The 71,215-nt window shown below is 40.1% G+C and overlaps 4 protein-coding genes across 6 annotated transcripts; all 4 read left to right on the top strand.

Moving 5' to 3' along the window:
* Nucleotides 1-11,969: 11,969 nt before the first annotated feature.
* On the top strand, nt 11,970-14,038 carry LOC116857291 (C-X-C motif chemokine 6-like). Its single transcript, XM_032841297.1, has 4 exons — nt 11,970-12,138; nt 12,255-12,387; nt 12,505-12,588; nt 12,959-14,038. The coding sequence occupies exons 1-4, from the start codon at nt 12,033-12,035 to the stop codon at nt 12,975-12,977; spliced, it is 342 nt and encodes a 113-aa protein (XP_032697188.1). The 5' UTR covers nt 11,970-12,032; the 3' UTR covers nt 12,978-14,038.
* Nucleotides 14,039-23,796: 9,758 nt separating this feature from the next.
* LOC116870497 (platelet basic protein-like) lies at nt 23,797-25,257 on the top strand. Its single transcript, XM_032862342.1, has 3 exons — nt 23,797-23,914; nt 24,238-24,373; nt 24,485-25,257. The coding sequence occupies exons 1-3, from the start codon at nt 23,797-23,799 to the stop codon at nt 24,585-24,587; spliced, it is 357 nt and encodes a 118-aa protein (XP_032718233.1). The 3' UTR covers nt 24,588-25,257.
* A 3,752-nt stretch (nt 25,258-29,009) lies between these two features.
* LOC116869696 (platelet factor 4-like) lies at nt 29,010-30,337 on the top strand. The gene is made up of 4 exons (XM_032864862.1): nt 29,010-29,058; nt 29,194-29,466; nt 29,773-29,908; nt 30,116-30,337. The coding sequence occupies exons 1-4, from the start codon at nt 29,010-29,012 to the stop codon at nt 30,201-30,203; spliced, it is 546 nt and encodes a 181-aa protein (XP_032720753.1). The 3' UTR covers nt 30,204-30,337.
* Nucleotides 30,338-45,392: 15,055 nt separating this feature from the next.
* LOC116857121 (growth-regulated protein homolog gamma-like) lies at nt 45,393-70,638 on the top strand. Of its 3 annotated transcripts, none has more exons than XM_032841042.1 (5): nt 45,393-45,523; nt 45,619-45,742; nt 45,826-45,909; nt 62,595-62,678; nt 70,560-70,638. In XM_032841042.1, the coding sequence occupies exons 1-5, from the start codon at nt 45,430-45,432 to the stop codon at nt 70,621-70,623; spliced, it is 450 nt and encodes a 149-aa protein (XP_032696933.1). In that variant the 5' UTR covers nt 45,393-45,429; the 3' UTR covers nt 70,624-70,638. The 3 variants fall into 3 exon arrangements, with proteins under 3 accessions (XP_032696933.1, XP_032697001.1, XP_032697074.1); XM_032841110.1 differs by lacking the exon at nt 70,560-70,638 and adding an exon at nt 63,808-63,934; XM_032841183.1 differs by lacking the exons at nt 62,595-62,678; nt 70,560-70,638 and adding an exon at nt 46,638-47,046.
* The last annotated feature ends 577 nt before the right edge of the window (nt 70,639-71,215 follow it).

The following is a 71,215-nucleotide window of genomic DNA, read 5'->3' as shown; positions in this document are numbered from 1 at the left end:
TTAAGATGGCATAAGATAGATCCATGAAACCAAATAGAGTACAGCAATAGACACACATATATATCATTAACTGAATTTGATAATGGCTTCTAGGAAAGTCTATAGGAAAAGATCTCAAAAATTTTTGCTAGAATAATTGGATATCTCTATGAAAACAAATATAAAGCAATAAAACTCAACCACTACTTTGAACGATTCATAAAAATTTAATTGGGCACAGTCCGTCTACCTAAACTTAAAAGCTAAGAATGTAAAGCTTCTAGAATCAAACACAAGAGAATGTATTTCAACCCTGGTGTAGAGAGCAATTTCTTAGAAGGGACTTAACAATTCATCATAAAAGAAAAATTTGGCAAACTGGACTATAACAGAATTTAAAACTTCTTTTCCTCAAAGACACTCTTAAGGAAATGACAATTCAAACTGTAGACTGGAAAAAATCATGATACATTTATCTATCAAGCAAAGGACTTGTAACTAGAATATATGATAAACTTCTACAGATCAGTAGGAGAAAGACAAACCAATTTAAAACAAAATGGGCAAAAGATTGAAAATATACTTCACCAATGAAGATTTCACAAACAGCAAAGCACATCGAAGGGTGTAAATTAGCAATTAAAAGCACGATTTTTTACTACTAAGTGCCTAACTGAAGCTAAAATTTTGAAAAGATGGGTGATGAAAACTGGAATAATGAGAGCACTTACTTTGCTGGTGGAAGTACAATCATTTGGAAGTTTCCTATAAAGTTCAATGTAGATATGCCTCATGGCTTAAGCCATTACAGGCTTACATACTTATCCAGGAGAAATTAAAATATCTATTTTATTTATCTATTTCTGTGTAAAAAAAAAAAAACTCATTCCAAAACTTAGTGACCTCAAACAGTAACTGTTTATTGTCACAGGATTATCTGGGTTGACTGAGCTCATTTGGGTGTTCCTCTGGCTCTGGGAGGCTAGACTGTTGTCCTCAGAAACCTGACTGGTTTGGCAGGTGCAGGATGATCACTCATCAGTGTGTCAGTGGGTGCCAACTCTTAGCTGGCAGCTCGGGTGAGGCAATCTGCTGGTGTGCCTGGGGTCTCTTTCACATGGTCTCTGCATAGAGCTTAGGATTCTCACAGCACAGCCATTGGGTTCCCAGAAGCAGGGTTCCAAGCCTACAGAGGTGGAAGCAGTGGATACACGTTCAGAAGTTATACAGGATCATTTCTGGCAAATAATATGGATCAAACCCAGTCACAGGAGCAGCTCAGATTCAGAGAGAGACCACATTTCAATGAGAAGAAAGGGAACGCATTGGTGGTTATCTTCATCCCACAGAAGTATTTTTGTATGCATTCCATAAAAGTATTTTGGGATATATTCATCCCACAAAATTCCCTGTATTCATCCCACAAAAGTATTTTTGCACAAAAAAATTTTATAATGTTTTTAGCTGCTTTATTCATAATGGTCAAATTGTTAACCAAACACTGGAAAAGATCCAAATGTCCATCCACAAATGAATGGATAAACAAATTTTGGCATCTTTGTACAATCAAATACTTCATGTCAATTATTCAAGGAATATTGTACTGAAAAAAATAAAAAGGAGTGTGGTACTGATAGTCACAGTAACATGGGTAAATGTCACAGATGCTAAGTTTAGCAAAAGAAAGCAAACACAAAAGAGAACATATTGGATAATTCTCCTTAAATGAAGTTCCAGTATAGACAAAACTACAAATCAGAATAGCGGTTTTCTCTGGAAAAAGATTGAGATAAATAAGATTGAGTAAATAGATAAATAGAATACATAAATAGAATAAATAATAAATAGAATAAATAGTAAATAGAGGGAATAAATAAGCACAGATCTTCTGGGAGGATGAAAATGTTCTATATCTTGGTTAATTGTTTACTTTTTTCAAAATTCATTGACCTACACATTTAAGATGTATGCATTGCAGTGTGCAAATATCTCAATTAAAAACATAAAAATAAAAAGTGTTTTTAAAGTCTTTGTAACTATTGTTCCTCTTGATATTTTTATGAAGAAAAAAAAAGGTATTGGTACTTTCACTTAAGGAAGTGCTAAATTGTTTAAGGTTACACAAAAGGTTAGTGGCATAGAAATAGAATCCAAATAAGGCAATGATGAATGGATGGCTGAAAAAACATCTTTTTTTCATCTTAGAAATTAATTTTTAAAATGTTAAAATTGGCTTTACTTTTAGAGCAGTTTTAGGCTCACAGCAAAACTGAGAGGGTACAGAGATTTCCTATATACCCCCTGCCCTCACATATGCATAGCCTCTTCCGTTATCAACATCCCCATCAGAACAGTGCATTTGTTACAGTTGCTGAACCTACCTGGACACATCATTATCATCCAGAGTCCAAGGTTTACATCGGTGTTCACTCTTGGTGTGGTGCGTTCTATGGGTTTGGACAAACGTATAATGGCAGGTATCAACCATTACAATATCACACGGAATAGTTACTACTCTAAATATCTTCTGTGCTCCTTCTCCCTAGCTCTTAAACCCGAGCAACCACTCATCTTTTTGCTGTCTCTGTAGTTTTGATTTTTTTCTAGAATGCCATATAATTGGAATCGTATGGCTTTTCAGATTGGGTTAACTATACATTTAGCTTCCTCCATGCCTTTTTTCAGCACTGAAGAATATTCCATTGTCTGGATGTTCCACAGTTCATTTATCTGTTAACCTATGAAGGGCATCTTCCTTGCTTCCAAGTTTTGGCAATTATCCATAAAGCTGCTTTAAACACCCATTTACAGATTTATGTGCCAACATAGTTTTCAACTCCTTTGGGTAATTTCCAAGGGATATGACTGCTGGGCTGAAAGTTTAGTTTTATAAGAAACTGACATTTAACATCCCCAGCAGTGGTGTATGGAAGTTTCCATTAATCCACATTCATACCAGCAATTGGTGTTATCAATATTCTAGATTTTATTCATTCTAATATGTCTATAGTGATATTGCAATGTTTTTTTTTAATTTGCATTTCCCTGTTGACATATGGTATGCACCATGTTTTCATATGTTTATTTGCCATCTGTATACATGTATTTTTAGTGAGGTGTCAAGGTCTTTGTGTGATTTTTAAATCATATTATTTGTGTTCTTACTGTTGAATATTAAGCATTTTTTGTATATTTTGGACAACAGTCCTTTATCAAATATATCTTTTATAAATATTTAATCCTGGTCTGGTCTTTTCATTCTCTTGGTAGTGTCTTTGGCAGGATAGAAAATTTTAATATTCATAAAGTTCAGCTTACTAATTTTTTCCTTCACCAACTTTACTGCCTAAATTTACATTATGATTTTATTTTCAAACATTCATAGAAAGCTAATTAGAAACACTTCATATAAAACTTTCATAACTTTCATTTATTACAAACAACTTATTTGTACATAATCATGAGAGGAACCAGCTTTGGTCTTTTTCTACTACAGTATCGACTACTTTTTTTCTCTTTTCTCTCTCTTTTTTTTTTTTTTTTTTTTTTTTTTGATATTTTTCTCTTTTCTATGACACAATCCCTGGTCATAACATTTACAAGTCTGGTTTTCAAATTTAAATTAGGGAAAAATAAAAGCTGTTCCCAAGGGACATTCTGTTCCAAAGAAAATGATTTGCAGTCTGATTTACTAATGCTGAATTTTTTGGAAACCAAAATGATTCAAACATTTTACTCAAGTGGTTTTGTCAATTTACTCCCCAGGGGAAGCCGTGCTTTAAAATCCCAACTGGTTAGGATGATACTCATAGCCCAGTTTTAGCCAGAATTTCTAGGATTTTGTGATTTTTTGCTTTGGTATTGCAACACCTTGTAAGTCAGTGGGATCAATTTCTCAATTCTTAAAAAATTTTTTGCATTAACTGTGGCCCAGGAGATCAGGCTTTTGGGTGTGTGTGTGTCTGAGTGTGTTTTGCAATTTTTTAAATTAATGAAATGCTTTTAAGTTGAAGTATAATTGACACACAATGTTACATTACTTTCCAGTATATAACATATTGATTTGACAACTGTATATATTAGGGTATGATCACCACAAGTGTAGCTGTCATCTGTCACCATACAATGCTATCATAATATCATTGCCTATACTCCCTATGCATTTAGACCTTTCATTCTTGTCACTTATTCATGCCATCACTGGAAGTCTGTGCCTCCCACTTCCTTCACCCATTTTGCCCATCCCCCACCCCCTCTTATGGCAATGTTTCAAAAATGCATAAAAGCAGTTACTCCTGAGATTTCATTATCAGATTTATGAAAAAAAAATCTGTGGCAAAAAGTCAGCTATAAGATATGTTCTATTCTTATTTTTCTCTTGATCTTATAAACAACAGAAATTTATTGCTCACAGTTCTTGACACAGGGAAGTTCAAGTACAAGGTGTTGGCAGGTTCAGTGTCCGGTGAGGACCTATTTCCTGCTTCATAGATGGCACCTTCTTGCTGTGTCTTCACTTGGTGGGAAGGGGTGTGGGACCTCAGTGGGGACTCTTTTACAAGGACACTAACTGCATTCATGAGGGACCTGCCCTCATGACTTAATTTCTTCCTAAATGCCTGGCCTCCTAATACAATCCTACTAGGTATAAGGATTTCAACGTATGAACTTGGGGGAAGGGAGCACAAATATTTGGACCACTGCATTGTTGTTGTTGTTGATGGTGGTGGTGGTAGTGTGTGTGTGTGTGTGTGTGCATGTGTTTGACTTTTAAGTACATGAACATCATCTTAGATACTTGTCAAATGATGAGTATGCTATTTGTTCAAGTGATGATAAGGAAGGCTAACAGATAGTTTTGATTATCTATAAAGTATATAAACCACAAACATACAAATACATCACAATTATTCTTATTCCAGTAGCAATCAATGAGGTTCTAACATATATTAAATGAGAATGAAAGAGATTGTGAGCTCGTGAAGAAGTGGATATTCTCCTAAACTAAAAAAGTTATGAAGGTAATGGTAGTCAAAAAACAGTATAGTAAATAATAATTATCAAGCACAGCATTAGAAGTCTAATTTTCATAAAGGACCTCTGCACTATCAGATAAATGGCTCCTCAAAAAACTTATTTAAAATAGCTAACCCCTAAGAAGACTTTTATTGTTGTTCTGCTGAGTCCAGACCAAATTTCTGAAGAATATGATGAGTACTTCCTATTTCTGAGAAGCCCAGGGCTTTGGGAAACATTCAAAATTCAATCCTCATCTTTGTGTCTTCTCTGGTCAATGAAACATTTTGCAGCTTTTGCACAGATGAACAAAAGTAACTAGCTACCCCAACCCCCCCATCCTCCTCCGGAGGTGGCAATATAAAGAACATTTATGGTTACTGGGAGCCTTGTTCAGTCTGGACTCAGTTAAGGATAATTGATTTTCTCCTTCCTCAGTCAGATTTAATCTGAAATGGGCAGCAAGGAAAATGAGAGAATGGAGAAGCAAAGGGAAAACCTTTCTGATGTTTCACAGTACAACTGAGACAACTTTGAAGCAAAATTGTTCCCTAAATAATATCGTTTCTTCATGGGACTGCCAATCCGATGTGGAAGGAGACAGATTTCATGGATATTGCAAAGCTAACCATAAAGAGCTTTTTCCTTTTCTTTTGCATATAAGCAGGTAACTCTACCCTCCACTTAAACTCTTACTGGTCAATAAATTCTTATACTGATATTCTTGATATTCTTAATATTCTTAATGTGCCTAACCTGACAATTATATGTCTACATCTTTCATTACTGTAACCATATAACATTTCTTAAAAATAATATAAAATAAATAGAAACTTAGAAAATATTTAAAAGGTCTAGGTCATATACTTAATCACACAGTTAAAGGCCTCTTTGATTTGTTGGAAGAGATCAATTTAGAATAATAATCCCACACTATTAACATTCAACACAGTATGACTTAACCAGAATTTTTCCTTATCATCACTCTCCAACAAAGTCTAAGTCCCAGAAAAATTTTAATTTGGGGGACGCCTGGGTGGCTCAGTCAGTTAAGTGGCTGACTTCCACTTGGGTCATGATCCCAGCATACTGGGATTGAGTCCCACATCAGGTTCCTTGTTTGGCAGGGAGCCTGCTTCTCCCTCTGTCTCTGCCTGCCACTCTGCGGGCCTGTGCTCTCTCTCTCTCTGACAAATAAATAAATAAAATCTTTTAAAAATTTTTAATTAGATTGATACTGTAGTTGTATAATCTTTTTCTTTTAATATCAAATATCCTGCTGGTCTCTGAACATTCTTCTGAGTTGTTCAAATTCCAAAGACTAAAAGTATCATTTGAACTGTTCCTAAGAATAACTGAGAAATAAATTACAACCCAAGGGAAAGCGAATTCAAAACTGAGGCGTACAGATGATTAATGGCTGAGATCCGTCCTACTCTCTTCTTTCAACTTTAAGGTCCACTTGTAATTCAAAGAACAGTGCAAGATAAAACGTTATCATTATCTGTTTTTAAGTGTTCATAGACTGTTACTGAACCTGGAAATGTGAGAAATATAAGATGTTACCACTGATTTTATTTTTTTTAAGTTTGTATCTAAATTCCAGTTACTTAACATACAATGCAATATTAGTTTCAGGTATACAATATTGTGATTCAATATTTCCTTCCCTTCATTTTAAAGAGTTTATAGTTGACTTGAAAGAGACGAAATTAAGGAATAAGTAAACTCTGTCTCAAGAGATAGTTATTACAAGTACATCAAGTACATTAGGTATTCAAAGACTGAAGGTAAAATGAGTACATAATAATTGGCTTTGCCAGAATAAACCTTCTCCGGGAAGACAGGATCCCACACCGGTCCTGAAGAAAGAGAGGAATTTGGAAAGCAGGTGACAGTTTCAGGCTGGTTAATCTGGAAATCTCTCTGCTGTTTGACATCACCCTTGCCTCAAAGGTCAGGAGTACATAGACTGGGAATTTCAACAGCTTAAAGTATGTTTGTTGGGCAATACAAGTGGTTAACCAGATGTGGAGAGCCATGGGGTATTTGCTAGTGACTATGAAGAATATGGTTTGTAATCTGAAAAATATTAACATTTTTTTGTAAAAAGAAAAAATAAACAAATGGGGTTATGTTAAACTAAAAGGCTTCTGCACAGCAAAAGAAGCCATCATCAACCTACTGGATAGGAGATGAATTTTTCAAATCATATATCCAATAAGGGATAAATATCCAATATGTCTAAAGAACTCATACAATTCAAAAACAAACAAACAAACAAACAAAAAACAACCCAGTGAAAAAGTAGGAAGGGATTTTGAACTAAGAAGACACACAGATAGCCAACAGACACATAAAAAGCTGCTCAACATCACTCATCATCAGGGAAATACAAATCAAAACCACAATTAGATATCACCTCACACCTGTTAAAGTAGCTATTACCAAAAAGACAAGAAATAACTAGCATCAGAGAAGATGTAGAGAAAAGAACACACTTGTGCATTGTTGGTAGGAATGCAAAATGGTGCAGCCGTTACGAAAAACAGTATGGCAATTCCTTAAAAAATTAAGACTAGGACTACTATAGGATCCAGCCATCTCATTTCCCAGTAGTTATCTGAAGAGTACAAAAATGTTGATTCAAAGACACATATGCACCCCTAGGTTCATTATTTACAATAGGCAGGAAATGGAAACAGTCAAAACATCTATCAATGAGTGAATGGATAAAGAAGATGTGGGTGTGTGTATGTATGTGGAATAATAATGGATAATGAGGTAATACTACTCAGTCCTAAAAAAGAATGAAGTCTTTTTTGTGACAACATAGATGAAACTTGAACCTTTAAAGGATTATGCTAAGTAAAATAAGTCAACCAGAAAACGACAAATATATGATTTCACTTATATATAGAATCTAAAAAAAATATTAAACAAATGAACAAACAAAATGAAAACAAAAACAAACTCATTGATACAGAATACAGACTAGTCATTACCAGAGGGGAAGAGAAGGGGGGAGCAAAATGGGTGAAGGGTGTCAATTAAAGGGTGATGGGTGGTATCTAGACCTCTAGTGGTGATCACTGTGTAGTGCACAGGTACTGAATTAGAATGAACTAACCGTACATCTGGAACTTATACAATATTATGTACCAATTTTACCCAATTTAAAAAAAAAATTCTTGTGACCAATTCTATAGAGCTTCACTTCTAGTCATTGCTTTTCTACTTAACTCTCTGGCCTTAGTTTTATGATTTAAGAAAATTATTACTATTCATTTATTTATTTTTATTTATTTATTTATTTATTTATTTATTTATTTATTTCTGCTTAGCCCAGACCAAATGGATGGTTCTATTTCTGAGAAGCCCAGGGCTTTTGGAAACAGTTAACACTTTAGTTCTCAACTTCTTTTTTCCTGTGTATCATTCCCTGTCCACAGGAGAAGTTGATCCTAAAATGAGGATAGGAGAATTTTTCTTATCTGCCTCAAAGTATTGATATGAGTCTCAAAACATAATGAGAAAGAAAGTGGTTTGGAAGTCACTAACCATTGAGAATGTTTTAATTCCTATACACGAGTCTACAGTATTATGACTCTGTCTCATCCATATACACATACATACGACTCTGCTTCTGACAAACAAGTCAGTCTCTTAGGCTATCATGTTGTCAGTGTCATTTTGTGGATTGTTTTTATTATAGTTTAGGGCAAAATAACACTATACCTTTTGCCACTACCTAAACAGAATGCAGGTAAGGCAAATGGCCTCCCTTTTTAAAGGGCAAGAAAGAAACAACTACTTTTAAAGAGCTCTGTCTCCTATGGTACTTGGTGCTGTCATTCTCAATTGCAAGGAGTCTTTAGACCATCCACAGTCCTATCTGTCTTTGCAAAAGGCCCACACCAGCAATGCCTAGACAAGAGCTAGGCATGGGCAACGAGCCAGAATGAATTCAGTGAGAACCCAGGTTAAGTTACACATTGTTTCCTGGTTAGGTTGGGCAACCCAACAACCTACATCTACTGGGGACTTTCTATTACCTGCCAGCCAGCTGAAGAAAAAAAAACATTTTTTTGCCTTATATTCTGTAAATAATCCATGGCAAGTTGATTCAGAATGCAAACCAGGTGAACCATGCACATCTCTAGAAGAATGCCAGGAGGAACTGGAAATGATGTCTCATGACCCTTCTCTGATCTTATCATTTAGCACCCAAATAACTCATATGTTCATTTATATTTAAATGTGTTATTTGGAACTAATCTAAACACACACATACACATAACCCTAAATAACCTATGTCATTAAGGTTTTTTTACAAAGTCTTATTATATTGTGGTTTATTCACTGTGATTAACCTGAATTTAATTGCCCAAAATTTTTCGTCACATTTTTGAAGGTTTGTTTTATTCACATCAGTGAGGTTTACCTTTTGTCTTTAGATACATTCTAATCTCTAAATAGATAAAAAGTCAATATAATAAATCTTCAGGCAGGCTGTTTTCCCAGATTACCACTCCCTTGAAGGATGAAGGATTATATTAACTGAGTCAGGTATGATGATGATGGTATCAGGAAGCTGTACAGAATAGAGAACTTTCCATTTAGCTTCCCACAAAGTGAGGCCAAACCTCCCAGCCTTCGCCGATTTCTTAATATCCTTCCAGACTAAAAGTTCTAAAAGGTTTATGAGGTGAACCATGAGAGACTGTGGACTCTAAGAAACAAACTGAGGGTTTTAGAGGAGAAGGGTGGGGGGAGATGGGTGAGCCTGGTGCTGGGTATTAAGGAGGGCACATATTGCATGGAACACTGGGTGTTGTACATAAACAACTAATCTTGGAACACTGCATCAAAAACTAATGATGTATTTTATGGTGACTAACATAACACAATAAAAATTTAAAAAATAAAAAATAAAAGGATTATGAGATGTCCTCCTTATTCACCAATGGAGGCGAAAGGAAGATATGTGGAGGAGTCAAAAAAAAAAAAATTCCCCAGGGTCTTCAGGGACAAGGAAAGTAATTTCTTTCCACGACTGGCTCCCCGTTGCTGTTGTGCTTACCCATTGCCTTTGCTGACCTACTGTGAGGACAAGGTATTGAGAACAATCCAGAAGAGGATTTAGCTAGATTTCCATGAAAGAAAGCCCATGTGTCATCCCAGTATTGTACTCTTGCCTTCCATAGAGTTAGACATAGGAAAGAGTTGCCGTTCAAATTTCAGTGTTCTAGTTCCACAGTTGAGAGAAAGAGAAGAGAGTGCGTGAGGTAGTCCTCACACCTCAACTTCAGGAGGCAGCTCTAGTTCATGTGAATTCAAGCAGGCCTGTGGATTAAAAGCAGCCACTGATCCTGAAGCTAAATCACTCCAGAAGCTTGTGGTTCATCCCTCCTGTGAAGCTGAGAGAAACCAGAACTGGCGTTGTCTTGCTGCCAGATCGACTCAAATCCCCAGACCAAACTTCCGAACTTCCAGAATTGCTCCTCAAACTCATCAGCCTCCCACAGCCTGTCCCGACTGGGTCAGTTACACACCTGGCTAGGGTCTGGAGCCACAGCTGGAACAGGCTGAGCTCGGACTCTGCTTTAGTCTGCACTCACTGCACCCCATCACTTACCCCCCCAAAGACCCCACCTCTTCCAAATGACCAGCGTATTGAACCACGGAAAGCAAGGCATCGTCTCCCAGGGTAGTTCGCTGAGTGATTTTGGAAGACCATCCGGACACGCAGACGCTTGATGAACAACAAGGAGACATTTCCAGTTAGCCGGATTGATTCTGGAATCCCTTCCTGCCACTGGTTTCAAGCAGGAGGAGAGAGATTTTCATCAAAGTGTCTTGGCCTCTAAAACTAGCCAAAGTCCAAGAATCATGAATTTATTTGAGAAACCTAGAGTGACCTGCCTGCAAGCAGAAGAGGAAGGGTTTTCTGTTTCATGCAGGTTTTTTTTTTAAGATTTTATTTATTTATTTGACAGACAGATCACAAGTAGGAGGAGAGGCAGGCAGAGAGGAGGAAACAGGCTCCCTGCTGAGCCGAGAGCCCCACGCAGGGCTCCATCCCAGGACCCTGAGATCATGACCTGAGCCGAAGGCAGAGGCTTTAACCCACTGAGCCACCCAGGCGTCACCTGTTTCCATGCAGTTTTTTTTTTTTTATCTCAAAAACATTTTATTCAGTGAAAAGAGCAAGTTTCAGAAAGTTATCTACTGAAAGAGTTAACTTACAAACTGAAACTGTTATCCTTAGAAAGAACTGCTTGCACAGTTGGCCTATGGCTAGTGTCTAGGAACTTGGATTTCAGGAGCAGTCCCAATATTCTTTGATAAGAATGATGCATTGAGGGGCGCCTGGGTGGCTCAGTGTGTTAAGCCTCTGCCTTCAGGTCAGGTCATGATCTCAGGGTCCTGGGATGGAGCCCCACATCAGGCTCTGCTCTGTTTCATGCAGTTTTAATCACAGCTTACACTTCCTGAATTGTGAGGATGAAGAGGATGATGATGATGATGATAAATGATAAATTAGGAAGGTCGTTCAGAAATTTTTCTAAAGTCAAATCTGCGGTTTGGTTCCAGTCTTCCTCCTTGGTTGGGAACGAGGGCTCTATCCCCGGGAGGAGCCGGCCTTCGCTAGCCCTGGCTGGCCTGGGGGGATGAGAGCCCTGCAGGATTGCTCCCCACCAGCTCCCGGAGCGGCAGCACCATACACGGTCAGGTCGGGCTACCAAGTCCAGGGCGCTACCAGTGGAGAAGGAGGCAGCTCCTCCCAGCCACCCTCCTCCCCAATTCCCCCTGCTCAGCCCCCCACCCCCCACCCACCGCCACCCCCCTTCGCCCCCCTCATCCAGGGAGTTTCCCAAGCATCCCAATGCTGAGTTTCCTGCCTGGGGGGAAGGGGCCCGCGCAGATAAAAGGCATGCAAAGGACTTGGGGTAAGCCACAGTGCACTGGAGCTCCAACTCCTGGTTCCTCTCCTGCCTCTAGAGCCCTCGCCCCTCACCGCCCTCCGTGCCGCAATGAGCCTCCCGCCCAGCCGCGCCGCCCGCGTCCCGGGCCTCTCCCGCTCGCGCTGCGCTCTGCTCCTGCTGCTGCTGCTGACGCCGCCGGGGCCCCTCGCCAGGGGTGAGAGCGCACGAGCGCCCGCGGAGGCTGCGGCGTGGGGAGGTGTCCCGGGCGGGCTCGCGGGGAAGAGCTCCACGCCAGCCTGCCCTATAACGGTGTCTCTCTTTGTGCCCCAGCCGGTCCCGTCTCAACCATCGTGAGGGAGCTGCGCTGCGTGTGTCTCACCACCACACCGGGGATCCGGCCCAAAATGATCGCTAAGGTGGAGGTGATCGCCGCCGGCCCGCAGTGCTCCAGGGTGGAAGTTGTGTAAGTGCGGGTGCGCTGCGCCCCGGTGTCCGCGGTGACCTCGACGAGAGGGGAGTCCCTCAGCCTGAGCCGTCAGCCCCCGGGGCTCACGGGCTCGTCCTCTTTTCGTTTCTGCAGAGCCACCCTCAAGAACAAGAAGGAAGTCTGTCTGGACCCAGAGACCCCGGTGATGAAGAAAGTCATCCAGAAAATTTTGGACAGGTACCCTGTCGCTTTCATCTTTGCGCTTTTTCATCTCTTTCGAGAGTTCCCGCTTTTCAAGGTCCTTATTCTCTGCATGGGATTTGCTGACCACATTCCAGGTCACGCTTAGAATAAAAGATCGTTCAGGAGAAAGGGGGAAGTTGTTCTGGAATGTCCTGGGAAAACTCTCATCACCAATTTCACATGTAATTGTCTAATGGGCTCCATAGAGTTCACACACTGAGATGTATTTTTCTGTTGTCAGAGTAGTCCTTGAGTCCGCCCTTTGCTTTTTTTCATTGATCCTAAGCTCTGTGTTTGGAAAACAGGTGGGAGCAGACAGGAGCGTGGAAACTTGGTTAAACTAATACGATTCTTTTCTCAACAGTGGAAGAAAAACTGATTAAGAGGAAGGACCATGCCTTGGAAAAGTTGTCCAGTTCCTTAGCAGAGCAGTTTTCCGAGTGTCTCGGGACCCAGTGAAGACAAGAAGGATGGATTAGTTTTCTCCAATGAGTTAGGCTTCTTCATAAGTCTCTCCCTTTGAGAGAAGGATGGTGGGGATGCGCCTAAGTTTGTCCCTCAAGCTTAATGCTCAGCTCATGAAGTATTTAACATAGTATTTCCTGCTATTTATTTGCTGTTATTTTATCTGTCGTGCTATTGAAATCTTTGGCAATTGACTAAATTGTGAGTCAAGAACCAGTGGTTGTTAAGCTTTCGAGGTGACTGCTGTATTTTTAGACTATATCCCTTACAGCGTTACTGAGAAGGCTGTGGGTTTAATATGTGAATGTTATTTCATTAAAATGCTGGATGTGGAGGTAAATTGTTATCTTTACACCTCATGAAACGGGAAATATTTTGGTATCGTTTCTTGAGGAATATGTTAAGTTTTCTTGCTTTTGACTCTGGGATGCGGAGTTATATTGCCTTAAAAAGCTGGTGTAACATACAATTGTCTGTGTAAAATGTATTTCCTTATTTAGAATTTGTAAATGTTCAATTCCATAAGGACGAGTATGTTCTTTTCCTATAATTTTAGACATTTGATGTCTTCTCAGTATGGCATAATGTCACGACTTACTCATTAAACTTTGATTTCATGGTGTGTATTGACCATTTTACTAGGAGTACTAGAATTCTGGTCCCTAAATATATGTTTTGGACAGATGAAGAAGCTAGGATATAGGCAAGTTCCCTATTTCTAGCTCTTTTATAGAAATGCATTGTTTGAATTTTTTAGGAATAAAAGCAAACTTCACAGTGATTTGTACTCATAAAGGTTTGAAAGGTTATCTGAGCTATTTAAATATAGATTCACATTTTGTTTTCAAAAAGCATACACAGGTTAAGGTTTTGACCATTTTGTGATAAAGAATTATCTATGCATCACACTTACATTGTAAAGATTACTCTTGTTTGTAGCACTTCTTTTGTACTTTGGGGAAAAAATAAAAGATTTATAAAGTTTATGTCATTTCTCCTTTCTTACGCTGTTACAAAATTTCTATTTATTTTTAATTCCAAATTATCTTAAAAATCACTATGCCAGTCTCTGGCTAGCAGAGAGGACCCTCATTTCCCAGGGACATTGCATTTGTCCCACCTTTCTCCAAGCTCAGCCACCTTCCAGGTACTCCTCCAGAGCACCTCTAAACAACCTCCAGGGCTGTTTAGAAAACACAAACTTTAACTGGCTCCCTTTTCCCTAGAAGTGACATTAAAGTTGCAAGGCAGGACAGATTAGGCTCTGTCTCATCTAACCTGTGATTCCTGCTTAAACGTCCCTTTCCCCTTGAATCAGTGTGGTCAGGCGCTTAGTTCCCTAACTGGGCGTGTTCTTTCCTGGGTCCATGCCTTTGTATTTGAGAGAGCCTCTACCTGGAAGGGCCTTACCACTTCCTGCCTATAGGAGGAAGCTTATTCATCCTTTAGTACTCAGCGCAAACAACACCTTTCAGGAAATTTTCCCTGGCACTCCTGGAGGAACTCATGGTTTCCATCTTGAGGTTCTGCTAGCATCTTCTAGATATTTGAGTTTCTTTGAATAGCAAATATTGTATTGGGTGCCTTTTTTTGTTTGTTTGTTTGTTTGTTTGAAGATTTCTTTATTCTGAGTTCCCCCAGATTATCAATCATATGTTATTCATCTCTGCATCCCCAATACCTGACACAGATTGGCTTAATGAATTAATAAAGTATCCCGAACCTCAGGTAATCAGATGGTGCCCTGACATCAGTAACCTGCTCAGTATGGTGTTGAAGAAATCCTAATGCCTTCACTCTCTTTCCTTCTTCGTATTTATAAGTAATCCAACAAGAGCTTTAGCATATGCAGTCCTCTCAACCTCTAACATCTACCCCTCACTTTTACCTGGCTAACTCCATCCCCCCTCTGAGGACAGCACTTAGGGCCTCCAACTGGTCCTTGCCCTTACCAGATGAAGGCCTCTTTCATATCCTCTCATAGAACTTTGTTCTTTTCCTTTCTAACCTTTCGTCACTGACATGATTACAGAATCTATGGAGATGATCATTTATTTAGTGTCTATCCAACTTCTCTGTAAGCCTCATGAGGTCGGGGATATATTTATCACATTCTTCTTGTTTCTAGGACACTACCAAGCACTTAGTAGGTGCTTAAGCAGAAGAGGGGTCCATGCTAGACAAGTACCACTGTCTCTAAGGATCAAAACAGCAATTTCATCTAAATAGCTCATTCTTAGGAAAAGCAAGAAAGTGGAAGGAAGGAGACTAATCCAATTGGTATGCATAAATACACATACCCCAACTGGATTAATATATTAGCTCATACTGACACATGTATTCAGTAGTAGAGGCTAATGTATTATTAGTATATCTATATCTAACTTAAGTTATTCTACATCTCTTCGTCTCTCTCCTTATTTGTAAAATACCAATTAGATTCATATATTTAGTAACATTATTAATTAATGTAGTGTATTAATTATACTAATACATTATTATTATATATTAATATAGCTATAGGACAGAGGAAAGGAAAAAAGACAGGAAGATACAAAGATATGGAAAAATTCAGAGATGATTTGCTTACAAATTTTTTTAACAATAGAGAAAAACACAAAATACCTCAAAATTATTTTAAGAAATCATTAAACTTCTGGGGCATCTGGGTGACTTCGTCAGTTAAATGTCTGCCTTCAGCTCAGGTCAGGATCTCAGGGTCCTGGGATGGAGGCCCGAATTGTCGGAGCCTGCTTCTCCCTCTGACTCTGCCTCTGCTCCTCCCCTCACTTGTGTTCTCTCTCTCAAATAAATAAAATCTAAAAAAAAAAAAAATCATTAAGCTTCTGTGATATCTTTTTACTCTCTCAAACAGTATTTTTTTTCCCTTTAAAACTATAAATCACATACTACTATTAGGTAAACATTAAGAAAGCAAGCCAAATTACTATAGATGTGCAAACTATAAATTTCAGTGTTTTAAAAATCCCTGATTTGTCATATCAGAACTCAAAATACTCATTGAGTAAGTGCATAACAATAATAAGTGAAAGCATATTACATGTCCTTTGAATAGGAGAAATGTATGTTCTGTGAAGAAATAAGCATTACTGATTACTTTTTTCTTTGTCATCATTCAAGATCTTTGTTTTTTTTTTTTTTACAGAAGCAAGATTTGTAAGTTTAGTTTGTCTACAGACCATAGAATATGACCTCATATGTAATATTCTGACAATTCTGTAGGTCATATTCATACTATAATTGATTGTTCTATAAAGAAAATAGATTATTTCACTGACATATATAACGTATACAAGAACCTTGGTGATAGCTACCACTCACTAATGATATTACTATTGATCCTGCCACTAGCCGATTCAAGGGCTAAATTTCAAGGGAGAAATTAACCCACTGAAGCCCTTCTAGGGATATACTTATATTTTCCTCATACAAACTCCTAAATACTGCCCTCCCTCTGTTACCCATCTAAAACTCACTCTCAGTTATGTATTCACTAGGACTTGAACAAGAGGTCAGCTAAAATATCTGTTACTCTTCAAACCAGACAATTTTCCATGTTTAATTAATGCCTTTCATTTTACCACATTTTCCTGCTTGCCTCTGGGTGTGACAACTTCACATAATCCTTCAATTCCTGAAGCTATGATGAGATCTATGATAAAATCTGACTAGTGGCTTTGTTTTTTTTTAATCATACTTTTAATTCCTGCATAAGGAAAAGAATTGCTGTGGGTAACTCATATTGTCCATCATAACTTCAAGTCCTTCCTGGATGTTACAAATTGAGAAATTTACCACACAGAATGAGCACCTGGGGATTTTGATCCGCCTCCCTGAGTAAATCACGAAAGACAAAGAGAATGCACATGATTCTGATTTTGGCTTATGGTCCCGGTTTGCTTTTAGTCAGCAAAATTACTATTATATTCAGGAAAAGGATTGTTCATACTTCAGATATGTGTCATGAAATAATGACACAGAAAGACCTAGAGTTTTTGTGTAAAATTTTGTTTCTACAAAGTCTAGAGTCCCATTTTTTAAATATTGAGAAATTATAAGAACTCTTCCTCCTCTGAAAAATCCACATTCTTAATAGAGGTGATTCTGCTGCCCCATAAATGTGGGGTGGTTGTTTCTGGCCTACCTTTAGGTTGAACAAAGAGAAAAATGGCTAATTTCACCCGGTGAGAGGCCAGTGATAGCTCCTTACCCTTCACGGTGCAATACGAAGTCAGAGTAATTGTGTTTCAGATCTAGTTTTGAGCACTTGAGCTATTTGACCTTGGCAATTTATTCAACCTCTCCATCCCTCATTTTTCTCATCTGCAAAATCAGGACAAAAATATCTCTCTCACAGGCACTAAGGGCTAATCCTGGACCAAAGTAGATACTTGACAAATACTGGTTTCTTTCTCCTAATTCAAACTCAGAAAAATGAGACCTCCATAGGTGAAGTGCCATCATTTTCTCCCCAAATGTATCTGCATTCTTTCTATCTATGCATGAATAATTAATGTTTAGTATACCTAAGAATTTGTTTCCACAAGTCTTTTTTTTTAGGAAGCTTCTGGAAACAATGTATTTATATTCTCTTTATTTTTCTGTCATTCACGTGTTAGCATTTATCAACATGTATGGTGTGTTTCCTTCTTACATCCATCAACACCCATTTATTGACAATCTTGTTACATACTAGACAGAGCCCAGGATCCTTATGATGTGGAGATGACAAAAATGAGCTTTCAGGGGCACCTGGGTGGCTCAGTGGGTTAAAGCCTCTGCCTTCGGCTCAGGTCATGATCCCAGGGTCCTGGGATCGAGCCCCGCATCGGGCTCTCTGCTCAGCAGGGAACCTGCTTCCTCCTCTCTCTCTGCCTGCCTCTCTGCCTACTTGTAATCTCTGTCTGTCAAATAAATAAATAAAATCTTTAAAAAAAAATGAGCTTTCAGACTAAGTTAAGGATTTCTGATGGCAAATATACTGAGTTCTGTCTGACAAAGTTCTACTTGAAATCTGAATGAAAAGGGACTAGATTCTTTGTAAACAGGGAGAAAGAGTCTTTTCGGGGGGATTCCCTAGAATCAAACTGAGAGGACTTCAGTGTAGCAGCAGTTTACTGAGGAGTGACCTAAGATTTCCATCTGTCAGGAAGTAAAGAGAGGGTCGAGTAGAGGGAGAGAGAACTGCTGCTACAACAGGAGATCCAGGTGGTGGCTCTGAGACGCTCTGGACCTGGGGGAGCCTTTCCCAGCGATTCTGAATTGTGGCAAGGGAGCAGACCTCTGTACTCCCCCCTGCTGACCCGTCACTAGATGTGGGCTATTTCTGGGATGCGGTTACAAATTTGGGTGAGACACTCCCCTTAGGCCCTGGGCCTGCAGCCATCATGGGCAGCAGCGGACACAGCTGTGGTGAGCCACCAGGAGAGAGGCTCCAGAAAGGGAATCCGGGATGTACATCTGGGTCTCTGGGGCTGGCGAGAAGCAAGAGCCGGAGGTGGAGAAAGGGAGGAGCGAGGAGGGGACAAGGAGGAGATGATGGGAGGGGAAGGAAAGGAAGGAGAGTGGAGGGCTTGTGTCTTCACTTTTATTTTCTTTTTTTTCCCCTTTTTTTCTTCCTTTCTTTCCCTTCCCAACTCTCCCGTGTCCTCACTCCCTTCTTCTCACTTTTCCCCCCTTCCTACCTCCCTTCCGTTCTTCATGTTTTCCTGAGAAGTAAAATAACTACTGGAAAGAGGAGGAGCAGGAGTCGAGGGTGTCCAGCAGGACCCCCCACCAGGCCGTCCCGGGTGGGCGAGGAAGGGGTGGAGGTCTCAGCCCTCCAGGGGTGCTCTGCCTACGCCCACCTAAATGGGTCCCAAGCGCCCCTCAGTCACATACAGAATTATTAGAAATAAATTGTTGTTGTAGACCACACATTTGGGATGGGCTTGTTCCACAGAAGTATCACCATGCATTTAATGTTCCATGGATGGTGTTCATAAACGTAAAGGTAAAGTGAACGTTCTCAGGCCTGCGGAACTTTGCAGTGAACGCCCCTAACAGCACCCAGGGAGACATCGCCCCGCGATTCCCCTCCCCCTGCTTCCTCTCCGCTGCCCACTTCACTTCTGGGCAGCATCCAGCCTCAACGGACTTGCGTGCCAGACGAGTTAAGCTCTGGATCATTCTTATCAACTCAGAATTACACAAAAAATGTATTTGGTTTTAGCACATATAGGAAATCTTTTATTGGCTAGTATTTCAATGTATTGCTTAAGTTGCTTTAATAACAGAGCCCTAAGATTTTCTGCACCGATTGCTTTTATGACTAATTAAAAAAAAAAAAAAGATTTTATTTATTTATCTGACAGAGAGATAGAGAGAGAGAGCATGAATGTAGGCAAAGCAACAGGCGGAGGGAGGGGGAGAAGCAGGCTCTTCCCTGAGCAGGGAGCTGGATGCGGACTCGATCCCAGGACCCTGGGACCATGACCTGAGCCAAAGGCAAACGCCCAACCGACTGAGCCACCCAGACACCCCTATGACTAAATATGTAAGTCACAGTTTGTTTCCTGCATACTTGGAAGATGTCAGTTCAAAATCTTTTATGTAAAACAGAGTTAATATATGTCTTAATTTTCATGGATAATGCTCCTCCTCTGTCTCTAGATATTTTCTTTGAAAATAGCTAACAGGTAAGTTGTTTCAAGTCTTAGAAAACTTGCTAGGTTCCCGAATGGCTCTATGACTCTGCAACTTATACAATGACTTAAAGGAAAAAGAGATAAAATAACTTAACAGAATAAAATAAAATAAACGGTATGACAATGTCAGATCAATAAAAGGGCTTGTCCAGTTATTTTAAAATCCAAGAACCCTCACACTAATTTCCTAACATTCGTTCAAATACACTATTTTGTATAAGCTGACTTCTTTTGGTTGAATAACTAATTTCAAAGTATCTTTTCTAGTAGTAGCACGTTAGTATTGATGTCCCAATGGCTTTGCACAAATATTTGAGGTCTCAGTTTTAAAAAAAGAAACAGTTCAGTGGCCAAGTCACACAACGAAGAAGAACTTTTAAACACCCAATACATAGTAGATGCTTAATATTTATTGAATCAACAAAAACTAGCAAAATGTTATTTACCTCAAATGCCAACTAATGGGCTTGTGAAATTTTAGTGACTCAGGATATTTGTTAATGCTTCCTCATGAATCTTGCTGACGATGTGCCTTTTGTGACAAATTTGTTGATTAAGACAATGACTTAATGATACTCTGCTACGTGCCTACCTCTTTCCTGGTACTAAATGAACCAGGAAAGAAAGTTGGATATTGGTAGGAAGAAAAAGTGTCCAGTGAAGCCAATAAATGTGGCCAACAATCTGCGTTGGGGGTTATGATGGGTGGAAAGAGAAAGATACTAAGATGCTTGAAAAAAACATCTTTGTATCTTGCCCTAGAAATGGTTTTGAGTTTACATTTGAATAAAGATATATCTGACTGGAGAATTAATAACATTTCAGTCACAGTAATGAGGAAAGATGATAAGGTCATTGCTCAGGAAGAACTAGAAAGAAGTTAATTCTCCTTACTCTGTTTCCTGCTGAGAATCTCTCTGCCATTCACTCCCCATCTCAGCTTTTTCTTGAGCTTGTTTCTTGGACGATGAGTTTCTGAGTGAGGGAAGGTGGAAAATCATTTTAAGATATTCTGCTGCGGGGCACCTGGGTGGCTCAGTGGGTTAAGCCTCTGCCTTCGGCTCGGGTCATGATCTCAGGGTCCTGGGATGGCGCCCTACATCCCGCTCTCTGCTCAGCGGGGAGCCTGCTTCTCCCCACCCACCCCCGCCTGCCTCTCTGCCTGCTTGTGATCTTTCTCTATCTCTTTGTCAAATAGATAAATAAAATCTTAAAAAAAAAGATGTTCTACTGCTAGACTGGAATTTACAAGAGTAAAACAAATGGGGTGAGAAGAATAAGAAATGCTCTTATAAAACAGGGCCTATCTCCTTGAGTAGGTGTAGTCAGTCACTGTTAAACAATGGGGACATTGGCTTAAAAGTTAAAACAAGGGACTCCTGGGTGGCTCAGTGGTCAAGTGGCTGCCTTGGGCTCTGATCCTGAGGTCCTGGGATCAAGACTTGAATCAGGCTCCCTGCTATTTGGGAGCCTGCTTTTCTTTTCTCCCTGCTATTCCCCTTGCTTGTACTTGCTCTCTCTCTGTCAAATAAATAAAATCTTTTTTTTTTTTTAAAGATTTTCACTCTTTTTTTTTTTTTAAGATTTTATTTATTTATTTGACAGATGGATCACAAGTAGGCAGAGAGGCAGGCGGAGAAAGAAGGAGAAGAAGGCTCCCCGCTGAGCAGAGAGCCCGATGTGGGGCTCAATCCCAGGACCCTGTGATCATGACCTGAGCCAAAGGCAGAGGCTTAACCCACTGAGCCACCCAGGTGCCCCAAATAAATAAAATCTTTAAAAAATGTTGGAAAAAATAATTTACTGTATCCATTCTTTTGATTAAAAAATGTAATTTTGTACATTTGGATATTTTGAGAGTTTCTTCCAGAATTTTAAAGTTATAAAAAGTAGGCCAAAAAATGGGAAGTTTAAAGAGTAATGTGTAAGATTCATACATATTTGTAATAGGAAGACAGCTTGTGGCCCAAAGTTTATCCTTTATTCCCAGCCTTCTAAATCACCTTTTTTTATTTCATAGGTACTTGGGACAACATGGAGTTTGGTTTGGGGATTGTGTCTGATTAAAAAGGAAAGAGAAACTTTCCTTCATGTGGTACATAGGCATTGATTTACTCACTAACACTGTTTAGGACCCACTGTATATTGCATTATCCTACACCCCAAAGGATACCTACAGCATCCAAAGAAACCTAGGGCAGACCTTGGCTTTGACAAGTGTGCAGTCCAGTGGAGGAGGCAAGTCTTATAGAAGAAACAGAGATCCAGACAATAACACACATGAATGGGCATGTGGCGCGTAGGTCCGCCCCGCGTCTCTGCAGGGCTTTGTCTGTATCCTGCAGGGTCTGAGATCGAGACCCATAATTAGGGTCTGAGAATCGAGGAACAGAGGTTTTATTGCAATCTGTAATACTGCAAAACTGGAAACACCCTCGAGGTCACCAATAAGACAGAGGTTGGACAAAGGATTGCACATGCGATAGAAAGTCATGCAGCTATTAAAAAGGATGTAACTTTGTATATTAACTATACTCAGGTTAAAATTTTTAGAAGACTTTTTTTTTTTAACCTAGCATGTGATCTAACCTAGAGAAAGATTCATGTGTGTTTAAATAGAATGTGTACTATGATGCAGTTGGGTGGATATGTCTGTTAGGGCCATTTAGTCTACAATGTTAGTAAAGTTCTGTTTCATTACTGAAAAAAAAAAAAAGGATGGGACAAAACTACATTGAGGTAGCATGAAAGGATACTGAAGACATATGTTTGAAGGACAGAAGTAAGCTACATAATGACCCCATTTCTATTAAAAATTCTGTGTCTACCTCTATATATGTACTTCTCTACCTATGAGTGATGTGTGTTTATCTCTGTGTATATGTATGCATGTGTATATAAGTGCAGATGGAATAGAAAACTCAGGTCAGGGATGCCTGGGTGACTCAATCGGTTAAGCATCTGCCTTTGGATCAGGTCATCATCCCAGAATCCTGGGATCAAGCCCCTTATCGGCTCCTTGCTCAGCAGGGAACCTGCTTCTCCCTCTGCCTGCTGCTCCCTCTCCTTGTGCGCGCTCTCTCTCTCTCTTTCTGGCAAATAAATAAAATCTTTAAAAGAAAGAAAGAAAACTAATGCCAGATTGTTACCAAAGTTACCCCTGGAGAGTGATCATATAGAATAAAGATGAAGAGAAACTTATGCCTTTTATTGTACATACATCTGCAGTGTATGAGTCTTTTACAATAAATTATATTACATATTTCCCTGTAATATTAGAAGTAAAAGAAAAAGTAAATATGCTGGGGCTTACTTTTTAGGGTACGCTAAGGTGTCAGAAACAAGCAGTTTATTTTATAACACAAGGGGGGGAAGAATGAGTTTTTCTTCTACCTTCTGGATGAAATGGTAAATACTACATTTGGAAAACAGAAAGCTGCCCATAAACTAGTACATAGACTGAGTCTTTTATGGTTATTGGCTCATATTTTATCCACATACTAAAAACAAATCCTAACATTTGTCAACAATCAAGTTGGGAACAAGTGCTTTCCTTGGCACCGAAAAGGGTGGCGCATTTATGTTTTCAGATACTCATAAAGTGTCTTTTAAGCCTATTAATTGCCTTATCAGGGCATCATCCCATAGTTATACAGAGAAAAATATGTACAATACTTCAGTCTTGTTCTTACCTCTCTAAGTGGGAGGTTATATTTGTCTAAAGGAAATGGGGACTGAGGAAGAGAGGGGGGTGGTGTGAAGGGAAGGAAAAGTGAAATTTAGCAGGAGCCCTGCCCCGACTGGTGTTTATCTGGGTTGGGCACAGCTTGACCACCCTGCCACATGTACATCCCTATATCCTCACCTCTCCTTCCCTATCTTTTTCCTCCTTACTGGCCTTGAGGGAGCTTGTATAAAAGGCATCAGGAGAACAGGAAAAACCACATTGCTGCAAACTTCTAGGCAACCCTACACTCTCACAGGGAGGTCTCCTGTCTCTAGGAACAACTCCAGCTTAATCTTCTCCACCATGAGCCTCAGACTTAAGGCCATGTCCTCCTGTCCCGGCGCCAGCCCCCTCCGGTTCCTACAGAGGCTGTTACTGCTATCCCTGCTCCTGACGCTGGTTCCCTGGACTGCTGGAAAAAGTAAGAGAAACTCAGGGAAAACTGAGAGTCGAGTGTCTGCTGCCCTGCAGCAGTGTCTGGGGGAGAGTCTGCCCTGGTTCTCCTGGGGCTGGAGACGGGCATGATACTAATAGCTCGTAAGTGACGAGGGGATGTTGCGCTGACACTTAAGATGTGCCTGGCACTCTGCTAAGATACTTCACAGAAGGTTTGAAGATGATCGTAGACACAGTGGCTTTATGAGAGAGGTAGAGTTAACAAATAAGGGGACCAGGGAAACACGTCAAGAGATAAGATCTCCGCTATAATGGCGACCACTAACCGAGCCACACGTTCTACCCTAGCTCCCAGTGTGGACAGGAAGCGGTTCATTGAACTTCGTTGCATGTGCTTGAATACCGTCTCTGGCATTCATCCAAGTAACATCCAAAGTTTAGAGGTGCTCCGAGCAGGACCCCATTGTGCCAACGTCGAAGTGATGTAAGTCCCTGCTTCTCTTCCACACACACTGACACTATTGTTTCCAGCCCTGTGCGTCCCTTCTAAGAGTCATGCCAGGGCACCCACAGAAAATTCCATTCTCTCTTGCAGAGCCACACTGAAGAATGGGAAGAAAATCTGCTTGGACACAGAAGCTCCCAAAATCAAGAAAATAGTCCAGAAAATTTTGGAAAGCAGTGGGTCAACAGCTTAATCTATTCACTTTCTGTCAAACCTTTTTATCTCCCAAGAACAGTAAGAGTTTGAAGGCTTGACTTCCTGGAGTTCTTATTTATCCAAAATACCTATTCATATTGTATTAAATTTTGGATGTGTTTTCCATTCTGCCCCCAAAAGTCACGACATTCTGAGAAGACTGGTTAATAGATGACAGAGAGAAGGTGACAATAAGCAAACTTACTTTCAAAATATAATGTGGGGTTTGTTCTCTAACTCTTGGTTAAATGCGGCACTCTGTTTTGCATCCCTTTATCTAAAATTTTCTCTTCAAATACTTATATATGCATTAAACCTATCTTGCTCTACCTTACTGTTAGACTAGCTATGCTCACGATGATTAATAAATTTCAGAATGGTTGATGATTTTCGAAATCACACAGATCCCAGAAAGGAGCACTTGCTCAAGAAATGTTTGTTAATTTATTTAGGCACTTAATAGAGTCTTTCAATGTCTTAGTCTTAGGATGTCTTGTTTCAAAGCATTTTCTGAAAGATTTTTCTAATGTTTATTTTAGGCTTCAAACTGTAAAAATAATAAAGTTGTAGAATGTGAGTCTTGTAAGCAGTGGTTACTTATTTTAAAGAGAATATATTTAATGTGAGTAGAATAAAAAACACGATGAGGGGCGCCTGGTGGCTCCGTTCATTAAGTGGCTGCCTTTGGCTCAGGTCATTATCTCAAGGTCCCAGGATGGAGTCCCACATTGGGCTCCTTGCTCAGTAAGGAGTTTGCTTCTCCCTCTCCTTCTGCTGCTTTTCCCTTTCTGTCTCTGTCAAATAAATAAATAAATAAATCTTTTAAAAATATGATGAAAAGCTTTAATGTTTTCTGTTAAAAAACTCCAGCATTTTCAATATAACAATAATACAGGTTCTATATAGTGCTAAATGTTTTAACCTGGCATGTTTGTATATATTTGCATTTACTTAATATCTTCATGGTTACAATTTTAGTATTAGAATCAACCTTGTAAATAAGTAAAATAAAAATGTAAACTTTATCAAACTTCTAATTATTGCTTTATAATCAAGAGAACTTTCATTCTTTTTAAAATTGTTTTTATTTCAATATAGTTGACACCCAATGTTGCATTCATTTCAGCATAGTGATTAAACTTCCTGATACCTTATGCTATGTCCACCAAAAATGTAGGTGTCTCATTACAACATTATTACAACATCATTTACTGTATTCCCTATGCGGTGCCTTTATCCCCATGATCTCCTCATTCCGTAACAGGAAGCCCATGCTTTCTATCCCTCTTCACCCATTTTGCCCTCTCTCTTCCCCCTCCTTCTGGCATTTCTTAGTCCCTGAAATTTACACCCACACTATTCTTACACAATTAACATGAAATCAAAATTGTTATTGCTTTGTTGTCATATAGTACTAATTTTAACCAAACTGTTGGGGGGAAAATGCCTTAATTACCTTTTTATTATTTTTTTTACACTTCAGTATTCCACAATCTAGCAAACAAAATAACTTGTTGACAATTTATGTCATTTTAATGTATTTAATGTATAACTAAACTTTATTGATAAATTTTAATATGCCAGACATATTGAGTGTTTTGTAGGCATGAATTATATAATTCTCACAAGACAGCTATGATCTGGTTAAGAAGACATCCTCTGCAGAGAGGATAATTGGGTTTAAATGGTTCTGTCATTTGCTAGCTGCATAACTTTGGGCAGGTTGCATAACCTCTCTGTGCCTTGGTTTCTTCATCCCTAAAATGGTATAATAATATTGCTTATCTCCCAGAGTTGACGTGAAAATTAAGAGTTAATAAATTCCAAGGGCTAGAAGTAGTGCATGTCACACAAAAACAGGTGTATAAATGTTAACAACTATTTGTTATCGTTACTATTCGTATCCACAGCATTATAGAGAAGAAAACTGAAGTGCAAAGAAATTAGGAAATTTGCCCCAAGATCAGATAACTAAGTAGGTGACAGAGTGGGGATTTGAACTCTGCTTTTAACCACCGCACTACTTTCCTTGATTCTTCTTTCTCTAATAAAGAGATTACATTGTATATCATACAGTGTTACTGGCACACAAAATACAACCTGATCATAAGTAGCATACTATGATGGTTATAGGAGAAGAAGTAAGTTCATTAACCCCAACCTGTACATGGACTTTGGAGAACACTCATGTATTAAGCATTCAGTTCTCGAATTTTGTATATTACGATCTTCTTTTATTATCTCCTCACCGTAAGTTCAGTGCCTTAAAATGTTTTGTCTACAAAATAAAGGCATTTATTAAGTAATAGTTAACAGCAACAACAAATTTATATGTATGTATATATTTATATTTATATCAAAGCAGTAAGTGGGGATTACAGTCATTTTCATTAGCTTTTCTCCAATAATTCAAAATGGCTCAGACATCTTGTTTTCCCTAGTGGTTTGCTACTAAATACTAAAATACAACAGTGCCAGCTCCTGAGACATGACACAGTTTTTTCACTAAGCTATACCTCCTCAGAGGCAGATGTCTTTTATTTTTGTGCATGGATGTTGAACTATTTCATTTAATGCAGAAAAAGCGTCATTTAATGGTCACTTACCACTTCCTGCAAATATTGAAATCCAGGGGTAAGGTTGCACAAAGCCAGTGTGCTGCCACTTCATACCCCAAACCATCCCTTTTATCCCTTCCCTCTGTCACTAACCCTATTTGGGATCTCAAGTTTTAATGCAATAAACTTGTCTAAGTCACAGCATATTCTGTATGAATCATCGCATTGGATGCTGGGTATTTAAAAAAAAAGTGTAAGTCACACATAATTGTCCTTGAAGAGATCATTGTCTGGTAGAAGAGGCAGATAGCTTAACAAATCATCACAACCATGCGGGACACACACTAATATAGAGACATGCTCTAACTGCATAAAGAAACAACACATCAGTAAGTCAAAGCCTCAGAATCATTTTCAACATGTATTATCTTCTTGTACATAGTACGTTATATCAAGTCCCTACCCATGTGCTAGAATAAGGATAAACGTTATGATGTCTTACCTCGTAGAGCTTTCCATTTGGGGAGAGAAAACATTTTAAACACGTCCAAATAGACACACAGGCACACATACACATGCATATACATCTGTGTGTCTAATGTACATGTGTGTGGGCTGCCTGGGTGACTGTCCATTGAGCGTCTTGATTAACTCTTGATTTTGCTCAGGTCATGATCTCAGGGTCTTGGGATGGAGCCCCATGGTGGGGTCCATGCTCAGTGGTGAGTCTGCTTGAGATTCTCATTCTCTCTGCCCTTCCCCCCACTCACGTGTGCTCTCTCTCTCTCTAAAATAAGTAAATAAAATCTTTACCCCAAAATGTACATGTGTACACGTTTGGAAAATCTGTGAGAAATTGCAAAGGTAGAAGGTGCCAAAACACCCAACGGGGAACACAATTAGCTGTAGCCATCAGGAAAGGCCTCTCTGAGGACGGGATATAAGGCTAACACCAGAAATTTCAATAGGACTTAGTCAGCTGAAAGGCAAGGGGTGGGATCTTAAGAAAAAGAACACGGGAGACCCAGGAAGTCAACTGCATACCCTGCAGAGGTGTGGTCCCTCGGAGCATTCGGAACCAGCTAGTTCCCTGCAGTGGGTATGATGCCCTTCACTGCTGTTAATCAGCGTGATGGAAAGCCTCTGGCTTTGAGATGAGGTCATCCTTTGCCCTAATCAAGAGCCCAAGTCATCCTTTTTCAGGAAAGGGAGGATGTTCCATATTGATCTCTTGACCTTTCCTGTGTGGAATTCTTTCGCCTGCCCTCCACCCGCTCTTCCGAATCTTCCCCACACTCCCCTCCAGGTGCTCTGTGTCCTGAGAGCATCACTGCTCTGGCGACAGGACAGCCTGCCTTAAACTGCCTGGGCTGGGTCACAGAAGGCTCTGGGGAATGCGGCCTGGAAACTCTCCTTCTTCACCTCATTCTGGGCCCAGCCCCATGGAGAAACATCTAGGCACCAAGTTTTTAAAGAAAGAACGCGTTCAAATATTACTTCTGCAACTTTTCTCAGAGGACCATTTTAGCTGAGGATAACAGACTTTGCTCTCTAGAGTATATAGGATGAAGACTGGTAGTGTGGGAGAGATCAAGAGACTGAAGAAGACTTCCACATTCGGGTGAAATTCAAAACTGAGTCATCATCTAAAGATCAAAATACCACATTCAACTTTTTACCAGCAAGAAAACAATTACTAAGGACACACCTTGAACACCCACAGCCACCCAACTCAACTGTTAATCTATAACTGGAAATCTGTAGGAAAGGCAGGGGGGAGTATTCGGTGCTTGGAAAGTTGGGAGTTGAGAAGAAACAGAAACTGCCTCCGGTCGGAAGGTACCAGCCTTGTACACCGCAACATGGTGACCACAGAGAAGTCTACGGTAACATGTGACAAAGGCAAGACATGTAAGGGTCAAGTACTGTTTCTAACTGCACCCAGGTGCCTGTATATGAGTTCATGTTGGGGTTGTGGATCCTGCTTTCAGTGCCCAGCCAAGACAGCTGACCTCAGTCTTTTTTTTTTTTTTCCCCTAATCTTAGCTGGCCAGGGCCTAGCTCTTCCCAGAAGTATCCCAGCTTCCCCATCCTCCAACCCAAGCTTCCGGACCCTGGGGATAAAATGGGCCTGGAGAGTCTTGGGAGCCACTGGCCTGCATAAGCCCCAGCCTCGACTGCCTTGCACTCTCGGCTTCTGCTTGTACCTGCTGGACATGAGCGTTGGAGCACGTTCCTGTGCCCCCAGCCCCTGGCTGGGCCCGGGGCTGCTGCTCCTGGGACTGCTGCTCCTGCCAGCTGTGGTCGCCCTCCCCACAGGTGAGACCTGAAGTAAGGCATTGTGGGGTTAGAGGGAATCGGAGGGAGAGAGTCGGGGAACCCCTAGGGATGGGGCTGAATCTTTCATTCTTTGAGTTCTTTCCAAGTGTGTGGGGGCTGTGCCAAGCACTGCCAGGGGCACTTTACTATCTAGTCAATAACGCTCCTCCGAGGGAGGTATGATTTGTGGGGGAGGACATGAAAGCCAAACACTTTACTAAGGTTTCCCAAGAAAGAGCCCTAAGGTAAGTTTGGTGGTTCCCTGAGTCAACACTCTCTCTTCCGCTGTCCTCTCCCTGACCCAACCCCCAGTGGACCTGGAGGGAGGAGACGAGGACCTGCGCTGCGTGTGTATGAAGACCACCTCTCTAGTCCGCCCCAAGCACATCAGCAGCCTGGAGGTCATCGGTGTGTCAGGCTACTGTCCCACCCCCCAGATGATGTGAGTCTTGCCACCTGCTTCTTAGCGCCTGCCCACCCACCCTCTGCTCCTCTCCCTTCCCTTGCGTGCCTAGGAGTCCCCCTTGGCCCCGCCCCTCCTCGCCTGACTTCACCCTGTCTCGCCTCCGCACCCTCCTTCACCCCTCATCTAATCAATCCCTGGTTCAAATCCAAGCCCTGAAAGGCGCGTTTTTTCTTTCCCTGGCAGAGCTTCGCTGAAGGATGGGAGAAAAATATGCTTGGAACCGAATGCCCCTGTGTATAAGAAAATAATTAGGAAGCTTTTGAAGAGCTAGTTACTGGTTACCTGACCCTGTACCTTTTCGACAGAGCATGCTTTTTATGTTAGTTTTTCCATTTTCAACCTAACTGTGGAAAAATCCTCTGAAGTTTTTATGATACTTCAAATTCTTAATAAATAAAATAAATCAACTTATGGTATAGTCGAGTTCTTTCTTTTTTTTTTTTAAGATTTTATTTATTTGACAGAGAGAGATCACAAGTGGGCGGAGAGGCAAGCAGAGAGAGAGAGAGAGAGGAGGAAGCAGGCTCCCTGCAAAGCAGAGAGCCCGATGTGGGACTCGATCCCAGGACCCTGAGATCATGACCTGAGCTGAAGGCAGAGGCTTAACCACTGAGCCACCCAGGGCCCTCGAGTTATTTCTTAATAGAACAAAGAAATAGCATCCACACGTCATTTCATTAAAAATAAATCTCCAGAATTTTAAGCAAAAATACATTTGAGGTAAAGTTTGGATTAGTAAAGACTGGTTTCACTTGGTGTTATGTCTTGACAGATACAGATTTGCATATTTACGTACTGCGTTACTTCATTCATTTACATATTAATGTTGTAATTAGCTCTGCCAGTAAAAATTAATCACACTTAACTGTTACTGGCTTTTTAAATTCAGAGAAAGGCAACTATCATAGGGTTTCACTCACGTGGAATGTAAGAAACAGCTCAGAGGATCATAGGGGAAGGGAGGGAAAACTGAATGGGAAGTCATCAGAGAGGGAGACAAGCCATGAGAGGCTCTTGACTCCAGGGAAACAAACTGAGGGCTGCTGGAAGGGAGATGGGTGGGAGGATGTGGTAGCCTGGTGATGGGCATTAAGGAGGACACGTGATGTAATGCGCAATGGGGGTTATATGCAACTGATGAATTGTTGAACACTGCCTCTGAAACTAATAATGTACTATATGATGGCTAATTTAATTTAAATAAAAAAAAGTTTGGTTAAAAAAATAAGTTATTAGGTTTTTTTTAAATCAATCAATCAGATACTACTTTTATCCTCTTAAGATTTATACTCTATCCTAGTATTAGAAAAATTGATTAAAATGAAACTAAGATTCTCTACTACTTAAGAGAAATATGTGTATACTTTCCAGGGAATTACATTAAAATAATTTGCTCTTTATTCATGCTTTGATAACATTGACATTTCACAAAAGTGAAATGCTAAAAAATGGTTCTTATACCCACATTACTACCTTTAGTGAATCCCCTATTTGGCAGACCTACAGAGTTGGCTTTTATTACATTCCATTCATATACCATGAGTGTTGTTCTCAGCCTGAAAATGTTTTGAATGGATTTTTTTTCCTTGGCATTCTCACGTTCAGTAATACTTTATTTGCAGTCATCCACCGTTCCATGAATCCCTTAACACTGGAGAAATCAAGATTGTATGTTAAACAGCTGTGGAAAGTAGGAGGAAAAAAAAAAAGAAAGAAAGTAGGAGAGGTGCAAGGTTATACTTTCCTTTCACGCTTCAGGAAGATACTACTATATTTTGGGGAGAAAGGAGGGTGCTGCAAGATGGGCATGTTAGCTACCTATTGCTTCTATAACAAAGTACCATGAACATCATGGCTTCAACAACACAGATATATTATCATCTGGTCCTGGAAGCCACAAGTCCAAAATGGGGCTTACAGGCTAAACTCAGGGTGTACTCAGAGCTGCGTTCCTCTGCAGGCTCTAGGGGAGAATCTGTCTCCTTGTCTTTCTTAGCTTCTAGAGCCTATCTGCAGTCCAGGGCTGGTGGCTCCTTCCTCCATCTCCAAACTACATCACTCCAACCTCTGTTTCTGTTGTCACATTTCCTCTCTCTCCTTTGACCCTTCCACTTCTTATACCTGCCGGTCTCGAAAAAAAAAAAAAAACCACAAAAACAAAAACAAAAAAAACGTTTTGTGATGATATTGGGCCCACTTGAATAGTCCAGGAAAATTTCATCTCAAGATCCTTAACACATCTGCAAAGTCCTTTTTCCTCCCCTTGCCATATAAAGTAACATTTTCACACATTCCAGGGATTAGGGCATAGGAATTTCTGGGAAAGGGTGGCACTATTCAGCCTACCATTGTGGGCAGGGATGTAGAATCCAGTTGAGGCAGGAGAACACTACAGACCCTTACTCATGATTTCATGTCATTTCAACCTAGTACAACCATATGTAGAGGTAGGATTGGTTTGCTGAGAGAAAATGGAGCCTGGAACAATTCATTCTCTTTGAGGGTGGTGGAGGGCCTCTGAGATGACCAGCTATTTAAATAAACACTATGTATAGAGGCTTTTAAAGTGCCAAAGTAGCATCCAAGTTTCCACACCCACTTTGCATGATGGGAAATATTATTCCCATTGCAAAGTTGAGGTAAGTCTCAGAAAGGTTCAGGAACCTCCCAAAGCCACAGCTGGGTAGAGGTTGAACAGATGCGTCTGGCCCTCAGTTCCCTCTATACTACCTTTCACCCAGGCCATGGGCCTGTTTGCTCATTCTTCAGAGAACTGTCCTGTGAACCGCCCTTGGAGGTTACAAATGAAGATTCCTCGCTCTTGGAGGAATACGAATGAAATCTGGGGGCAAAGGGAGGAATAGAACTGCCACAGGATTAAAAAAAAATGAGTAGAAAGACACAAGACATTAACTCCTTAGCACAACTGGAGGGTAGTTTATCATTCTTGAGAGCTGATGTGTCTTTCGGGAGCAAACGATGTCTTCCCATTAGTTTTCACCCGTTTGGTGTTTTTCACCTTCAGTCTACCATATGAAGGTCACCTGAATTTTCTTTCCAAAAGTACAGACACTTTATTGCATAAAACCTTCAAGGTCCAAATCCTTGGCATGGCTCCCAATGATGGGTAACACCGACTTCCCCTCTGTGCCTGAGTTTCTTCATTTCATTTGTGAAGTGAGAATAGTATGAGCATCTACTTCATCAGTGACCGCGGGGGCTTAAATAGATGACACAGGCAAAACGCTTAGCATTGTTCCTCCTGCAAAGGCTGTGCTTGAGAATTAACAACCATAATTACCACTGTCAGCATCCCCATCCCAGCCAGTCCAGAGCGTGGACAAAGACATTTAACAGAGTGTCTCTTGGTGTGATGTGGCAATAGGAGTAAAAGTTCCTTAAATCCATGCACTTTGGGAGGCAAAATATTGGAAGTGGAGTGTGGCTGGTAAGGTTGTTTTTATCTTTGTTTGTTTTCCTTTTAAGGCCCTCCTCAAACAACCTACTTACTTAGAGTCCATAATCTAAGTGTGACTCAAATGGCCCCAATGCTTTGTGCAAAAGTCAACCCATGCTAGTGCTTTGCAAATCTTTCCTTCAAAATTGCCAGAGAAGACTTTCGAGTAGCTGCCTTTATCAGCAATGGCATTGGGGGGAAATTTCCTGCCAGGGGAAAGCCCAATTTAGAGAGCAACTGGCTGCAGCTTCCTGCTCTTAGAACATTTATGGAGTGATAAAGTTTAAATGTACTTACTTTTTTTGTTGTTGTTGTTCTTGCAAAAAAGGTCCACACACTAGGCACTTACTGCACAGTCATGGACCTTATCAACCAAACAAAACCACCAAAGGATATTTTGCTCTTGGAAGGCATTCTGCATTTTTCTAAGTATTGTGTATTTTTCTCCTGGAAAGGCCTTTGTTGTAAAAACAGTTTCCTCTTCATTCCATAGATCACTGAGGGTTTAATGGGCTTAAACGATACATTCAAATGTTTTTTTCTTATAAAAGATAAGGAACACATTCTCATTATGGATGACATTGAAAACATAGTGGAAAATATGAGGAAAAAATTTAAAATGAGTGTAATTTTGCCACTCAAAAATAATCTGTTTTTCAAAATACTAGTTATTGGATATTGGTTGTAAAGTGAACTATTAATTTTCAATAAATCATCATTATAATTACAGGAAATTAAAGGAAAGAGTAATTACTTTATTGTTAGGGAGCATTCCTGTCCCAATTTTGCAGGTAGGAAACCAAGTCCTGGGGTAATAAAATAAGTTATTCCTTGGTCAGAGAAAGAATGTCAGACCCAGGGGATCGAGCATTCACTTTCACATTTATGGGTATTGTGTGTGTAGCTATTCACAGTGTGTGTGTTTACACACACCACTAGAACAAGTTCACAATACTTATACTTGTTTCTTTCGGTGTGCTTTGGTATTTTATTTTCTATACTGTTCTATTTTTCCCACTTTTTAGAAACTGGTGGCCACAAGCTCATGAAGTATTTCATAACCCACTAATGGATCATATTGTATAGCTTTAAAATCTTGCTGTCATTCTTTGATTAAAGATGTGAGTTTTAACATGTCATGTTGGAGGCCATATTCCAGTTAGTGCTTCTCAAGACACTCAGAGAGTCGGTAGGGACAGGATGCTCAGGACCAGCAGGACAGTTATGTCTCCTTGCTTGTGGTCTGTTTTCAATCTCAATCTGCAGGTGTGACCTGGGGTTGGAGTCTTTGGAAACCCCATGAGGATCCAGCTTTTGAGTAGCTATGACACCACACAGGGACTTGTCTCAACTGTTGAAATTCTCTGTCTTTTTCAGCTTGGGGCTCCCTCTTATACTTAGTGCTCACTGCCCATTCAGCTTCATTCACACACATTCTGCGTGGGTCTTCATGTAAACTGAATCGAGGACAGAAAACATTGCTTTTCAGGGGTGCTTGGAGAAAGTAAACACATTTGGTACATTCAACTGGTCGTTTTATAGCCATTTCTTCCTCCGTTACAGTTCTTCTCCTTATCCCTGGAGTAGCTGTCCTTAGCTCAGTGGGTTTTTCGATAAGGCAATCTTGGGTTACAGAGTTCTGACTCTGTGTGACCCGAGTCTCCCAGTTTCCTCATCCAAAAAACCAGGGCAGTAAAATCCACCTCACAACTTGCTGGAAAAGGGTAAATCTCCCTTAGAGCAGGACCCAGCATGGATCTGACTTGGAAGTGGAAAATAACGACTAAGAGTTACTTTTGTTCTCTTTCTTTGGGAATTTTACCCCATAAAAGCACGTACCATTTCCTATCAAGAGTGGTCACATCCTTAAGCTAACAAGTGAGCTTTGAAAACATGGACAAGCCTGAACTTACCCCACACAGAACCACAACTCCAAGCGTGGGTGCAGATAACTACAGCAGTGACCCCTTTCTGCAGTTTTGTGTTCCTTGGTTGCAATTACCCACCCTCAATCATGGTCTGAAAACTCTGAAAGCAGATGGTCCTACTTCTGACTTAGCATTGGAAAACCCAGAGTAGCCTAACACTAAGTCACCATGTGTATGCTATTCACCTTGCTTCTTCTCATTATGTAGCCATTTTATCACCTCACATCATCACAAGAAGTAGGATAAGTACAATACAGTATTTTGCGAGAAAGACCACATTCAGATAACTTCTATTACAATATATTGTTACAGTTGTTCTATTTTGTTAATTCCTTTTTTTAAAGATTTTATTTATTTATTTGACAGACAGAGATCACAAGTAGGCAGAAAAGCAGGCAGAGAGAGAGAGAGAGAGGAGGAGAAGCAGGTTCCCTAATGAGCAGAGAGCCCGATGTGGGGCTCAATCTCAGGACTCTGAGATCATGACCTGAGCCAAAGGCAGAGGCTTAACCCACTGAGCCACCCAGGCACCCCTATTTTGTTAATTCTTACTGTTAATCTCTTACTGTGCCTAATTTATAAGTTAAACTTTATCACAGTTATGTCTGTATTAGAGAGAACACAGTGTATATAGGGTTCAGTACTATCTGTCTTCCAGGCAACCTCTAAAGGTCCTGGAACTTATCCTTGGTGGTTAAGTGGGGGTGGGCAGCTACTGTGGTTAAGAAACAAGTTTAATGTGACAAATACAAGTTGTGTTTTCCACTTAGGATAACAACTAAAAGAAAATTAAATAACAAAATCACAATGTTTATCACCCAGCATTATCTATAAAATATTTAGGAGATCTGGTGATTGGAAGTCTGGCATAACTGTTTATCTTGTAAAGAAAACAAGGACAAGAAATAAACTTTGGTTGTCACCTTGTGAAATATTTGTATCTTTGCTGAAGCAGAGCCATGGGAATCATGCTATTATTAGGCAGTGTTGTGATGAAAGGTAGTAAATCTTGAAGGCAGAGCAGTCACCAAGCAGAGTTGGAGCAGTCAGCTTTTACTTACCAGCTGTGTTGGAGAATTGGTAAATTATGTTCGCCGTAATTCTAGGGACGAAGACAGAATCAATTGAGGAAAAAGGGAATAAAGCAGTGTATATCAATCTCCAACAGAATAAAGATTATACCACACTGTGATTATTTATCTGTTCCTTCCTTCAGGTCAGGGAATAAGGATCTTGCCTCTTCTCTTCATTCCCACTTCCAGAAAAGTGCCTAACAGAGTGGGCACTAAATAAATGTTAGTTGATATTTATTAACTATGTGAAGGGAGGCAGTAATGCAGTTAGCACCATAATGCAATGGTGCAGTTGGGGGCTGGACTAGGCACCTTATCATCAGAAAGTGAGTTGAACATTAAAGACCCTGTTTTCCCACACCTGACTTTGTTAGGCTCAAAGATTTCGCCAAATTATTCATAGACGTTATAACACATTCAGGCCATTTACCCTATCGATGATTTGTATGACTCTTTAGTTAGAGTCACATCGATAGCTATTAGGGAATCTGCTAAGATTTCCCCTTGTCTGTCCATCCACAGTCTTCCATCACACACAGATGCTATAATATGTACTCATTAAACATAATTTTACTGTGGATACTCGCATTCAATGTGCAACCTACACACATGTAAAGTACAAACAACCAAGTCATCCTTTCTTCACTTCTACCATATTGCCACCATATTTAATTGGATCTCATATTTCCTTAACGCCCTCAACCACTTCAGAAATGTCCATCAACAAACTGGCTCGGGCATACACCAGCACAGCCACCCCTTTGAAAGAAGTAGCATGCAGATTCCTCTGCCTCCATGATTGCCTGAGTATATGGACAGAGTCTAGAAAGCAAAAATAAAACCAAAACATTTCTGGCCAAAAAATTGAGAGAGAATGAATATTGGAAAATACTGTGGACAGCATGCTCAGTATCTAGTCTTCATGATGATTCACATTTACTACTTGAAATCTGTATCTTTATGCTATGCATTTTCTTTTGCAGTTTATACATTCATCTTTTGACTTCCTAAATTTGGTTTCCATAATACGATAAGGTCATAAGGGTGTGTCATCTCCAAAACAGCTTTCTTATGTGATTGTTTCTAAGAAAAGTTATCTCATTTCCTTATTCTTTTGCAATTTTGGCAATCCTATACTTCTTCCTGTTACATGTATCATCATGATGCCATTGATTTGGTGAGCAGAAAGTTCAGGGAACGATTTTAAGAAAATGGAGATAAAAAGCAATTTATAAAACATTTAAAAACCAATAAACCTCAAAAAAACCTGATAAAAACTAATATATCAAATGGTTCTCAGTGTTAACTAAATGATTTTAAGTATTTGTAGACTGATTAAATCAACAGATGATCATGCCAGGAACAGAAAATTAAATGATCTTCCATTGCCGAAGAAAGCAGACAGGCTAAATAAATTTGTGTTAGAAACTGAACTTTATATAATTTCATATCTCCTACTTTAGCTATCACTGTGCCTTACACACATAGACGAACCAAAGAATATATGGGATAAATAGCTATTATCCATTCACTTCCTGCCCAGATGTTATACCTTTAATTAGATGGATCCACCCATATACCATGATGCAGATGGCCCTTAAAGCCCAAACATACTGCTCCAGTTCCATTTGTGGCAGTCAACCTGGACTTCCTTTGTTTAATTCCTGACCTTGTTCAGTTGCTCTGGCTTTGAATATTTTTGTAGGTCTTACTTGTGTTCTTTGGACATGTTGGCAGACCATGGCCTCAGAACTTTCTAGAGATGTTGGTTCAGATTCATTTCTCTGGCTGCCTCAGGTAGATACTCTTCCTGAACTCTTTCACTGTAATTCAAATTCTCGCTCATCTGTATTCCCTTATGACCCCAGAAAGGCTGATGCTGAGTGGTCAACGCAGGCAAATGTAAGGAAGTCTAAACCATTGCCAATCCTTCAAGGATGGTTTCCTGATGTCCTGACCTCAGGACACTTTAGTTACATACAACATTGGCCTGGAACCATTTGTTCATGCATTGTCTCAACAAACATTTGTTGAATGCTTTGTATGGATGAATTCATACTGGAGATGAGGACACAACGAGAAATGAGATACGATGGCTTCTTTTCAGAGTGGGAGTATGTAAACCAGTGGTTCCCAATAACACGATCCGTATCCAAAGGTCAAGGTAACCTTGTTACGAACTTTCTGATGGAAGTGGCATTTGAAATGGCTCCTGAGTGTCAAGTAGACATCGCTGGGCCATGCATGTCTGCCTGTTCTGTATCTCTGCACTTCCTGCTTCAGTGTTAAACTTGAAAAAAAAAAAAAACTGCTTAGTTTTGCAGTCATGTCATACCACAGTGCTTCTTCCCTTCATGCCTTTGGTTATTTGGTCCTCTTTTTCTGGAACGGTTCCCTACTCACTCACCTTAGATAGCATCCTCCTCCAGAAAGTTTTCTCTGATACCTCCCACCCTTCCAACAAAGGGAATCAGATGCCCCCCTCCTCTCAGGGTCTATAAATCTCTATGCACTGGGGCTCTCTGGTAGCTCAGTCAGTTGAGAGATCGAGCCCTGCCTCAGGTTCTGCCCTTGACGCAGATACTGCTTGAGACTCTCTGTCTCCTTTCCCCTGTGACCCTCCTCCTCCTCTCCCTTCCTCTCAATATAAGTAAAATCTTAAAAAAAAAAAAAAACCTCTATGCATTGGTAAATATCATGGACGTCCAGACAACTCCGTTTTTTTTTTCTTACTCCTATAGATTGTGAATTTGGTAGTGACAGAAAATGTCTTTTTCCTCTGTGTAGCCCAATTTGCTTCTTAGCTTATAAGCAGTTGATAAATGTTGAAGGAATAAATGGATAAGTGGGTTCAAAATAGAGTAAATAGAACTAACTACTTGTGTTGGCAAGTTACCTCTAGCAGAAATGTGGAAGATGAATGGTGTTGAGCAGGCAAGAAAGAGACATCTAATTTAAATGGAGAGAGAGAGAGAGGAAGGAAGGAAAGAGAAGAGAAGTGAGAAGGAAGGGAGGGAGGGTCGGAGGGGGATCTGTTGGCTGACATCGCATCCATGAATCAATCAGAGTCACCTGGAGGACATGGGTGCCCAAACAATGTCCTTTGTAATTTGTTCGCATTTCATGTACTTTCCTCTGCGCCAGCTTCATCCTTAGGCAGACTCTCCCCAAGCACTGGGTCACCTCTGGATCCCCTCTTTACCAGTTTGGCAGCCCTAGGAAGAATTAAACACTTCTTTTTCAATTGTTTCAACAAAAATTCTAGGGACTGTTTCTCATTTGAACAGGCCTAGTTCACTTGTTCATCTCTGAATCAACCAGCAGGGCTGGGTGGCGAACTAAGAAATAGTTCATCCCCCTGAACTTCATGAACTGAGAGGGAGTAATTCTAGGGTGTGTTAGCAGGAAAAAGAGAAAGGGGAGCCCAACATGCCGTTTCTGAGGAGACTGGATAGAGAGGCTGACCTATTCCTGATACACCCTAATGCCTTTGGCCTGTAGGGCAGATCAATCCAGGAATTTAGTGTCATTTTCAGACATCCTCACTCTTCTCCCCTCAGAGCTGGAGTAATTCCATCAGAAGAGGTCATTTTGGGCAAGCTGGGAGTAGTCAGAGCTACTTTGCCCATTCCTGCTTGCCTAACAGCATGGGTGGTTCTCAAGATGGAGCAGTGTCTCAGCTTCCGTGCCCCCCAAAAAGGCAGAACCTGAGTCATCAGCCTGCCATACAGGCAGATTTATTTGGAGAAACGTTTCCAAGGTTGGGGCTGGAGAACCGGGAAGAGTGAAACAGAGTGTAGGCACCTTTGGGGTTTAGTCTTCCTGGGGATGTTGTGAGAAGTCATGCAGAATATCTGCCTAAACCATGACAGGGGAGGAAATAGTTACCATTGCCTCCTCTTCCTTATTGGCAAGAGATTTTCCATGTCGGTGACAGAGAAACTTTGGGCAGAAAGTTACCCGGTGTGGCCAAGATAAGAGGTATAAGTTTACAATGGCTTGCTTTTGGCTGCTGCAGCCATCACCAGGGCAAAGCAGTGAGCCCAGAGGGTGTGAACATTCTGGATTTTATTAACTGTCAATCCCAAAAGATTTGTAATAATTACAGGGGGCAAATGGAACTTAACCACCAGAGCGTGTCTCTTAAAGACTCTTCCATTCCTTAAGAGTTGTTGCTTGTCCTGGCTTAAAGAGTGTTCATTAAAAACTTGGTGTTTAGGGGCACCTGGGTGGCTCAGTTGGTTGTGCCTTTGGTTCAGGTCATGATCCCAGGTCCTAGGATCAAGTCCTGCATCGGGCTCCTTGTTCAGCGTGGAGTCTTCTTCTCTCCCTGACCCTCTCCCCTCTGAAGCTCTCTCTCCCTCAAATAAATAAATAAAATCTAAAAAAAAACCAAAAAACAAACAAAAAAAAAACACAACAACACATAACTTGGTATTTAACTCTTGCAGAAGTAATTGGCTTAGAGAGGCACATGTTCAAACAAGAGAATGGACTTGTTTATTGTAGTAGGTTACAGCAGTCCTGTGCTTATAAACATATCTGCATTTCAGTTGAGAAAGATTTCATGGATTTAAGTGGCATATTAAAGAAAATATAACAAACAAACCTTTCCTTTTCACTTCATTTCCAAAAACAAGTGATGCGAGGTTATTCCTGGAAGTTAAACTCCACAAAATCTTCAAGTGTTACTGCTTCTTGACATGCTTCATTTACTCCCATTTTTTTGGCAGCTTCCGTAGATAAATAAGAGTTCTGATCTCCCTGAACACCCTCATTTACGTCAGTCTTGGGTTGGGTCTGGAGATCATTTCTGTTTTTCTTTAGTTACATGAAATTGAGAGATTCATGCAGCATGATTAGTGCTGAAGTCAAACTCTTTAAGCCTCTAACACATGACGAAGTGTCCAGTCTGGAGCAGTGGATATTTCCGCTTTTCATATCTGAGCAAATATGAACTCAACAAAAAATTCTTTTTTCCTCCCCAGGAAGCTAGCAGTAAAGCACGCATGTCCACTGATTTCATTTGGGTGGTACTCTAAACAGATTTTAAAAGAGCAATTAAAAAAAAAACACCTTTTTTTTTTTGTTTTGAAGTAATTTTAAATTGACAAAATTGGTAAAAATCGTTTTCTGTACTCTTTACTCAGTTTCTCCTTTTGCAAACCTTAGTAAGGTGACATTGCCAAAGCTATGAAACCAACATTGGCACATTCTTACTAATGAAAACTCCATACTCTCCTGGACTTCTCCCCTCATTGTCCTCTTTCTCATCCAGACCCAACCCAGGAGACCACACTAAAGTTCACTGTCACCTCTGATACTTCCCTCTGAACTGTGACTCTTTCTGAGTCTTTCCTTATTTTTCATGACCTTGACGTTTTTGAAGAGCTCTAGTCAGCCATTTGATATTCCTCAATTTGGGTTTGAAGGACTTTTTTTTCCTGGTGAGACTGGAGTTATGAACTTTTGGGGAAAATACCAAAGAGTTGAAGTGCCGCTTTCATCACATTGTATCAGGAGGCACATGATATCCACTTAACACTGCATTACACCATTAACCTTCATCCTTTAGTTAAGGAGATGTTTGCCAGATTTCTGCATGGTCAAGTGACTAGTTTCTCAAAATTGGACAATTTAAGAAAATAAAACAAGCTGCATGAAAGAGTTGTAACAGGAGAGTTATGCTGTAGAGTGAAATGAAACGATGCAGGTGCATGATCATTCTGCTATGTCTGTATTGTAGAAAAAGTAAATTTGAACTATTCATCTAGGGGAATAACAGTTTTTTATTTTTTAAAATTTTTATTATTTTTGTTTATTATTATTTTTAAGATCTTATTTATTTATTTGACAGAGGGAGAAAGAGAGCACAAGCGAGTGGCAGGCAGAGGGAGAGGGAGAAGCAAGCTCCCCACAGAGCAGGGGGAGGACAATGTGGGACTCCATTCCAGGACCCTGATATCATGACATGAGCCAAAGGCAGTTGCTTAACCAACTGAGCCGCCCAGGTGCCCTTTTTTTTATTTTTATTTTCAGAGAGAATGAATACATGGGGCAGAGAAAGGGCAGAGGGAAAGTGAGGAAAGAATCAAGCCAGCTCAACGAACCACATAGAGCCCGACGAGAGCCTTGATCTTACCATCCTGAGATCCTGACCTGAGCAGAAACCAAGAGTCCTATGCTTAAACGACTGAGTCACTCAGGTGTCCAAAAACAGCTTTTTTTTTTAATCACTCCTCTCTAGAAATTCTTAACCATCTATCACAGAGCATTTTTATCATAGCATAATGGTTCAAGGCCATTCTCTAGGAGTTTGAGTCCCAGGCTCAACCTCCTGTGATGTAGGGAAAGTTACTTCATCTCTCTTCACCTTAGTTTCTATATTTGTAAACTTAAAGCCCCATAAAGATAACCTTAAAGTCCCATATCTACTTCACAGCGTTATTTGGAAGATTGAATGAGTCAATATTTGTAAAACTCTTAGAAAAGCTCCTGCAGTTTGCACAAAACAAACATGCTATGCCTTGGGGTGGGTACAGGGGCTTAGTAATTTGCTCATGGTATGTGGCAACTAAATAAAGGAAGTGGCCTCTTTCATATTTACTCAAAATCCTGTAAACCCTTCTTTGTTCACCACGATGTTCGTTGACGGAAAAAGCAATTTTTTGGTGATTTTCTTGAAGTTTGTTCTGTAGAACAAACAAGAGGTTATAGAAAAAAAAACTCTTCATGTCTTTCTGATTCTATAAACTTCATAAAATGAACCTGTTTTACAAGTACAAGTAAAAAAAATACATCTTTCAACTTTAAAGAATATTTTTGGGTTTCTGAGCCAGTTTCACATCAAATCCCACAAAACAATTTATAACAAGAGGAGAACCACAGATTTAATTATTCATAAGCTAGTAACATATTGACAACTTTTTTCTCACTTCTTACTGCTTAAGACAAATTTTAATCTTTTAATATTTTAATTTCCCTCATTTTCCCTCTCAGAAGCATACTGATCAAGGCTAGAATGTCTTTGAAGGTAGGCATTCATTTTATGAATCTTTTCCAACCAATGACATGGAGAGTAAGTCAAACTCCTTTTATAGATGAAGTGATTGAAAATAGTGTTGCCTTTGGCTCAGGTCCTGGGATAGAGACCTGCATGGGCTCCCAGATCAGCAGGGAGTCGTCTTCTCCCTCTCTCTCTGCTTCTCCCTCAGGTGGTGCTCCCTCTCTGTCAAATAAATAAATAAAATCTTAGTTTAAAAAAAAAGAAAAGAAAAAGAAAAGAAGACTACAAAATAAATCAGTCATAGATCTCAGCAGTAAAAATTCTTAAAAATCCTGTGTATCTCTTAGTAGAGTACAGATGTGCCTTCTTTTCAGGAATCCTATTAAAGAAAATTTTAACTGTGAAGAGAAAAATTAGGGAGTGAATCTTTCCATTACATTTTTTTTTCCTTTATGGAAGGATTTACAACAGGTTGAGTTTCTGTTTAGGCAATGCTGGGAAAAGCTATCTCACTTAACGAACATTTATAGGGTGCTTAATCTGTGCTGGCTCCCACAAATGTTGACTCATTTCTCATAATTACCTTGGGGTAGACAAAGAAATGTTTAACAACTGCAGGTGATAGGTGGCAACTGGAGGTAAGCAGTTTCGCTGCGCGCCCAGTGGCGGGTTACTATGTGCAGGCTTGTTCCCTAACCCTGGAGCCTGGTTCTTAGAGACCCACACCCCGGCCAGAGGCCATTCCTGTCTGCTCCCGGCGCCCCCCATCCACCCCAAACCCCCGCCACGCTTCCCATCGGATTCCACGCGTCCAAGAATTCTGAGTGTACCCTGGAGAATTATTACACTCCAGACCGCTATACCTCATATTGAATTAGTAAGAGTTCTCTAAAACTTCTGGTGAAAAAATAGTAAAGGTGTCAGGTTCCAAGACTGAAATTCCTAGTCAGAAAAGAGAGACATGTCATCCCTGCTAGAGAAAGGGGGACCAACACCGAAGGTCCCGTAGTACAGGGAAGGGGATTTTGAGCGTGATCTGGCGGTTCGTGCTTGATCCGCACACAGCAGGACCAAGGGTGCTACACAGCAGGCACCCACTCCCTGGGGACTAGGTGCTGTATTGTCCATGGATGGACCAGAAGGGGTGAACTCCGCCAGCCTGCCCGACTAGCCCCTCTACAGCTTTGACGGCCAGTCCCCTATTTCGTAGATCAAATCTGAGCCCTTCTCGCATTTGGAAAAGGAGATCTCCCCGGAACCTGGGGAGTTCCCACATTTCACAGGGAAGAAGGACGCTCAGCAGGATACAGAAAAGAGGTCAGGTCAGTCCTCAACTCTGAAAAAAATCAACACTGGAATCAAGTTTAGACCCTGATCCCTCTTCCCACCGAGTGGAAAACGTGAGCAACATGATCTGAGTGTGGTACAGCAGAGCCGGCTCGGACACCCCGTCTGGGATCTGAGACGGCCGTCACTTCGGGTGCGCGAAATACGCAAAACGACATTGAGAGACAATTCGTAGAGATAAAGGATCGTTAAGCAAATTTGCCCCCTCACTGTCCTTAATTCCCCGGAAACTGGTAACTAAGGAGGTAGAACTCTCGCTCTAACGCAGTGGTGCCGCCCTTGTCCGGGGCGCCGAGATCCTCTCCCGCCCGGCGACCCGGGACCACTGGGCGCCCACGGTGCCCCCTGCCGGCGGGGGCGGCAGCACGACGGCCACTCACGCCCCCTTTGGGGATTCCGGAGGGAGGAGAAGGTCCCCGACTCGCGGGGACACGCGGGAGGCCGGGCAGGCGGGTGGCAGGGCGGGTCCCCCTCCACCCCGGGGCGGGGCCGCGCGCTCCATCCAGACCCCGGAGCGACCTGCGCTGCCGGGAATTTCCCTGGCCCCGGGCTTGCTCACTTCCCCGCGCCGACCGGGGATAAAAGCGCTTCTCCCGACTCCGGGAGCCACAGAGTCCGCTCGGCCAGCGCTCGCTCCCGCTCTGCAGCCGCCCGCACCGCCGCCGCGACTCTCCGAGCTGAGCCCCATGGCCCGCGCCGCCGCCGCCCCCCGCGCTCTCCGGCTCCTCGGCGCCGCGCTGCTGCTGCTGCTGCTGCTCCCCGCCGGCCGCCGCGCCGCAGGTGACACTCGGCGGCCGCAGCCCCGGGGCGGGGCGGGGCGGGGCGGGGGGCGCCCACCCGGGACGGCGCGCTCACCCGGTGCGTTCTCCCCGCAGGGGCGCCCGTGGCCGCCGAGCTGCGCTGCCAGTGCCTGCAGACCGTGCAGGGGATTCACCTCAAGAATATCCAGAACGTCATGGTGACGCCCTCGGGACCCCACTGCGAGCAGACGGAAGTCATGTAGGTGACCCCCCGCCCCGCGGAGCCCCGCTGCCCCCGCCCGGCCGCACCCCCGCTAACGCGGACCCGCCTTCTCTCCGCAGAGCCACTCTCAAGAGCGGGCAGGAGGTTTGTCTCAACCCCGAAGCCCCCCTGGTCAAGAGACTCATCAACAAGATGCTGAACAAGTGAGTTGTGCCTTTTACTCACACGCGGGACGAGACCCATAGGTCCCCACTCCTGGCAAGTGTCCCCGGGAGTTTTTATCAAGGGTTTAGCTGAAGGACTGAAAATCGTTATTATTTCACAATTAAATCTGCTGGTAAGATCATTCATTTGCTCTACTGCCAGAAGGATATTTCCAGTGCCCTCAGTCCCCATGCAGATGAGTGTGGGTAAACCTGCTTTCATTAAATTCTGATTGGTGTTAGTTGTATTAAAAAGTTTCCACCTGTTGAAAAACCCAGGCCTATTCCTCTCCCCCCCCCACCCCACCCCCAATTCCTTCTAGGCTTCACATCTGAAAAGCAGAACTCTTGGTTTTTCTGCACCATAGGCCCTAAAGCTTAAAGATGAAGAGCAGACACTTTGTAGTGACGCCGCACTGGGAACAAATCTGGATTCTACCACCTATTAGCCATGTGACTCAAGGACAATTACTATTATTACGATGATGATGATGATTTAAAGCTTCAGTTAGGCCCCACAGGCCCCCACCTGCGTTCCTAAATAAAAGCATCCAAGAACTTAGAGGTCTCTGCTGCACAGCGTAGGGAATAGCCTTTGGATGCCAGGCTGGGGAGACTAGATTTAGAAAACTCTGGAACCTCAGGGTCAGGACAGGAGAAGAGGGCTGCGCTGGTGGTATCTTCCCTTAGCAGCTACAAAGGATAACATTTCTCTCGTTATTGGGCAGCTCCAACTGACCAGAGGAAGGAGGAAGCTGATTGGTGGCTATACCCGGCTCAGGCCCCGCCCTCACAGGAATCCAAGAGGGAAAGTGGAATCATCCGCTCCCAGTTCCAGCTGAACTGGGCTTAATATGTTTGAGCATCTCCTAGGAGAGTTCTCCTATTTATTTATTTATTGGTTGGTTGGTTTTTAAAGATTTCCATGTTAATATTTTACATATAAAATAATTAGGATGTAATTGAATCTATTTGTGTACTGTACCGCTATTTTTATTTATTTTATGTTAAACCCAATTTAGCTCGACCTTGATTCTTATTTAATTTGAAGGTAAAAGGCTTGCAAATATCCTCCAATCATTAAATTAATACTTCTGATGGGCCCACGGAATGCCAGCCACTGTGACGGAGGCTGGGGAGAGCAAATAGAGGCGAGTTCATTGTCAATTTGGGGAATATATGTGTACATCTACTTTTGTAATTGTTTAAAAGAATGTCAGCTATTATTTATTGAAATAATTTCACAGTATGTGGTCAACATTTCTCATGTTGAAGCTTTAGGAACCACAATGTTCTAAATATCCTTTGGACATTTTATGTCTTTCTTGTAAGGCATAGTGCCTTGTTTAGTCTTAATTATACATTGTTTTTCTATGTCTTCTAACAGAGAAGTTCAAATACTAATTGCTGTTTTTGCAAAAGAACTTGAAAATAAAGTATTTCAAAGTAAAAAAAAAAATGCTTGTTTCATTTAGGGGGAAAAGGCTATCTTTCCTGGATAAGCTAATGATTTACACCAATATTTTTCAACCTTTAAAAAAAATTTTTCCTGGGGCACCTGGGTGGCTCAGTGGGTTAAAGCCTCTGCCTTCGGCTCAGGTGATGATCCCAGAGTCCTGGGATGGAGCCCCCCACATCAGACTCTCTGCTCCACGGGGAGTCTGCTTCCTCCTCTCTCTCTCTCTGCCTGCCTCTCTGCCTACTTGTGATCTCTGTCTGTCAAATAAATAAATAAATCTTAAAAAAATTTTTTTTTCCTCCTGGGCATTCAATATGCTACACAGAGAAACGGAACTATAATTTAGGCTTAACTTTATCCAATGGTAGATATCACTCACCTTGAATTTCACATACACAAGAATGTGCTTTTTCAAAATGTGGGCTTCCCTTTGCCCTTCAGTGTGAGTCACTGATATATATTACCGGCTTTTGTTGTTGTTGTTGTTTAGAGAGACAGTGAGATAGAGAGGGAACACAAGCAAGGGGAGAGGGAGAGGGAGAAGCAGGCTTCCTATGAACAGGGAGCCTGAGGCCATGCTCTCAAAGCTTTATTTGAAGACCCTGGGATCATGACCTGAGCTAAAGGGAGATGCTTATCCACTGAGCCACCCAGGTGCTCCTATTGTTGTTTTTTGTTTTTTTGTTTTTTAATAAGGAGCTCCTTTCTACTCTACTACTTAATCTTCTCTCCTCAAAAGCATTTACATTCTTGTAGCACTCTTAACAAGGACTCTTACTGCTTTTGCTAAATGATTTTTCAAGCAATTATTGACAAGTTAGTGAAACTGGCCGTGAAATGGTGGTAAAGTGGATTTTTTCCTTCAAAACTCAAATAATTTGTGTCACCCATAGAAGCAAAAAGAGTGAATGGTTGAGTACTTCACCTATGAAAAGATCTAACTGACTTTGGGGTTCAATTTTCTAACCTTCATTTATAAGTAACACCACTGAGTTTAATGTTATTCCAATGCTTTATACCAATTTGCCAAATAGAACAGTTTTGAGATTTGAGTGCCTTAGTTCCCATCCTTCTTAGTGCAATTTTTACAGAACGTAATAGATTGTCCAGCCTAAGAAAGTCCTTTGGTCTTGGTATTCAAAACTGCCCCTGGAAGATACCAACACTCTGGTATTCCAAGACAGAAACAAAATTTATATGTAAAGAGAGGAATGATCCCTATAATCTGAAACCACACTCCAGACCTGAAGAGGAAGAATATTTGTGGATGTGCAGAGTGTGCTTGTCCCTGAGTGGAGACTTATTCAGGAAATGCTGAGCCTTACTTCAGCAGAGGCAAGAAAACAGGGCTGGTCCCCTCAACACCTGAGATCAGGTTCTAGTTTGCCAAGCAGCTGGGTAAATAAGGACTACAAGTAGCAAGAAACAGTGAGCTTTTTTTCATGAAGTTAAAAATGGTCACCTCTTTATAACTCCAATGGTATCGATGAGATCAGAAGGAAGAAAATTTGTGAATGGCGCAGAAGTAAATAAATGTCAGCCATTCTAGAAGCTCCACCAATGCTACCCTTCCCTAAGCCCAAGTGAAGGGACGTCGGAAATTATTTATAAAGGGAACCCTGAAGGCTTCAATAAAGCCCTCACACCTCACACCTCACACACATATAAGACCAGCCCTTATATTCAAACATTGGCTTGAGCTTGTCATACTGGCCACTGAGCTCTTTCTTGTCAATAAGGAACATGCAGCATAGAAAGGAGAAAAGAGATATTCTCTTCCTATGGTGGTTAAAGACATAGTTTTCAAAGAATCAGACTTTGGATAAATTCCAGCTCTATTGCTTGACCATGTGTTCTTGGGTACATTTCTTGACTTTACCCAGCCTTGTTACCCCTATAATAGAATGGAGATAATAACATAATACACTTTCTGAAGTTTTTTCAGGGATTAAACATGATCAGTGGCTCCAGAAATCTGCCATTGTTCTTCAGGCCAATTCCATGAACATCACCTTAGTGTCTGTCCTGGATCCTGTCTTGTCCTGGATCAAGTGGATATGCTCTATACTTTTCACACCATAATGCCTTGAGACTTTGCCAGTACAAGCAGTCTCCCACTGAGAGTGTTAGGGCAGGAAATGGGACACAAGGGTATGTGAGGTGGTGGTCATGAAGTGAAGTAGGGAAAGGATATGGGGTGATACAGCACAGCTTCCAAAGGTCATCAGCAGAAAATAGCAGTGGCGACATGGACTGAAGTTTCTTGAACAATGTTGCCAAAGGCGCTAAACCCAGAAAGGAGGAAATATGGCTGATCCTAAAATGTCATTATGAGTCCTTTTGAATGCTATTGAGACATCCTCTCAGGACTTCCAGACATGACTGGAAAGACATTGGGGGATGGCGACGTAGCAAACCTCAATAGTATTATGGACAATCCAGAATAACAGGTGATACCGTTTCTCTTTCTTTTTCTGACTACCCACGCAAATAGGGAGAGGAAGATCTTATCCTACCTTCACCATTGATGCCCCACTCCATATTTCCTTCACTTACCGATGACTTCCACAGTCGCAATGGGCAGCATCTGTACTTACTGACAGTTTCCCAACTCAAGCTCCCCTATCCTTCTGATCCCCTTCCTGAGGGTTCTCTCCATTTGGGTTTGGGGAGGCAGGAATGAGAGAGAGAAAGTTTGCTTAGCTCAGAGACAAGATGGCCTCTGATTTTTTATTTTATTTTATTTTATTTTAGGATGGCCTTTGATTTACTGCCTTCAGAGTCCAGTCTCATTGAGGGGCAGGAGTTAGTGGATCAATATTCTACTCTCCAGTCCCTTGACTGGACAATTCCAGAAGTTACACTGTAAGTGTGTGTGTATGCATGCATGTGTGTGTGTGTGTGTGTGTTTCATGAGGATTCCTTTCCACCTGGCTACTCAACTTTATCTCCTCAAAAACATTTACATTCTTATAGCTACCTTAACAAGGACTCTCATTTCATTGCTTTGCTAAATAATTTATTTATAAATATATTTATTTTATACATGCTTTCCACCTCTCTCTTCATTATGTTCACATTTTCTCCTAAATCCTTCTTTCTCTTAAATCCTTAAATCCTTTTCTTAAATCCTTGAGCATATTGGGTGCCGGGGTGACTCAGTTGGTTAAGCATCCAACTCTTGATTTCAATCTCAAGGTCATGGGATTCAGTCCCTGTTGGGCTCTGCACTCAGTGAAGAGTCCGTTTGAGATTCTCTCTCGCTTTCCTGACCCCCACCAAACTCTCTTTCTCTCTTTCTATAAAAATAAATAGATAAATCTTTAAAAAATTATCCTTGAGTATGTTTATAATGGCTAGTTTAAAATCCTTGTCTACTAATTCTATCAATCTGTCATTTTTATTTCTATTGACTGAACTCCATCCCCCCCATCCCGTTACAGATCATGGTTTTCAACCTGGCATGTGTAGCGTTTTTTATTGGATTCAGGAAATTTTGAATCTTATGTTGTTGCATGTCAAGATTTTTTTTTTTTTTCTTTAGAGACTTGGCCTCTGTTGTGGCAGGCTGTTAAGTTACCAGAGAATCAGCTTGATCCTTTGTAGGCTTGTTTGGAAGCTTGTTGAGGATGATCTAGAGAGAGTTCTTTGCCCCAAACTTTGTTTAGCTGTACTACAAAATCATGCCCCTTCTGTGTCTCTGCTGAATGCCCTGAGTACTTACAACATTCCTCCACTCTAACAAGTCCAACCTCAAATATCTCCCCATTCCATGCGGTCAAAGAGTGGCTCAGCTCACAGATTTCTGGCCACTCTCTGCCTGACCATATACATGAGACTTAGTGTTGATCAGAGAGACCCAGTGGAACCTCAGTGCAGATTTCCAGAGCTCTAGTTTCCTCCATGGATCTCTCCTTTCTACAACCCTACTCCATAACTTGTAGTCATCTCAGTTTCCCTGATTCAAATCTCTGTCTCCTCAACTCAGCAAAGAATTGCTGAGTTCTGCTTGGGATCTCCCTCCCTGCGCAATTTGCTCCAGCAAAAAAAACCAGGGGGATCATGAACCTGATCTCTTTTGTTTCCCTTTCTCAGGAATCCTAGTCTTCTGCTGCTTGTTATTCCAATGTCTAAAAGCCATTGTTCAGTGTCTTCTATCGAGTTTTCTAGTTGTTTATGGCAGGAGGTGAGGACTGTTCCCTTTGATTCTAATATGGCTGGAAATGAAAGTCTCAGTGAGACAATTCTGAGGAACATTTTACAAGATTTCTCAGAGTTCTATAGCAAGATTAATCTCTAGTTACTTATAGTGGTAGCACATTTATTACCTAGATTTTATTAGTGTTTTTCTCTTCCCTACCCCACATTCCCTCATTCCCTCACTCGCTCTTCTATGATTCTTCCCAAGCTAAACTACGACACACAAGTCTCAGTATCAGTATCTGCTTTCAGGGGAACTTGGTCACTTGGATTCCCCAGAAGTTCGATCTCAGTGCTAGGACTTGTGTACAACTATTTTATTAGGGAGTATAATACCAGAGGATCAGGAAAGAGGAAATGTGAAGTGGGGCAAGGAAAATGTCAAAACCTGGAAGTTGGATCCATAAGGCCCTAAAATGGATCTGTGGAGAAAACAGTCTACCAAACCCACATTCAGGGCCTTATTTTCCCCTGCGAAGAGGATGGTGTGCATATTAACATTCTGTCCTCAAAAGTAAAATTGTTAATTTTTTTCTTTTTTAAGTGAGAAGTAGTTGGGATTGTTTCTTTGACTTTCAGTAGTTCCCTGGGGGGAGGACGAACACATAATTTGGAAAGGAATAGACAAGTCACACACTAAAACTGGGAACTGTTTTTCTAGCAGCCAAGCAGGAGATTAGTTCAAAACCTGAGAGATCACACAAAAAATCAATTCTCTCATTTTACAGATGGCACTGCAGAAGCTCAGAGACCACCAAGAAATTACCAAATGTCACAGAACTGTCTTATTTCAAAATGGACTAGGACTTAGCTTTCTGATATTCAGTACAGGACTGAATTTAGTTAAATTTCATTAATTAAATTAAATTTAATTTTCATTAATTAGATCATTATCAAATTAAATTTCTTTAGTTTTGGTTCTAGGGTTGGCTTTCTAAAATTTGTAGAACCAGTCTCAGATTACTAATTAATAACTAGTAGTCCATCCATACCACAGGCTTCTGTGGGGTATTCTAAAGGAAATACGATGAATATTGCAGCCAAACAATTTGAAGTAAAAGATGGCTTCAGCCACATTGTGTGATCTGCAAAGTTACTCTCTCAGTTATCTATCACCTCCCTGAAATATAGTGGCTTAAAGTGACAACCATTTTATCCTGTTTCATGACCCTGTAGGTCATCAGTCTGGGCTAAATGGTTCTTCTGATGGTCTCTGCAGTCATCTGTGCCTTGAGCAGGACTGCTTGCTCACTTGTCCGGTCCTTGGTGCTGGCTGTTAGCAGGGCTTCATGTCTCTAGTAGATGAGTTCTGTCTTCTTATAATGGCAGCAGCTTTCCAGGAGGGCAGGATTAGAAGCTCCTAAGTGTCTCATGTTTTCTTTCCATTTTATTTTTTTATTCAAATATAATTAACATGGGGTGTTATATTAGTTTTGGATATACAATAAAGTCATAAAGTGATTAAAAAATTCTATACATTCCTTAATGCTCATCAAAAGTGTACTTTTTTTTTTTTAAGTAGGCTCCACATCTAGCATAGAGCCCAACACGAGGCTTGAACTTTATCCTGAGATCAAGAGCCAAGCTGAGATCAAGAGTCGAATGCTTAACTGACTGAGCCACCCCAGTGTGCCATGATAAGTGTACTCTTAATCTCCATTATCTATTTTGCCCTTCCCCCCACCCACATTCCCTCAAGTGTACTGGCATTTTTGCTTTGAAATATCCATACCACTTCTACTACTGTGGAGAAAACAGTCTACCAAACCCATATTCAGGACCTTTTTTTCCCCTGTGAAGAGGATGGTGTGCATATTAACAGTCTGTCCTCAAAATTAAAATTGATATTTTTTTTTCTTTTTTAAGTGAGAAGTAGTTGGGATTGTTTCTTTGGCTTTCAGTAGTTCCCTGGGGAACTGCCCAAAGCAGTATCAGCATAGGGTCAAGAGGTTTGGGAAATGAATTCCACATTTGAAGTGAGGAACTGTTAAAAATTTGTAGCTCTTTTTAATCTTTCGTAATTATTTAATCTCTCTGGGATATTCGATTTTCTCGTCTGTAAGATAGAAACGTCCCTGGTAAAGTTTCCAGATAACACGCAAAAATGTCATAGAGTTATGCTGACACAAAGCAGAAGTCGATAAATGGTTGTTACTGCCATTACATTATGTTGTATCTCTATTAGGGTGGGTAAATATTTTGAAGGAAGAAACATAAGATTATGGTTAAAAATGGGATTTTTTTTCTTGGTAACTTGCATGTGTATGTAAGTGTCAGGTTTGTGGGAAAATTCAACTAATGAAATAGATGTCTATAAAACTTAAGCTTACAATCTGAATATTTTAAACAATCTAGGTCCAACTGTACATTGTACATTCTGGTCCATATCTGGCAGAGATTTTAGTAGGTCTAGAATGAGAGACCCACATTTGATAAGGAAGTTCTCTGGATCTCTTATCACTCTCTCTTTAACAAACTCCTTAACAGCCATGATGTCTCTTAAGCCTGTTTTTGAAATTTTGGAAAACTAAATTATTTTGAATCTTTCAATAATAGTTGATTATCTTTGTATTATCTTATCTTGTTCTCATCATAATATCTAGGTATAGCATTTCACTTGATAGAAAATGAAACTCAAAGAAATCAAGATTGCATCTGAATGGTGTTTCTAACTGATGTGCAGCTTTTTGGTTTCTATAAAGGCCAATATCTGATCAGTCCATTGAATGCTGTCAAGACAGTAAAACTTAGCTGATTTTGAGATTGGAATCATTTTTTTCTCTTCCTTAACAGTTCCAAGATCCTTGTCTTAGTCTGTCCAGGCTGTTGTTACAAAATACCATGGACTTGTGGCTTAAAAACAACAGAAATTTATTTCTCACAATTCCGGAAACTGGAAATCTGAGTTCAAGGTGCCAACATGGTTAAGCAAGGGCCTCTTTTGGGTCCCAGACTCGTCTTGTCTCACCTGGTAGAAGGGACAGGGGGAGTTTGGGCTCTTTTACAAGGTCACTAATCTCATTTGTGAGGGTTTCATCCTCATAACCTAATTATCACACCTTTTAACACCATCACCTTGGGGCTTAGGATTCAAACACACAAATTTTGAGGAGAAGCAAACATTCAGACATAGCAAACCTTTGTGAACCTGTGCTCTGGTGCATTTCTCTGTCTAGAATGTTTGTCAGTCTTTTGCTGTGATGAACTTCCTTTTATCTTGAACAACTCCAATGTGACTTCTCCAGTGAATTCTCCCAGCTGCCCCACTCTCCCCTCCAAGTCCCCCCTCTGCCTGCAGAGGGCCTCAGTAGTTTCCTCTACTTACATGTTTGTCTCCAAACAGGCTGTGAATTCCTCAAGAACAGAAACTCAATTTTTATTCTTTGAATGTTTAATGACCAGCAAAGGTCTTGGCAGGTAAAGATGTTCAATGATAACTGCCAAAAGATAAGACCTTCTTATTTAAGCTTGGTTTACCTTCAGACTATATCAGCCCTTAAAGAAGTACTGATTCTTCAGTTAAATGCTATTATGAGTTGAATTGTGTGCCCCACAGCTACTCCTCAAATTCATAGGTTAAAGTCCGAACCCCCAGTACCTTGTAGGGAGGTAAGGTCTTTATAGAGGTCACCAAACTAAAGTGAGATCATTAGGTGGTCCTCATTCAACATGACTGATGTCCTTATAGTAAGGGGAAATTTGGAGGCAGACAAGCACACAGGGAGAACACTGTGTGAAGATGAAAACAACCATCTATAAGCCAAAGAGGAAGGCTTGGAGCAGCTCCTTCTTTCCCTGCCCCCAGTAAGAACCAACTCTGCCAACACCATGACTGTGGGCTTCTAGTCTCCAGAATCTTCAGAACTCCAAGACAATTTTTTGTTGTTGTTTAAGCCACCCAGTCTGTGGTTCATTGTTATGACAGCATGAAGAGAGTAATGCCAATGCCTTGATATTTGATTTGTTAATGCAAAAAAAAAAGGGGGGGGCAGTATGAAATAATAATTAAGGTCATTTATAAAATCGTTTAGGAAAAAGTTCATAGTTTACTGTTGCTTATTATAGCTTCAAGCCCATTAAAACTGCTGCCTTCAAACCACAAGTAAACTGTAATTTGCTCTTTTTGACAGGATAAGGGTTATCGTGGTCTGCACTTCAGTTTCTTTGTAGGTTACTTAGAGGTGTAGTTGGAGCTTGGCAGATTCTATTAACACCTTGAGTGGGATTATGCAAATAGGTACAAATGCTAAAAGCAAATACTTGTGGAGGAAAACACATTTTAATTGCTTACTTTGTACAAACATGACCTTTAAAAAGTGTATAGACATTCCTGACTCCATTCTGTAAGTCACTATTAACTAACTGGCACTGAACTCTTCAGGATTATGCAGTTTCCCTCCCCAGGAAATAATAGGTTCATTTCTCCTTTCAATAAATTCATATCCTGACCCTAAACCTCAGCCCTCCTCCAACTAAAACAACACTTGAAAAACAAACCCTATTTCCTTATCAGCTTGTGACAAGCACACTACTTTATAAGCTGCTCCTTTCATTCTTTAGTGGGAAGAGTGCATGAACAACAAATAATTCTCAAAGCTACAGAAAACACATAAAAGAGGGCTGCTGTGTTGATTCCACCATTCAGACCAAGGTCACAGACCTGGCTGCCAAGAGCCCATAGACACTCCTCCTGCTATCTGTCCTTGGCCTGAGCATCTTTGGTAAAGCAGCTATAGCTTTTATATTCTCTTTTGCAAAATTTAGAAAAGATTCCAGATCTAATGTAGCAAATGTAGAAGCTGTAAGATTAAAACCTAAACAGAACGTATGTTTACAGTGTGGAGTGTCAGAGAATTTGTTGAATTAATTTAAAAAATTTTAACTTCCTAGAAAATATTTAACTGTAAGGGTCTGTGCTTGTCTTACTAGAGACAACAGCAGGAGCATTACTGCAAATAGGTGTAGGGTATTTATTCTAATGAAGGTAGGCAGATGGGAATCACCGCTTTCAATAGAAAGATAGAATTCACCTAAAATATTTATGTTTACAACTTTTCATAGGAGGAAATAAGGTTGATTTTGCCACGAAATAAGTTATTTTATTGACCAGGCATAATTTGAAACAGTGAATTATTGGTCTAGTGTACTTACCAATTCCTCAAACATAGTAGATGCTCCTTAAATGTGTACTGATTGTAAATAGAGCAGATGATTAGATTTGTATGATTATCTCTCTAAATAACCCGATTGGTACTTATTTTGTGAATTGAGGCTCCAGCTGCATTGATAAATAAAGGATAAGCATTGGGGGATAAGGCAGGATAAGATGTGGGGGAGAAAGGAAGCCACTAATACTGGGCTCCTCAAAGCTGATGACATTTGCATTAAAAGTGTGCTAGAAAAAAGAAATGAAATCTTGCCATTTGCGACGACGTGGATGGAACTAGAGGGTATCATGCTTAGCGAAATAAGTCAATCGGAGAAAGACAACTATCATATGATCTCCCTGATATGAGGAAGTGGAGATGCAACATGGGGGGTTAAGGGGGTAGGAGAAGAATAAATGAAACAAGATGGGATTAGGAGGGAGACAAACCATAAGTGACTCTTAGTCTCACAAAACAAACTGAGGGTTGCTGGGGGGAGGGGGGTTGGGAGAGGGGGGTGGGGTTATGGACATTGGGGAGGGTATGTGCTATGGTGAGTGCTGTGAAGTGTGTAAACCTGGCAATTCACAAACCTGTACCCTTGGGGATAAAAATATATTTTTATAAAAAATAAAAAATTATAAAAAAAAGTGTTCTAGATTGAGAGTACAGGAAACCAGGACTCTGAACATTATTCCTGTACAGCATGGGAAGATCATTGTCCAGTGTTTGTGTTCTCCTTTCTGAAAACATCATGTACCCTTTCCAGAAAGAAAAGGCTATCAAATGGGAACATCATTAGGATATGAAGACTTTTGAGTGGCCTTTGATGTCAATGAACATGTACAACAAGCAAAGATACATGGTTCTCAGTAAGAATACATGGGTGAACCTTGATTGCCTAGAGAGCTCTCTATTCGGTCCTTGGGTAACACAATAAATCCAGTATGGCCTAATGGCTTTCCGGGCTAACCTGACAACTTTTCTGAACCATCACCCTACAAATATAACACTTAGTGGCTGTGGGGCACACTTCTGCATTTTACGGAAACTTTTTAAAATTTGGAACTGTATGATGCATACTGTTTTGGTTCATTGCTAAGTAACAAGTCAACCACAACTTAGTCGCATAAAATAAACCCATTTGTCATCTCAACAATACTACTGTAAGTCTGTAGTCCAATGGCTTGACTAGGTTCTTGGCTTAGGGTTTCATAAGGCTTAAATTAGGGTGTCAGCAGGGTTGAAGTCTCCTCTGGAGGCTCTGGGGGGAAACCACTTCTAAGATTATTTATGTTGGCTGAATTCAGTTCTTTGCAGTTCTAGCATTGAGGTACTCATATTCTTTCTGGCCATTGGTTGATGGTCACCTGCAGCTCCTAGAGGCTACTCTCAGTTCCTTCCACATAGCTCCTTCTGTATCAGCAACTGAGAATCTGCCCCACACTGAACCGATCTCAGGCTTCAAATCTCTCTTCCTCTTTTGCTACCAGCCAGAGATAACTCTCTGCTTTTAGGACCCATGTAATTACATTGGGACCACCTGAATCACCTTTATTTGGATTAATGAATGCAACTCATCAGTAACCTTAACTGTATCTGCAAATCCCTTTGCCTCCTCCTGTGACATAATCATCATGTAATATCTCATCATATTCCTGGAGACCAGGGAGGAAAACTTGGTGGTTCTTCTTAGGATTCTGCCTAACAAGTATACAAAAGAGTGTATAAGTATATACACATACAGTTGAAAGATCAAACACCCATTCACTTGGCACCAGCCCAAAATCTGGAACGTAATTAGTACCTCAGAAGCCTGCACATGCAAAACACCTATTATGGGCTGAATCGTATCCTCTCTAAATATTTATGTTGAAGTCCTAACACCCAAAAGCTCAGAGGGTGAATATTTATGTTGAAGTCCTAACACCCAAAAGCTCAGAGGGTGATCGTAATTGGAGACAGGACCTTTAAAGAAGTGCTTAAAGTTAAATGAGGTCACAAGTCTGGGCCCTAATCCAATGTGACTGGTGTCCTTAAAGAGGGAAAGACACCAGAAAAGCATACACATAAGGGCACAGCAGGAAGATGGCCGTCTGCAAGCTCAGGTGAAGGGTCCTAAAAGAAACCAAACCTGCCAATACCTTGACCTTGAACTTCTAGCCTTTATAGTGAGGTAGTAGGTTTCTGTTTTTAGGCTACCCTGTCTGTGGTATATGTTATGGCAGACCTAGCAAACTAATCAAACTAATATACTCCCCCATCATATATCCATCCCAACCTAAGAAATAACTACTATTTGAGCTGTGGTTTCCTGCTTTTTAAAAATAGTTTTACCATCTATGTTTGAAATCTAAACCAATTACAATTCTGCCTGTGTTGTGAATTGAATGTGTGTCCCTGCTCCCAAATTCATGTCGAAATCCTAAGCCCCAATGTTACCATATTAGGAGGTGGGGCTTATGGGAGGTGGTTAGATCATGAGGGTGGGGCCCTTATCACTCATCAATGGGACTAGTTCCCTTGAGAAAGAGACCATAGAGGGGCGACTGGGTGGCTCAGTGGGTTAAGCCTCTGCCTTTGGCTCAAGTCATGATCCCTGGGTCCTGGGATCGAGCCCCGCATCAGGCTCTCTGCTCAGCAGGGAGCCTGCTTCCCCCTCTCACTGCCTGCCTCTCTGCCTACTTGTGATCTCTCTCTCTCAAATAAAAAATAAATTAAAAAATTTTTAAAAAAGAATAGTAAAAAAAAAAAAAAAGAAAGAAAGAAAAGAAAGAGACCATAGAGAGCTCCCTAACCTTCCAACATGTGACCACAGAGTTAGAAAGTGGCCTTCAATGAGCCAGGAAGTAGGTTGTCCCCAGACACCAGATCTGTGGCACTTTGATCATGGACTTCCCAACCTCCAGAAATAATGTTTGTTGTTTAAACCACCCAGTCGATGGGGGTTTCTGTTGTGTTTTTTTGCTTGTTTGTTTGTTTATAGCAGCCCAAATGAACTAAGACAGCCTGCTTTTTTAAAATTTAAATTCAAGTTTGTTAACATACAGTGTATTATTAGTTTCTGAGTAGAGTTCAGTGATTCATCAGTTACATATAACACCCAAGGGCCTTCCTTAATGCCCATCACCCAATTATTCCATCCCTCCATCCCCTTCCTCTCCATCAACCTTCAGTTTCTTCCCTAGAGTTAAGAGCCTCTAATGGTTCACCTCTCTCTATAAGACAGCCTGCTTTTGAACTTCAGGTTGCCATGCTGAATATATTCTTCTGTGACTTGCTTCTATTATCCAACATTTTATTCTGCAATACATGCACTCTGATATCTGTAGCTGTAGTTTATTCAATTTAAATGACACTTAACATCCCATCATAGGAATACTAAATCAATAAATTTCAAATTTGTTTATCCAGATCTCTATTGGTGCACATCTGGGTTCTTTCCAGATTTGTGCTATTATCAACATTATCTCTATAAGGTTCATGTATATGAGAGTTTCTCTAGGAACTACTTGCTGGGTTTAAGGTTTGCACACCTTTGACCTTACAAGATTATGCCACACTGTATTAATGTATTAAGATACCAAAGAACACTCCATCCTACATAAAACCATCTGTTGCTCCACATATTGGCCAGTATCTGGTGGTGGTAACATGATGGGTTGAAAATGGTATCTTTTAATTGTTCTTTTCATTTGCATTTTTCCATTATTAATGAGGTTGAATATTTTTTCACATGTTTATAAGCATCTGTGTTCTTCCTTTAGTGAAATTTCTGTTCCTTTCTTTGGTTCTTTTCCTACTTGGATACTATCTTTTCCCTATTGGTTCATAGGTATTCTTTATATATTCTGGATATTGATCTCTCATTTTATATATATATATAAATATGCACATATTATATTATATATATTATATCTAAATATAGATTTACAGATAGCAAAGCCCATTTTACAATTTGTGGCTCAGATTTTCCTTCTTTCTAGTGTGTCAATTAGCATAAGTTTGTGGATTTACTATACTGAGTTAGGCAACATGCTTTTTTTTTTCTTCTGATTAGCACATTCGGTGTTTTGTTTCAAAAAACTTTCTTCCACAGACTTCACAGAAATATTTGATATTGTCTTTTATATGGTCTTCTAAAGTTTTTACAGTTTTTTCTTTTGTATTTAACCCAAGTAGAGCTGATTTTGTATGCAATGTGATGGAATTATAAAATTTTATTTTATTTTTCTATACGGTTCATCAATTATTCCAGCACTGCTACTTATATCATAAACTGAGTTCCCGTCGATGTGCAAGGATATTTCTGACTTCTCTATTCTGTTCCATAAATCAAATTGTCTATACTTGTACATGATCTTCATTAACATTTTATTCTAATTTCTTGACATCAAGAAAGGAAAATTCTCCCATTGTCTTCAGAGCAGATTTTCTTAGATTTCTGCTTGCTCTTCCATATAAATATTAGAAGCAGCTTGCAAATTTGCACTAATTTAACTATAATTTTGAGTGAATTTCTTTGATATTTTAGATTGGTTTGTGAATTATTAACATCTTTATAGTTCTGAGTTATTTCAAGAATATGAAATAGCTCTCAATTTATCAAGGGCTTCTTTAATTTTTTTTTAAGATTTTACTTATTTATTTGACAGAGATCACAAGTAGGCAGAGAGGCAGGCAGAGAGAGAGGGGGAAGCAGGCTCCCCGCTGAGCAGAGAGCCCGATGTGGGGCTCGATTCCAGGACCCTGAGATCATGACCTGAGCCGAAGGCAGAGGCTTTAACCCGCTCAGCACCCAGCTGCCCCTTCTTTAATGTTTTTAAACAAAGTTTCATAATTTCCCCCAAAATTCCATGTCTTTTTATTACTTAAAAAAAGCGCATTTCTAGTCACTTTATATTTTTTGATGTTTCCCTTCCATGTCCTTTTTATTAGTAAAAAAAAAAAAAAAGCACATTTCAAGTCACTTTATATTTTTGGATGTTATTATAAAGCACAGCTTTATAAAATTTTATGTTCCACTAGTTATTAGGATTTAAACATAAAATTTTGTATTGACTTTGTGACTGTCTGTTCCTTACTTGGGCGGTCCCGTCATCTGGCAATAATGTCCATTTATTTTCCTTCTTTGGATTTTATGCCTTTTATCTCTCTAGCTTTGTGGAGATGGCAGGCCCTCTAATCTTCTTTCTGCACACAGAGGAAACACTTTCAAGTTTCCACTGTTATGCTTGCTGTTTTGTGGCTATCTTTGTACTGGTAATTTGTTCAAGGGTTATTATTACATTATTATCATTTATCATTTTTATTATGATCTGGTCTTCGTGTAATGAACTTCAAAGACGTAGAGATTTGTGGTTCTGTGAAGTACAGTTGAAAACTAAAGAAACAATTTAAACTACAGAATTACTTTAAATAAGCAATTTATGTTCTCCTTCCCTCTCCCTATAATAAATGAGGTTTTACTGAGGTCCTAAAAGCTAACACAATTAGCACAGGTATGATGATAAAGAATGTATAGTAAGTGGATGATAAGTCTCAGATTGGAGGATATTACTTTTATGTATATTTTCCAGAGTCTACCACCTGTGTAGCATAAGCCCAATAATTGCTGACACCTGTGTAGAAGTCCAAATAAGAAAAAAAATTATTTTAGTTGATTTTTAAAATTCCATTATGTACACTGGTATGACTGATAGTCATATTTCAATAATATGATTAATGTAGTTTGAGAAATAAATCCATATGTTCATTTTAAGTGTAAAATTTCATGTTGCTGAAATTTTAATCAATAAACTTAAAGCATTATTGAATTACATACAATTATCATTTAACCAAAATGCTCTCTTTTTTTGTTTTGTTTTGTTTTTTTTCAGAGTCCCACTGAAAGATGGGGCAGTAATTTGTTTGGATCCTGAGGCTGAATGGGTGATGATTGTTATCAAAAAGATTATCAACAGGTAAAATTAATGCCAAGGATTCTTGTATTCATACTCTCTTTTTTCTTTTAATTAAAGATATTTTTGAATGTATACAAACTCTGCTATATGTTAGAATAAAATTATAATAAGATCAGAATGAGTCTATACCAGAAAATCCAAAAGTGTCGTTCCCAAGACCAGCTAGGAACTTGTTAGAAATCTAAATTCTTGGGCCTCAGCCCAGATTTACTGGATCAGAAATTCTGGGGATGGAACCCAACAGTCTGTGTTTTAACAAGCATCCCAGATGATTCTGATGCATGACCAAGTTTGAGAACAATTGGTCCATGCATTCTAGTTAACATACTATCCAATTGACCTGTGTTATAAACATCCCCAATAAATACAAAAATGATCTAAAAGTCCTAGAAACTGCCTTATGCAGACCAGCTAGCCAGGCATTTGATGAGAGAAATTTTCAGAAAAAATAATTCCCCTTTCAAAAAACTTTATCTCCAGCACAACATTTCTAGAAACTAGACTCCAAATAGAATTTGCAAATTGATGAATGGAGAAGATACACTAAGTACAGGCAGCTGATAATGGAAGTATATTTGGATTAACTTCTGGAAAAAAAAATCAAAGTAGGATTTTGTGGGGAGGGCATTTTTAAGACATAGCAGTGTATAAGAAGAGAGTGGTGACCAGTCATATGGAAAAATTAAATTTTCTGGGTTTTTAGTTAAAAAATCAACAGGAAAACAAATTAAGAGTATGTGGGGCTCTGAATCACCAGAGGATCACCTTGGCAGTTGAGTGGTATAATGTGGTGGGAAGAACTTGGGTTTGAGAATCCTATAGCTATGGCTTAGTGTTCCAGATCCACAGCTATAAGTTATGCCATTTTGGTTAATTCACTTAACATTGGGATTTACATGATTTCGTTTGTTCTTACTTTGCTCTGTCATGGAAGAAGTAGAGATAAAGTAGTTAATTATGGCTGTTATTAGTTTTCAGCTGACCAAATACATAGGCTTTTGTCTTTATTCATCAAGGTCTTTTCTTTTTTCTTTCAAGGCACCACACATGGGTAATCCTGCGTATCTGTATAGTTACATGTGGCTCTGATTGTATTGTGATACTCTTTTTTTTTTTTTTTTTTTTGTAGCGCTCCTAACTGATGGCCACACAGGGAAAGTCATATCCTATGGGTGTCGAGAGCCCTTGGTATCATGGTGAGCTTGGACATCCTCCAGAATTTTCTTTGAAACTAGCACCGATTGGGGCACCTGGGTGACTCAGATGGTTAAACATCTGCCTTCAACTCAGGTCATGATCTCATAGTCCTGGGATCTAGCCCTGCATTGGGCTCTCTGCTCAGCGGGGAGTCTACTTCTCCCTCTCCTTCTATTACTCCCACTGTTTGTGCTCTCTCTGTCAAATAAATAATTTTATTTTTAAAGAAAATAACACCAACTTATGCTAATTTATGACTACAATGAACTGCCTCCTTTGCTCATTCTAACAACCTAAACATTGTTTTCAGGCAGGTGATTGACTACTTGAGTGGGAATAATGGAAGGAGAAGTAATGAAATTTCTATTATGTTGGGAGAATAAGCTCCCAAATCCATATAGTGGGTGAGAGGTTTCCTTCTTATGCTCAATATACCTTAACGGAGTCTACCTGTTCCATGTTGTACCCAACCACTTAACTTCCCTTGGTTCCCCTTGCCCTGCCTCCTTCCCCTGCACATGACCTAACATACAAAGAAACTAAGATTTGAGGAATGGTCTTTGTATATCACCTCCTCCAGGAGGTCTTCCCATACCTCTTCAGTCTGGGTTATTGGCTCCCGTCTATATAAATTGTCAAAACTATCTTTGCTTCTCATTTTATCTCATTTCACAGGGAAAGCTTTTAAATCAACACAAACAATAACTTGCCAAAGATTATAAAACCAGATAGTGGCAGAGAAAAGGTGGGATGCCAGGAATCCTGATTTTTATCACCCATTACTCTTATCTCCATTACTTCTGCTTTAGTTAGCAGAACCGGCTCCACCCTGGTTACACCCAGACTGCGGGATGCTGAGATATAAAACCTCTAGAGGAGACCCTCTGTGGGTTTCTGGGTGAGGTGCATGACACAGTAACTCATCAAGCTGCTTAAGACATCCTCCTGGCTACTCCCTCCAACAATATCAGCCTTCCCACACTGGACCGTCAAATGCTATCATCTTGGTCTGGACTGATATACATGTTTCCACATTTTCTTCTTGGTGCCAACAAAAATACATCATTTTAATTTAGCCAAACATCCTTCCAGAACTCACCATTCACCCAGGGATTTTTCTCTTCTCTTGAGATTCAATTATTGTCACTGATGAAAAGAACTGTCCCCCTACCTTTCACCTGCCTCCTATCCTGAAACACACATTTATTACCTGTGACTATGCCCTACTCCCTGGGACAAGGAGTTCAGGGTAAAGGAGAGACATTTGTTATTTTTCCCAAACTCCCCATTCCTCTATTTTATTGCATTATTTCTATTTTATTAGACCATTCATCCAGTTGCCTAAGCTGGAAATTTAGGGATCGTCGTAAACTGACCTTCCCCTTCTGCTCCACGACCAGCCAGGCTCTGAGTCCTGACATTACTCCACCATTTTCCACCCTCATTTAGCCCTCTTCCTCCTTCTCTTTGCTACTGTCTTAGTTCTGGCCTTCTCAAACTTTCCACAGTTTCCCTGAAATAAACTCCTAAGTAGTGTCCGTGACTATTCCTATTCCAATCAGTCTGATTCACCACAAAGTGACTGTTCTAAAACATGAATATCAGCACATAAGAAGAATCCCTCATCTATGAGGCAGGCCAATCATTAAGAACAACCATTAATCAGATCTTCCTGAAAATTATCCATTGTTCTTAAGATTTGCCTCAAAATACATCAGATGGACCCAATTCTGACCCATTTTTCCTGGAATCATTCAAATTTTGATAACCCTGGGGCCATCTGGTCAAAAGGACCCATATTTCTACTGTCACTTTATTTTATTTAATTTTCTATTTTTTACCCATGGGCCAAAGTTTACATCAGCAAATAGGTACAGGTGTTAGAGTTATTGAAAGAAAACATGGATGGTAAAAATGTAAATGGTGTAAGGGGTTTTATCCTTTTTTTTAAAGGAAAAAATAAATTTCCCCCCACCCTAAATCCCGAGTTGTCTGGTTTCCAACCCTAGGAGTGATAATAATTTTTACCAACTCTGGTGGGTATATATTCCTAGAAATGTTATCTACATGAACCAGCATATTTGATGACATAAATGAGAGCATTGTCTCATTCCAGTACATTTATTTACTTATTTATTTACTTGCTCAGGATGGGGAGTGGGGATAGAATATTTTATTGCAGGTATGTACCATTGTTCAGCTTACCTGTCTATTCTGATGGACACTTAGGTCTTTTTTTTTTTAAGATTTTATTTATTTATGAGACAGAGAGTGCACGAGAGAAAGAGAGCATGAGCAGAGGGAGGAGAGGATGGAGAGGCAGAAGCAGGCTCCCCACCGAGCACGAAACCCAGTGGCAAGGGGTGCTCCGTAATCATGGACCTGAGCCTAACGCACTTAACCGACTGAGCCACCTAGATGCACCCATTTAGGTCTTCCCAGACTCTATTTTATGTGCGAAATAATCCCTTAGTGAATATTTATATATTCATTTTTTGTCTATTCAAGTTATACAAGTACACGTGTAGTATAAATATATAGAATAGGAACGTCTGAATCAAAGGGCACGTGCATTTTACATTTTAATAAACATTGCCCAAACAGTTCCAAAGAATTTGCACTCATTTAAGCTCCCTCCATTAGACTATGAAAACGAAAGGCACTGGTGATAGTGCTTTGTCCTACTTTTTGATCTTTGCCAAACTGATTGGTAAAAACTACTATCCCATTGTTTGAGTCTGTATTTCTCTAATAATGAGTAATGTTGGACTTCTTTTCTTTTCTTTTTTGCAACGATTTACATTTTGCTCTCTAGGAAATTTTTCTTATTATTATTGGTCTTATCATTTACTTGTAAGCTACATCTACACATTAAAAAATAAATATTTTTCTGGAAATAAACCCCACAATGTTTATCTTGTATTTTCCATTTGTGTTTTCATTTTATTTTGGCTTTCCCCCATGGAAAAATGTATTATTTTAGTGTAGTTAATTCACTAAATTTGTTTGTAATGGTTTGTGTTTTGCCACCACAGTACTTCTCTATCTCGAAACTCAGTTTGGTCAAATTGAGAGGTTTGAACCAACCACTCTTCAAGATAGATATTCTAAATTAGGACTGCTGAAAAATAGGCTTCTTAGTGAGTGGGTCACATACATCACATACGAATAATAACTTATATTTAAAAGATTTTTTCAATCTAGAATATTTAAAAGTAGGTCATGTCTTAAATTGAATCACTACATTACAGCAATGTCATCTTCTGGAAAGAACAAAGGTAAGTTTAAGCTTTAAACATAGAAATGTGTGTGTGTGCGTGTTGATGGATACACAGAAGTATATGTGCATGTACATGTATAAATATTCAATAAAACTATATAGTATTTTTATATTGAATGTATGTACATAAGCATTTTGTATATTATACAAAAATACTATATACATACTTATATACAAAATATACTAATATATATTTGCATACAAAATTATATATACATATATTGCTTTTTACTGAAAAAGAAATTTAACCACATTACAACATATTTTGGAAAATAGATGAGAAAGTTATTACCCAAGTCCCCCTATATCAATGTAATCACTGCCATTATTTTAGTACATCTCCTTTCAATCTGTTTTCTCATGTGTATATAGTTATAAATATAATGGCTAAGTCATCTTCAAGAGACTCTATAAAGGACACTTATGTTAGATCTAAGAAACACCAGCAGAAAGAAACTAGAGGTATAGTGACTTAGAAGCAGAAGTTAAGGGGAGGGTTTCATAAGAAGTTGGGTGAACCGGCATCCCATCCTTGCCCATACCCTGAATCAGGGAGCATGATGCAGAAAGATGCAGGGTACCTCATGTGAGAACAGCTGGAGAACTAAGCCACATGTCCATAAAAAGGCAGCATGTGTAGCCTGCTATAAAATAGTGCATAACCAGCCAGTCACCCAAGGAAGAACCACAAACAGTACCAATTAAATTAGAAAAAAATCGCCCTGTATCCTTCGACCCTTGTTCTGAACTTGGAAAATGCAGAAGCATTAGAAAATGAGTAGGGAAGGAGAGAAAGAATTTCAAAGTAGAGAAGTAAAAAAGAACAGACCCTGGTGATCTCATCCAGTCTTATGACTACATGTCATCTATATGTCAATGATTCCCAGGCTTCAGGCTCCACCCTTGAGCCCTCCCTGAACTCCAGACTTGTGCGTCTTCCTACGGAACATGACCACTTCAGACTCGAACAGCCATTTCACAGTTACTAGATCCAAAATGGAACTCTTGGTCATCCCCAACAATCTGGTCTACTTGCAAGTCTCCGTTATAGTGGATGGCAACTTTACCTTCCCAATGGTCCAGACCAAAAAACTTGGGGTTTTCTTGATTTTTTTAACTTACATGTTAGATATTATTTTTGTCAGAAAATCCTGTTGAATCCACCTGAAAAGTATATCTAGACTCTGACCATTTTTCACCACCTCAGCTTCTACCACCTTAGTTTGAGCCAGCCTTCTCTCTCACCCAGGGATGCTGTCATTTCCAAATTGACTTTTGTTCTATACTTGCTACCGTCACATCCCCAGTTTGTTCCAAAACAGTAGCCATGGCAGTATTTTTAAAACATAGATCGAGAGGGAGACAAACCACAAGAGACTCTAAATCTCAGGAAACAAACTGAGGGCTGCTGGGGAGTGAAGGGGTAGGGTTAGAGTTGCTGGGTTATGGACATTGGGGAGGGTATGTTCTATGGTGAGTGCTGTGAGTTGTGTAAGACTGATGATTCATAGACCTGTACCCCTGGGGCAAATATTATGTTATATATTAATAAAACAAAACATAGATCAGAAAGTGTCATTCTTTTACTCAAAACTTTCATTTCTATCACTTCCCATCTCACTCACAGAAAAGCCCTAGTTCTTGGAATAGCCAACAAAGCCTTATGTCTGCCAAACCACCCCTCCATCTCACCCCCTGGTTCAGTCTGCTTGAGCTTCTATAACAAAACATAGACTAGGCGGCTTAAACAATAAGCATGTCTTTTCTCACCCTCAGGAGGCTGGAGCATAGGCCAGCATGGTCAGCTTCTGGTGAGAACTCTTTCTGGCTTATAGACAAACACCTTCACACTGTGTGCTCACATGGCAGAGAGGGAGAGAAAGAGAGAGAGAAAATGAGCTGTCTGATGTCTCTTCTTATAAAGACAATAATCCTTTTGGATCAGGGTTCCACCCTTATATCTTCATTTAACCCTAATTACTTCCATAAAGATCTTATTTCCAAATACACATTGAAGGTTACGTCTTCAACATTTGAGCATTGAAAAGATACATTCAGTCCATAATACCATCACTAGCAATAGGACCTCACTTCCTACCAGGTCTCCTTGCTCCTCTCTCCCTGCACATTGACTTGCTTAATGACCCTCGAGCAACTCATACATATGCCTGCCTTAGCATGCATATATATATTATGTATGCATATATAATATATATAATGCTAATATTAATTACATATATATATATTATGCTAATTTCTCTGCTTGGAATATGCTATTTCCAGATATCCCTGTGGATAACCTTCTCACTTCTTCAAATCTTTGTTCAAATATCAGCTTCTCAATTAAGCCGACCCCAATCAGCTTATTTATAATTGCTACCTACCCTCACCAGCACCCTTGGGCCTCCTTATCCTGCTGTCTCTTTTGCTGTTGCATCAAATCTTCTAAGACCTATTACAAGATGCTGGTCATATCATGGCAACTCAGACAGGTAGAGCAGGGCAGTGAGAGCCTGGTCAGCTTTCTCTTCTGCTCAGAGTGGCTGCTATTGCCCTGGGGACGGGGTGGGGAGTGGGTTTTAGAGAGGAGGCCACACAGAAGCTAAGAGTAAAGGCAACTGGGAGCTTGATAAAGTAGGTGTTTAGTAGTGAATGGGCAAAAACTAAATAAACCTTAGCTCACCCAGAGATGAATGCAATAGTAGAAACTCGGGCATTATGATAGAGCAATGAGGCAGAAAATTTAGGGGCGGGTGGAGAATTAAGGGGAAGAAATAAGGGAAAATTTGGCCTTACTCTATATTTGGGCAGAGAATTCTGGCTGACTGGAGGACTATATTTCATGAAGGTAAGTCCCCAGCCTGTTAGTTTAAAGAATGGAATGTCACCTCATCCAACTTTGCTATTGCTAAGTTCTCTCTTTTATGTGGGAATTGTCTTAAGAAATATATCCCAAATATCTACCCTTTAACAACTATGAACAGACTTGTTTCTAATCTTGCTGATGGATAAATGAAGGGGTGCTTTATTTAATCCAACTGGGATCTAGAAAATGACCAGCTTTCTCCACATGTAAGAGGTAAGCACTATTCAAACCATGGTAATCCCAAGGCAAGTCAAGTTTGCTCTCTGACTCCATTTCTTCTCCATTTCTTATCTTACACTCAAAATGGGCAACTGTCAACACTCTACACAACTATTTCTTACATTTAGGGATTCTGTTTTCAGGTGTATATGTGCAATGTTGTCCTGTTTCTGGGAAAAACTCCTCTTCCATCCGTTAGGTAGTTAGTCAAGTCAAGGCCAAGCTGGAATTTAAAGTCTGTGAGGCTATTTGTATGGCCATTAAGCTGACAATTTTCACCTTGCATTAATTGATTATGGATATCTTTTTTTGGTGGTAGAAGGGGATGGCCAAGAAGGAGAGAAGGAGGGAATATAGAAAACAAAGCCAGCAGAGAAGATTAATGTCCTCTGTCTCTTGCTTGAGATGTTGTTGAGGACACCAGTGGAGAGAGGTGAGAGGGCCAGAAAACAGCCTGAGAGACCTGGGAAGACTCAGTACAAACAATACCTAATGAGCTCATCTCTCTATTATTTAAAAAAAAAAAAAAGACTATTTTTACCTATATTGACATGATTAACTTGGACAATGACAATTTTGTTGTATGACAGAATTTTTTGTAACAAATCTAAGAAAATGGCACAGAAAAATAGTTATGTTCAAAGATTAAGAATGAAGACTTGATTCAGGGTTGGCCAATTATGAAAGATCACCTTTCTCGGATTTTCTTTTATTCTTCATCCTTTAGGATAATTTCCAAGAAAATTATATAAACCAGTTTTCAACAAAAAACTAATCTCAGGAAGTGGTAAGATGAGGACAGTGAATGTAACAAAGAAGTATATTTGTATGCAAAATGGTAAAAAGCTGATATACCTAATTTTTATATATTTAGACAGTAAAATATATGTCTAAGGAAAAATATTAAAAACATAGGTAAGGCAGAAATAATATGTAGATATATAAATATAGACTTATCACAAAGGAAGATACATA

This window comes from Lontra canadensis, unplaced genomic scaffold (genome assembly GCF_010015895.1).
Source record: "Lontra canadensis isolate GAN:19392208 unplaced genomic scaffold, GSC_riverotter_1.0 scaffold1, whole genome shotgun sequence".
Classification (NCBI taxonomy): domain Eukaryota; kingdom Metazoa; phylum Chordata; class Mammalia; order Carnivora; family Mustelidae; genus Lontra; species Lontra canadensis.
This window is presented reverse-complemented; position numbering and strand designations above follow the sequence as displayed.

Coding starts and splice junctions, on each gene's coding strand:
- LOC116857291 (XM_032841297.1), top strand. CDS start 12,033: ATGAGCCTCCCGCCCAGCCGCGCCGCCCGCGTCCCGGGCCTCTCCCGC. Junction 12,139..12,254: donor GCCGGGGCCCCTCGCCAGGG/GTGAGAGCGCAC, acceptor TTTGTGCCCCAG/CCGGTCCCGTCTCAACCATC. Junction 12,388..12,504: donor TGCTCCAGGGTGGAAGTTGT/GTAAGTGCGGGT, acceptor TCGTTTCTGCAG/AGCCACCCTCAAGAACAAGA.
- LOC116870497 (XM_032862342.1), top strand. CDS start 23,797: ATGAGCCTCAGACTTAAGGCCATGTCCTCCTGTCCCGGCGCCAGCCCC. Junction 23,915..24,237: donor TCCCTGGACTGCTGGAAAAA/GTAAGAGAAACT, acceptor GTTCTACCCTAG/CTCCCAGTGTGGACAGGAAG. Junction 24,374..24,484: donor TGTGCCAACGTCGAAGTGAT/GTAAGTCCCTGC, acceptor TCTCTCTTGCAG/AGCCACACTGAAGAATGGGA.
- LOC116869696 (XM_032864862.1), top strand. CDS start 29,010: ATGGTGACCACAGAGAAGTCTACGGTAACATGTGACAAAGGCAAGACA. Junction 29,467..29,772: donor TGTGGTCGCCCTCCCCACAG/GTGAGACCTGAA, acceptor CCCTGACCCAAC/CCCCAGTGGACCTGGAGGGA. Junction 29,909..30,115: donor TGTCCCACCCCCCAGATGAT/GTGAGTCTTGCC, acceptor TTTCCCTGGCAG/AGCTTCGCTGAAGGATGGGA.
- LOC116857121 (XM_032841042.1), top strand. CDS start 45,430: ATGGCCCGCGCCGCCGCCGCCCCCCGCGCTCTCCGGCTCCTCGGCGCC. Junction 45,524..45,618: donor CGCCGGCCGCCGCGCCGCAG/GTGACACTCGGC, acceptor TTCTCCCCGCAG/GGGCGCCCGTGGCCGCCGAG. Junction 45,910..62,594: donor ATCAACAAGATGCTGAACAA/GTGAGTTGTGCC, acceptor GTTTTTTTTCAG/AGTCCCACTGAAAGATGGGG.